The sequence below is a fragment of the Zophobas morio genome, unplaced genomic scaffold (assembly GCF_036711695.1).
Source record: "Zophobas morio isolate AGI-343-1 ecotype UQ-CSIRO unplaced genomic scaffold, CSIRO_AGI_Zmor_V1 ptg000026l, whole genome shotgun sequence".
Taxonomy (NCBI): Eukaryota; Metazoa; Arthropoda; class Insecta; order Coleoptera; family Tenebrionidae; genus Zophobas; species Zophobas morio.
Window position 1 is genome coordinate 1,863,417 of NW_026972131.1, and position 58,298 is coordinate 1,921,714.

The 58,298-nt window shown below is 27.9% G+C and overlaps 4 protein-coding genes across 5 annotated transcripts; 3 read left to right on the top strand and 1 right to left on the bottom strand.

The window, feature by feature from the left end:
* Positions 1–3,649: 3,649 nt before the first annotated feature.
* LOC135136225 (superkiller complex protein 3-like) lies at positions 3,650–37,374 on the top strand. Its single transcript, XM_064065414.1, has 17 exons — positions 3,650–3,933; positions 11,210–11,442; positions 11,496–11,688; positions 11,747–12,337; positions 12,425–12,715; positions 12,767–12,943; positions 27,014–27,174; positions 27,230–27,365; positions 27,419–27,603; positions 27,655–28,049; positions 28,105–28,292; positions 28,349–28,556; positions 36,125–36,382; positions 36,435–36,588; positions 36,634–36,808; positions 36,861–37,049; positions 37,104–37,374. The coding sequence occupies exons 1-17, from the start codon at positions 3,850–3,852 to the stop codon at positions 37,344–37,346; spliced, it is 3,861 nt and encodes a 1,286-aa protein (XP_063921484.1). The 5' UTR covers positions 3,650–3,849; the 3' UTR covers positions 37,347–37,374.
* On the bottom strand, positions 34,813–35,978 carry LOC135136226 (uncharacterized). The gene is made up of 5 exons (XM_064065415.1): positions 35,762–35,978; positions 35,566–35,700; positions 35,248–35,506; positions 35,064–35,195; positions 34,813–35,012 (listed from the first exon to the last, which is right to left on the bottom strand). The coding sequence occupies exons 1-5, from the start codon at positions 35,883–35,885 to the stop codon at positions 34,919–34,921; spliced, it is 744 nt and encodes a 247-aa protein (XP_063921485.1). The 5' UTR covers positions 35,886–35,978; the 3' UTR covers positions 34,813–34,918.
* Positions 37,375–44,347: 6,973 nt separating the features above from the next.
* On the top strand, positions 44,348–46,723 carry LOC135136321 (uncharacterized). The gene is made up of 4 exons (XM_064065545.1): positions 44,348–45,936; positions 45,982–46,156; positions 46,210–46,398; positions 46,453–46,723. The coding sequence occupies exons 1-4, from the start codon at positions 45,884–45,886 to the stop codon at positions 46,693–46,695; spliced, it is 660 nt and encodes a 219-aa protein (XP_063921615.1). The 5' UTR covers positions 44,348–45,883; the 3' UTR covers positions 46,696–46,723.
* A 6,056-nt stretch (positions 46,724–52,779) lies between these two features.
* LOC135136513 (uncharacterized) lies at positions 52,780–53,794 on the top strand. 2 transcript variants are annotated; one of them, XR_010281715.1, is made up of 4 exons: positions 52,780–53,009; positions 53,055–53,238; positions 53,290–53,470; positions 53,526–53,794. XR_010281715.1 is itself a non-coding variant. In XM_064065844.1 (4 exons), exons 1-4 carry the CDS (start codon positions 52,957–52,959, stop codon positions 53,766–53,768), a joined length of 660 nt encoding a protein of 219 aa, XP_063921914.1. In that variant the 5' UTR covers positions 52,790–52,956; the 3' UTR covers positions 53,769–53,794. The 2 variants fall into 2 exon arrangements, 1 of the variants encoding a protein (XP_063921914.1); XM_064065844.1 differs by having other exon boundaries at positions 52,790–53,009; positions 53,055–53,229; positions 53,282–53,470.
* Positions 53,795–58,298: the final 4,504 nt, after the last annotated feature.

The following is a 58,298-nucleotide window of genomic DNA, read 5'->3' on the forward strand; positions in this document are numbered from 1 at the left end:
TAATTTTTTGTTGTCGATTTTTTCGTTATCCGATTTTTTACCTTCGCTTTTTTTTCAACATTTCGGTATTTAAATTTTTTTATTGTTCAATTTTTCAGTTTTCGATTTTTTAATTGTACAGTTTTTCGATGTTCATTTTGACATTCTTCAACCTTTGAATTTTACAGTTGGTCGATTTTTCTGTTTTTAGAAAATTTTGTTTTCCGTATTTTTCTATTTCTCGATTTTTTATTAATCAGTTTTTCGATTTTTCAAATTTTCAGTTGTTTTTTCAATTATCGAAGTTTTCAGCTTCTCAAGTTTTAAGATTACAATTTTTAAATTTCTCGGTGTTTCAAGGTTCGTTTTTTCTATTTTTGACTTTCAATTTTGCAATTGTTCGATTTTTCTGTTTTTCAAATTTTCAGTTTTTTCATTTTTAAGGTTACATCCTACCACCGGTGCAGCACCCACTGTGGAAATCTTTAAAAAAGAAATAAATTCCGGCACTTTCAATTAATTGTTATGTTTGTAATGAGTGTTTAAAGGATATAATCCCCCACTCTGTAATTTTCATTTAAAAAAACAAATCCTTTTCCAATTGTTGACCTGTTAATTATTCGATTTTGAGTTTCTTTATTTTTGCAGTTCTTCGATTTTTAAACTGTTCGGTTTTTCAATGTTTCTTTTTCGATTTTTCAGTTTTTAATTTTTTGATTTTTCTATTTTTCAGTTTTACAATTTTCCGATTTTTTGATTTTTTAAAATTTCACTTTTAATAAGTTTGTCCTTTTGTTGAAAAATTAAAAATAAAGTACTTCCAAGTATGTAATTCCAAGTTGTTTCGTTTCTTTTTTTATTTTCTCAATTCGAGATTTTTAAATTTTTTTTTATTGTTAATTTTTCGATTTTTCCGTGTTTCGTTTTTACATTTTTCGATTTCTCGATTTTTTAGTTTTTCGATTTTCATTATGATTTTTATTTTTCAGTAAAATTTTTGTATGTTTCGATTTTTTCATTTGCAGATATTTTAATTTTGCGATTTTCCAAGTTGCTTTCTAATTTTTCGATTTTCCATCTTTTTACAATTTTTTATTTTTTTGATTTTTTCAATATCTCAATTTTTAATTTATCATTTTTTCAGGTTTCAATGTTACAAATTGTCGATTTTACGTTTTTATTTTTTTTTAATTGTTTCATTTTTAAATTTCCCGATTTTTAATTTTTCACTTTTTTCAAATAATTATTTTTTGGATTTTTTTCAAGTGTGCAATTCTTGGCTTTTCAACAATCCGATTTTTCAGTTTCTGTATTTTTTCTCGGCTTTTAAATTTTTCGGTTTTTCAGTGTTTCGCCTTTTCGATGTTACAATTTTTCAATTTTTCCATGTTTTTTTTACAATTCCTTAATTCTATAAATTTTCCGATTTTGATTTTAAAATTTTTGGATTTTGATATTAATTTTTTTGTATTTTTGATTGTTTAATTTATAGAAGTTTTTGTTTTTCGTTTTTTCAATTTTTCACTTTCTCGATTTTTAATTAATCATCGTTTTCAGGTTTCAATATTACAATTTTTCGATCTTTCAATAGTTTTAACATTTTAATTATTCGATCTTGAGTTTCTTTATTTTTTCAATTCTTCGATATCCCATTTTTTAAATTCTTGGGTTTTTCAGTGTTTCTTTTTCGATTTTTCAGTTTTTAATTTTTTGATTTTTCAATTTTTCAGTCTTACAATGTTCAGATTTTTTGATTTTTTAAAATTCCACTTTTAATACGTTTGTCCTTTTGTTGAAAAATTAAGAAACGAAAAACTGAGAAAATGAAAAATTAAAAATAAAGTACTTCCAAGTATGTAATTCCAAGTTGTTTCGTTTCTTAGATTTTCCATCTTTTGAATTTTACAATTTTTGGTTTTTTTGATTTTTCAATTTCTCAATTTTTACTTTATCACTTTTTCAGGTTTCATTGTTAGAAATTTTCGATTTCACGTTTTTATTTTTTTTCAAATTTACAATTTTGTAATTGTTTCATTTTTAAATTTCCCAATTTTTAATTTTTCACTTTTTTCAAATAATTATTTGGGTTTTTTCAAGTCTACAATTCTTAGCTTCTGAATTATCCCATTTTTCAGTTTCTGTATTTTTTCAATTCTTCAATTTCTCGGTTTTTAAATTTTTCGGTTTTTCAGTGTTTCGTCTTTTCGATGTTACAATTTTTCAATTTTTCCATGTCTCTTTTTTACAATTTCTTATTTTTTTAGTTTTCCATTTTTCATTTTACAATTTTTGGGTTTCAAAATTAAGGATTTTTGTATTTTTGATTATTTAATTTATAGAAATTTTTTTTTTCGTTTTTTCAGTTTTTCACTTTCTCGATCGAATCAGGGTTTTCAGGTTTCAATATTACAATTTTTCGATTTTTCAATTGTTTTTCAATTATCCCATTGGTCAATTTCACAATTTTTTCATTTTTCGATTTTCAATTTTTAAATTTATCGATATTTCAAATTTCATTTTTCAATTTTTAAATCTCAGTTTTTCGATTTTTTCAGAAATTTTGGTTTGAATAAATTTGTCCTTTTGTTCAACAATTAAAAAATGACAAATCGAGAAAATGAAGAAATAAAAATCTAGAATTTGAAAAATTTTATATCGAAAAATTGCAGAATTGCTTCGTTTTGTCAATTTTTCATTTTTTTTTAATTAATCAGGGTTTTGACGTTTCAATGTTACAATTTTTCGATTTTTCGATTGTTTTTTCAATTATCCACTTGTTTAATTTCTTATTTTTTTCAATTTTTGATTCTCATTTTTTCGGTTTTTTAAATTTTTCTTTATTTTTTCAATTCTTCGACTTCTCAATTTTTAAATGTTTTGATTTTTCAAATTTATGTTTTTTAGACGTTTCAATGTTACAATTTTCTGATTTTTAAGTTTTTTAATTTTTCAAAATTTCGGCTTGAATAAATTTGTCCTTTTGTTGAACAATTAAAAAAATGAAAAATCTGGAATTTGAAAAATATTATATCGAAAAATTGCAAAATTGTTGCGTTTTGTCCATTTTTCAATTTCTCGATTTTTAATCGTTGGATTTTTTAATGTTTCGGTATTACAGTTATTCGATTTTGCAAAATTTTATTTTGATTAAAACTGGAAATCAAGAACTTGAAAATTTTAAAATTGAAAACTTGCAAAATTCTTTCGCTTTTTGATTTTTTGGTGTTTCAATTTCGAGATTTTTTATTTTTTCGTTTTTCCAATTTTTCAATTACCGATTTTCCAGTTTTATTTTTAATTTTTCTATGTTTTTACGATTTTTCAATTTGTCGGTGTCTCGATTTTTTAGTTTCTCGATTTTCAATTTGAAATTTTTGAATTTTTCATTAAACAATTTTTGTATTCTTCATTGTTTCAATGATACAATTTTCCGATTTTCCAATACATATTTTAGTTTGGATAAATTTGTTCTTTTGCTGAAAAATAAAAAAACACGAAATTGAAAAATTAAAAAAAATTTAATGTTTTCGAAAAATAAAATAACATTTCTTCAGTAGAGATTTATGTGGATTTTCAAATGCATTAATGTTTTCTGACGTGGCAACACTGGCGTCGAGAATAATGAACTGAGAATGAACTGTTTTGACTGGTTTTGATATGCTCTACCCTCCCGTACTCCGTGTCATCGTGTTGTTGTTTTGCATAACCTCGTCCTCGTAATAAGACATTCAGACTTAACCTATAAAACGTGCGGTGTTGAGTCCTTCCTATTAATTTTGTTGTAAATTTTAATTTATTCCTATTAAATGTGTTTTAAAGACAACTCTCAAGTTTCTACAGATTGACAACAAGTGAATAACTAGTGCCATAATGAAAGATAAAAAGTTAATTTTGAAGGAAGCCAGAGAGGCGATAAAAAATAAAGAATATGAATTATCTCTAAAATTATGCAAGGTAAGTGATACCTGATAATATAACCACAGAATAATTATACGAATTCTGATGTTTATTTGTTAAGAACACACAAACTGTGTAGGTACTGATAATTGATAAAACAAAATGTTATTTGTGATTTATCGTTATTCTGATTTGTTTTGTTCCATTTTAGATTTTGGTCGTAAATTTGGTGAAAAGTAAAAAGTAAGGACCAATTATAATTTTGGATGTATTTACTAAACGCCAGAATTTGTTTATTCATTCTCAGTAATTTATGAATGATTTTGTTTGGAAATTTTGTAAATAACATACACGGTAGTTTATATAACCCAAAATACAATATTACGGGATAAAACAATATTAAATAAAATATTGACGTTGGAGTCCTCAACCACCAAATTTAAATAGTCGATGCCAACAAAAAAAACTTGTTTCACTACAACTCGTCGCCTGAGAACTTGTTTGATCTACAGACCAGAGCGCGCTCAGGCCAATGTCGACTCTAAGCGTTCAGAAGCAATTTGGTTGGTTTGGACTATAATTTCTGCGAGAAGTAGTTGTTTGGTCGGTTTTTATAACGACTAAGTGAATATTTTTGGTGCATATTTAGATGATTTTACATATTTTGTTTAACTAAGAATTAATTCTTTATTTGTGTTTTATATTATCTTTGCCATTTCTATTGAAACACCACCTGTTGATTTTGCTTAAAATTTAGCAATTGGTAACAGCTTTCAGTTGATTGACAACGGCTTTTAGTTAGAAAATTCTCTGAATATGAACGTTGCCAAATTTACGAACAATAAGTGGTGTTTCAATAGAAATGGCAAAGACTATACTAGCAAAGCGTCTTTAAACTAAGAATATTGTTGAAATCTTAATAATCCAATGGATTTTTTGCGGGAAAATGTTTTAGAAACACTGTTTTCTATTTTGTATGAATTTTTAAATGTTTTTAGTGACAATTTTTGTGGTTGTTTTCGATACAAAAATCGAAACCTTAAAAAATCGTTAAACCGAAACATTGAAAAATCGAAATATCGAAGAACTGAAAATCGAAAAAATGTAAAATTCAAAAATTTAAAATTGAAAAACCGAATAATGAAAAATCGAGAAATCGAAACTCCCAAATTTAAAAAATCGGATAACTGAAAAATCGAAACATTGAAACACTACAAAATCAAAAGATCAAGAAATCGTGTAGTCGAAAAGTCGAACAATGAAAAACCGAAATAGGCCAAAATCGAAAAATCGAAAAGTTAAAAATTGCACAATTTATAAATTGAGAAATTGACAATCAAAATATCGAAAAATCCAAATCTCGATAAATCGAGAAATCAAAAAACTTAAAAATTAGAAAAATTGAAAAATTGAGAGATTGAAAGATCAGAAGAACGAGAAATCGAAAAGTGATGAAGTCGAAAAATCGAAAAATAGAGAAATCGACAAACAAAAAGCTAAAAGTTGAAAAATTGGAAAAGCGGAAAAATCAAAAAACGAAAAAATGGAGAACTGGAAAAACTGAGAAACCGAAATAGGTCAAAATAAAAAATTGGAAAACTGATAAATCGAAAACCTGAACAATCAAATGTCGATAAATCGGGAATCAAAAATTAACAAATCGAAAAATTGAAAAACAGAACATCTAAAACCAGGAAGTCGAAAAAACGAAAGATTAAGAAATATTGAAAAATTAAAAGATCAAAAGATTGAAAAATATAAAATTTAAAAATCCAAAAATTGAAAAATCGAAAAAGTAAAAAGGTAGACACATCCAAAAATCCAGAAGTCAAAAATAGAAAAGCCGAAGAATTGAAATATTGAAAAATCCTAAAACTGAGATATCTAAAAACTGAAAAATCGAAAAATCAAAAAAGTGAAGTCGAAAAATAGAAACCTTAAAAAATCGGAAAATTGAAAAATCAAAAACCTGAAAAATCAAAAAATTAAAGAACTGAAGAACAGGAAAATCGAAACACTCGAAGGTCAAGAAATGGGAAAATCAAAACATCGAAAAATTGAGAGTTTATAAAAATCAAATTTGAAAAAATTTGACAAAATGACAATTGAAAAACAGAAAATCTAAAACCGGGAAGTTGAAAAATCAAAAGATTAAGAAATCGAAACATTTGAAAAATTGAAATATCGAAGAACTGAAATGAAAAATCGAGAAATCGAAAAATCTAAAATTTTAAAAATTAAAAAATCGAAAAAGTAAAAAAATCGACACATCGAAAAATCCAGGAGTCAAAAATGGAAAAGTCGAAGAATTGAAATATTGAAAAATCCCAAAACTGAAAAATGAAAGAAAAACTAAAAATGGGAAACTAAATCGGGAAATTAAAACATTAAAAAATCGAAAAATTTAAAACAATTGAAAACAGAAAATCTAAAATCGGGAAGTCGAAAAATCTAAAGATCAAGCAATCGAAAATTTCAAAAATCGAAAAAGTAAAAAAATCGACGCATCGAAAAATCCAGGAGTCAAAAATGGAAAAATCGAAGAATCGAAATATTTGAAAAATCCCAAAACTGAAATATCGAAAAACTGAAAAATGAAAGAAAAACTGAAAAAAGGAAAACCTGAAAAATCCGGAAACTGAAATATTCAAAAACTGAGAACCTAAAAAGTCGAAAAACTGAGCAATCGAAAAATCCAAAAAGTGAAGTCGCAAAAACCGAAACCTTAAAAAAATTAAAAAATGAAAAATCAAAAACCTGAAAATCGAAAAATTAAAGAATTGAAGAACAGGAATATCGAAACCCTCGAAACTCAAAAAATGGGAAAATCAAAACATCTATTAATTGAAAAATGGAAAATTTGAAAAAACGACAATTGTAAAACAGAAAATCTAAAATCGGGAAGTCGAAAAATCGATAAATTAAGAAATCAAAACATTTGAAAAATTCGAAAACTGGAAAAACTGAAATTTCGAAGAACTGAAATGCAACATCCAGAAATCGAAAAATCTAAAATTTTAAATATTGAAACATTAAAATATCAAAAAATTGAAAGACCTGCAATTGAAAAACAGAAAATCTAAAATCGGGAAGTCGAAAAGTCGATAAATTAAGAAATCAAAACATTTGAAAAATTCGAAAACTTGAAAAACTGAAATTTCGAAGAACTGAAATGCAAAATCGAGAAATCGGAAAATCTAAAATTTTAAATATTGAAACATTAAAATATCAAAAAACTGAAAAATCTAAAATTTAAAAATCGAAAAATTGAAAAAACGACAATTGAAAAACAGAAAATCTAAAATCGGGAAGTCCAAAAATCGAAAAATTAAGAAATCAAAACATTTGAAAAATTCGAAAACTTGAAAAACTGAAATTTCGAAGAACTGAAATGAAAAATCAAGAAATCGGAAAATCAAAAATTTTGAATATTGAAAAATTAAAATATCAAAAAACTGAAAAATCTAAAATCTAAAAATCGAAAAATTGAAAAACTGACAATTGAAAAACAGAAAATCTAAAATCGGGAAGTCGAAAAATCGATAAAATATGAAATCAAAATATTTGGAAAATTCCAAAACTTGAAAAACTGAAATTTCGAAGAAATGAAAAATCGAGAAATCGGAAAATCTAAAATTTTAAATATTGAAATATTAAAATATCAAAAAACTGAAAAATCTAAAAACAAATTGAAAAACCGACAATTGAAAAACAGAAAATCTAAAATCGGGAAGTCGAAAAATCGAAAAATTAAGAAATCAAAACATTTGAAAAATTCGAAAACTTGAAAAACTGAAATTTCGAAGAACTGAAATGAAAAATCAAGAAATCGGAAAATCAAAAATTTTGAATATTGAAAAATTAAAATATCAAAAAACTGAAAAATCTAAAATCTAAAAATCGAAAAATTGAAAAACTGACAATTGAAAAACAGAAAATCTAAAATCGGGAAGTCGAAAAATCGATAAAATATGAAATCAAAACATTTGAAAAATTCGAAAACTTGAAAAACTGAAATTTCGAAGAACTGAAATGAAAAATCGAGAAATCGGAAAATCTAAAATTTTAAATATTGAAACATTAAAATATCAAAAAACTGAAAAATCTAAAATTTAAAAATCGAAAAATTGAAAAAACGACAATTGAAAAACAGAAAATCTAAAATCGGGAAGTCCAAAAATCGAAAAATTAAGAAATCAAAACATTTGAAAAATTCGAAAACTTGAAAAACTGAAATTTCGAAGAACTGAAATGAAAAATCAAGAAATCGGAAAATCAAAAATTTTGAATATTGAAAAATTAAAATATCAAAAAACTGAAAAATCTAAAATCTAAAAATCGAAAAATTGAAAAACTGACAATTGAAAAACAGAAAATCTAAAATCGGGAAGTCGAAAAATCGATAAAATATGAAATCAAAATATTTGGAAAATTCCAAAACTTGAAAAACTGAAATTTCGAAGAAATGAAAAATCGAGAAATCGGAAAATCTAAAATTTTAAATATTGAAATATTAAAATATCAAAAAACTGAAAAATCTAAAAACAAATTGAAAAACCGACAATTGAAAAACAGAAAATCTAAAATCGGGAAGTCGAAAAATCGAAAAATTAAGAAATCAAAACATTTGAAAAATTCGAAAACTTGAAAAACTGAAATTTCGAAGAACTGAAATGAAAAATCAAGAAATCGGAAAATCAAAAATTTTGAATATTGAAAAATTAAAATATCAAAAAACTGAAAAATCTAAAATCTAAAAATCGAAAAATTGAAAAACTGACAATTGAAAAACAGAAAATCTAAAATCGGGAAGTCGAAAAATCGATAAAATATGAAATCAAAATATTTGGAAAATTCCAAAACTTGAAAAACTGAAATTTCGAAGAAATGAAAAATCGAGAAATCGGAAAATCTAAAATTTTAAATATTGAAATATTAAAATATCAAAAAACTGAAAAATCTAAAAACAAATTGAAAAACCGACAATTGAAAAACAGAAAATCTAAAATCGGGAAGTCGAAAAATCGAAAAATTAAGAAATCAAAACATTTGAAAAATTCGAAAACTTGAAAAACTGAAATTTCGAAGAACTGAAATGAAAAATCAAGAAATCGGAAAATCAAAAATTTTGAATATTGAAAAATTAAAATATCAAAAAACTGAAAAATCTAAAATCTAAAAATCGAAAAATTGAAAAACTGACAATTGAAAAACAGAAAATCTAAAATCGGGAAGTCGAAAAATCGATAAATTAAGAAATCAAAACATTTGAAAAATTCGAAAACTTGAAAAACCGAAATATCGAAGAACTGAAATGAAAAATCGAGAAATCGATAAATTAAGAAATCAAAACATTTGAAAAATTCGAAAACTTGAAAAACCGAAATATCGAAGAACTGAAATGAAAAATCGAGAAATCGAGAAATTGGAAAATCAAAAATTTTAAATATTGAAAAATTAAAATATCAAAAAACTGAAAAACTAAAATCTAAAAATCGAAAAATTGAAAAAACGACAATTGAAAAACAGAAAATCTAAAATCGGGAAGCCGAAAAATCGATAGATTAAGAAATCAAAACATTTGAAAAATCCGAAAACTTGAAAAACTGAAATTTCGAAGAACTGAAATGCAACATCGAGAAATCGAAAAATCTAAAATTTTAAATATTGAAACATTAAAATATCAAAAAATTGAAAAACCTACAATTGAAAAACAGAAAATCTAAAATCGAGAAGTCGAAAAATCGATAAATTAAGAAATCAAAACGTTTGAAAAATTGGAAAACTTGAAAAACTGAAACATCCAAGAACTGAAATGAAAAATCGAGAAATCGGAAAATCTAAAATTTTAAATATTGGAACATTAAAATATCAAAAAGCTGAAAAATCGAAAATTTAAAAATCGAAAATTTGAAAAAACGACAATTGAAAAACAGAAAATCTAAAATCGGGAAGTCGAAAAATCGATAAATTAAGAAATCAAAACATTTGACAAATTGGAAAACTTGAAAAACTGAAATATCGAAGAACTGAAATGAAAAATCGAGAAATCGGAAAATCAAAAATTTTAAATATTGAAACATTAAAATATCAAAAAACTGAAATATCTAAAATCTAAAAATCGAAAAATTGAAAAAAACAGAAAATCTTAAACCGGGAAGTCGAAAAATTTAAAAGATTAAGAAATCGAAACATTTGAAAAATTGAAATATGGAAGAGCTGAAATGAAAAATCGAGAAATCGAAAAATCTAAAATTTTAAACATTGAAAAATTAAAATATCAAAAAAGTGAGAAATCTAAAATTTAAAAATCGAAAAAGTAAAAAGTCGACACATCGAAAAATCCAGAAGTCAAAAAAGGAAAAGTCGAAGAACAGAAATATTGAAAAATCCCAAAACTGAAATATCGAAAAACTGAAAAATGAAAGAAAAACTGACTAATCGAAAAACTGAAAAATCCCAAAACTGAAATATCCAAAAACTGAGAATCTAAAGAATCAAAAAATTGAGAAATCGAAAAATCAAAAAAGTGAAGTCGAAATATCGAAACCTTAAAAAAATCGAAAAATTGAAAAATCAAAAACCTGCAAAATCGTAAGATCGAAGAATTGAATAATAAGTAAACTGAAAAACTAAAAAATTGAAACATTGAGAAATCGAAAAATCAAAAAAGTGAAGTTGAAAAATCGAAACCTGAAAAAATAGAAAAATTGAAAAACCAAAAAAACCTGAAAAATCAATTAATTGAAAAATCTAGAGATCGTAAAATTGAAGAGAAAAACTGAAAAATTGAAAAATTGAGAAATTGTAAATCCAAAAACCGAAAAATAAATAGGAATAAACTGAAAAATCCCCAAACTAAAATTTTGAAAAACTGAGAACTCAAAAGTTGAAACACCAAGAAATCTTCATTTAATTTAAACTATGACGCTTTTCTATGTTTTCTGGTTTCAAGTCAAACATTGAAAATATTTTTTCTACCGCGCACGTTTTTTGGTTTTCTAATAGAGCTATTAAAGCACCCAAATGACGTCAAAGCGGTTCGTTAATAGGCGAAAGCGGTTCTGAAATAGATTTGGTGTAATTTAGATTGGTAAGAGTGGTAGCCATGACGAGAAATGTCAAGTGAATGTCAGTGGCAAATGTCAAATTAAAATTTCCCGTATTTCGGGAGGAGTAAGGACTTCACTAACTTCTTCACAAGACATTTTAACCAATTTTAACTCACAAAAATTCGAATTGATTGGAATTACAGTTGATCAACTCACGACAAAATTCCCCAGATTTAAAAAAACGCAAATTTCAATTAAATTTTACTGGTTCATTTTTTCAGCAAATATTGAAGGAAGAAAGTAATAATTATATGGCCCTGATATTTTTCGGGGTATCCCTGCAAGAAACAGGCCAATCCTCCAAAGCTTTAAGTGCTTTCCAAAATGCAGTGGAAGCTAATCCTTCCAATTCGTTGGGTTGGAATGGTCTAATAAACTACTATGAAAAAAACGACGACAAAGAAACGAAAACTGAGCTAATTAAAGCGTACATTTCGTTACTGAATACAGACATGTAAGTATACATTATATCATCACACGCAGACAAAAATAAATAAGCGATTTTAGAACCGAAAAAAAAATCATCGAGTGCGTACAAAAACTGTGCAGATTATCTGAACATGGAAATTTAGAAGAAATTTCACTAGCAATTTATTCTTTACTCAAAAGTAAGAAATGTGACGATGTCACCGAAATAGCGACTTCTTTAGTCAATATTCTACTGAAAGAAAAAAAATTACCGGAGACGCTAATCCCAGTTGTAATTATTTCACTGCAATTTTTGCTTCCGAATTAATAAAAACTAATTAACATTTTAGTACGAAGAAGTCTTAAACATCGTTTCAACTAATCAAAAATCGGTGTGCGTTAAATATTACGCCGAATATTTGAATTTATTGTACAGATTAAACAAAAATCAGGAACTTGTTCACTACGCAAAGAAAATGCACAGCATTTTTCAGTCGGACTGTATATCACTGAAGTGGATTTGTAAAATTTTTAACGAGTGTTACGTCGAAACAGACGGCGTCTCTGAAAAAGAAGAAGATATTAATTTTTATTGTGAAACATTAGCTAAATTGGAGTTTAAATCGGCTACAGCGATGTTCACAAAAAGCATTTTATTAATTCAAAACAAAAAGTTTATCGAAGCGAAAGAATTTTTGGATCAAGTTGTCAACGTATTTCCAGGGTCGGTACATGCGTGGGTTTTGTTACTAAAATGTTGTTTTAAATTATATTTGTTGAGTGAAGCGATTCACGCGGCAAATAAAATCGACAAGTTGTTGCAGTCAAGTGACAACTCGAAACACAAGCTAAAAAAAATTGTGGACGTTACTATGATCGAAGTTTTCTCTAGATCAGATGACGAAGAAGATGTGAAGAGAGCGCTAGAGTTATATCAAACGGTAATTTTGTTTTAATTTTTGTGAATGATTTTTATGGATTAAATAAAGACCGTCAAAGTTGTGTATTAATGTAGATACTTATTTTAGGTAGATGATGAATTAAAATCGTCATGTATTTATCACATAATACGTGCAAATATTAATCTTAAAAATTTTACACAGGCGAATGTACTGTTGGCAGATTTGCAAAACACTTGTGATAATAAACAGATGGTCAAATTATTAATTGCTCAGTTACTTCATAAACAAGAAAAATACGAAGAAGCGTTGGAAATACTACAAGACGAAGATGTGGAATTGTCGGAATGGTGGTTACAAGTGGGAAAATTGCATTGGGATTTGGGACAGAAAAACAAAAGTTTAATGCCATTTTTAAAGGTTTTGTTAGCAGATATTGATGCTTTTGTGGCTCTAACGGGTTATTTTTAGGCTACTAAACTGGACGCCACTAACTATAAGTGCTTTCTGTTTTTAGGACACTATTATAAAAATATGAATGATTTAGATAAGGCTCGAAGGTGCTATGAAAAGTCATTTAAATTGAATACAAAGTCGTCTGAAGCGGGTATTGAATTGAGCAAAATTTACAGAAAAATAAAAAATTGGGTAAGTTTATAATTATGAATTAATGTAGATGTAGATTATATAGAATGTCTAGTCATACCAGAATAATCGAATATAGTTGGATTCATGTATCTTTTTACACACGCAGGTGAGATGGGGTGGGTGGGCGGTGTTTATATTTTGCTTTTTTTTTCTTAATATACGTAGTATTTTTTAAACAACACGATACTCGAAAACATTTACATTTTGTCTTTTTGTTTTAATATGTGTAAACTTCTTTTCACAACAAGAAACTAAAAATAAAAAATCATTACAATGGAGTTGAGGTGGGTGGGCGAGGTTTGTATTTTGTTTTTTTTTTTTATATATATAAGAAAATTGTAAAATCGAAAATTGAGAATTGGAAGCATAAAACAGTTAAAAAAATTAAAAATCCAAAGTTAAAAAACGGAAAATTGAAAATCCAAAAAATAAAAAGTCGAAAAATCGAAGAATCCAGAACTCGAAAAGTCGAAATACTAAAAAATTCCAAAACTCAAATACCGAAAAATTGAAAAATTGAAGAATTGAAAAACTGAAAAATCACAAAAATGAACGAAATATTCAAAAATTACGAAATTAAAAAATTGTGAAACCGAAAAGTCAAAAATCGAAAAATCGAGAAACCGAAATAAGCCAAAATCGAAAAAAGTTAAAAATTGAAAAATTGACAAATTGAGAGATTGAACAATTAAAACATCGAAACATCCGAATCTCGATAAATCGAGATCTCAAAAGATTGAGAAACTGAAATATAAAACAATCGGAAAATTGAAAAATCTAAAGTTTAAAAAACGAAAAACTGAAAATCCAAAAATAAAAAATCGAAAAATCCAGAAGTCGAAAAATCGAAGAATCGAAAAATTGAAAAATCTCAAAACTGAAATATCCAGAAATTGAGGATTTAAAAAACTGGAAAATTCAGAAATTGAAAAACCAATAAAGCGAAGTCAAAAATCAAAGAACTGGAGAACTGAAAATTTAAAAATGAAAAAAATTGACAAATCGAGAGATTGAACAATCAAAACATCAAAACATCTGAATCTCGATAGATTGAGATCTCAAAAAATTGAAAAATCGAAAATTTAAAAATTCGGAAAATTGAAAAATATGTAGAACTGGAAATTCGAGAAATCGAAAAATCTAGAAATTTAAAAATTGAAAAATTAAAATATGGAAAAGTTGAAATATAAAACAATCGAAAAATTGAATAATCTAAAAATAAAAAATCGAAAAATCCAGAAGTCGAAAAATCGAAAAGTCGAAGATTCGAAAAATTGAAAAATCTCAAAACTGAAAGAAATATCCAAAAATTGAGGAATTAAAAATTGGAAAATTCAGAAGTCGAAAAATCGAAGAACTGGAGAACTGAAAAATCGAAACTTTGAGAAGTGGGAAAATCAAAAATAGATTGATTGAGAAATCTGAAAACTGAAAATTCAGAAGTGTCAATTTGAAAAATTAAAAAATATTGAAGAACTGAAAAATTGGAAAATCTAAAATTTAAAACATTGAAAAACTGAAAATCAACGAATAAAGAAATCGAAACTCGAAAATTTAAAAATTTGAAAAATTGAAAAATCGAATACTAATTCAAAAACCGAAACGTCGAAAAATCGAGAATCCCAAAGTAAAAAATCGATACATCGTAAAATTGAAAAACTGAGACATCGAGAAATCGAAAAATCGAAAAATTGAGAAACCGAAATAAGCCAAAATCGAAAAGTTAAAAATTGAAAAATTGACAAATCGAGAGATTGAACAATCAAAACATCGAAACATTGAAAAATAGAAAATTTAAAAATTCGGAAAATTGAAAAATAGAACTGGGGAAAATCTAGAAATTTAAAATTTGAAAAATTAAAATATTGAAAAGTTGAAAAATTGAGAAATTGAAATATAAAACAATCGTAAAATTGAATAATCTAAAGTTTAAAAAACGAATAACTGAAAGAAATATCCAAAAATTGAGGATATAAAAAATTAGAAAATTAAGAAATCGAAAAATCGAAAATTTGAAGAATGGAAAAATTGAAGAAGCCCAAAACTGAAATATTGAAAAATTGAGACATCTAAAGTTGTAGCTGTTAAGGTAAGACTGATTTTGGCATATGACATATCCCCTAAGGAAACAGAGGGCGGGTGGGCGTTCTATTTGTCAATTCTTCTGGATTTTTCGATTTCTCGACTTTCACTTTTTGGATTATCGTTTTTAAACTTCAGATTTTCAATTTTTCATCTCTTTTATAGGTACGTCTATTTCTCAATGTTTCAACTTATTGGTATTTTAACTTTTCATTTTTTAAAATTTCAGGTTTTTCGATTTCCCCTGTTTTCAGTTCTTCTATATTTCAAATTTTCAATTTTTGGAGTTTTTAAATTTTCGATTTTCCATTTTTTTCATTTTTAGATTTTCCAATTTTTCGATGTTTCAATTTTTCAATTGTCCGATTGTTAAATCTCTCGATTTTCGTATTTTAATTTTTTTGATTTTTTCATGTTTGGATTCCTCGATTTTACAATTTTTCTATATTTGAATTTTTCATTGTTTTAAATTTCAGATTTTTCGATTTAACGATTTTTCATTTCAATATTTCCATTTTTTGATTTCTCGATTTTTCAACTTTAGATGCCTCAATTTTTCAATATTTCAATTTTGAGCTTCTTCAATTTTTCCATTCTTCAAATTTTCCATTATTCGATTTTTTTATTTTTCGATTTCTCAGTTTTCCGATATTTCAATGATACGATTTCTCAGTTTTTATCCTCTTTCAAAGAATTGAAATATAGAAGAACTGAAAGATGGAAACTTTCAGAAGTGGAGAAATGAGAAAATAAAAAAAAATAATTAATTGAGAAAACCGAAAACTGAAAATTCAGAAACGTAAAAATTTTTAAAATTAAAAATTATTGAATAACTGATAAATTGAAAAATCTAAAATTTAAAACATTGAAAAATTCAAATAGGAAAATTGTAAAATCGAGAAATCCAAACATCAAAAAATCAAATAAAAATTGGAAAATTAAAATTTAAAAATCGAGAAATTGGACAATCGGTTAATTGAAAAATCGAAACATCAAAAAATTGGAAAATCGAAAAATTAAGAAAAAAATTGGAAAATCGAAAATTTAAATATTCCGCAAATTGAAAAATTGAAATAGAGAAGAACTGAAAACTCGAGAAATCGAAAAAACTAAAATTTTAAAAATTGAAAAGTTAAAATATCGATAAGTTGAAAAACTGCGAAATCGAAGCATAAATCAGTTAAAAATTTTAAAAATCTAAATTAAAAAAAAAAACGGAAAATTGAAAATCCAAAAAGTAAAAACTTGAGAAATCTAAAAATCCAGAACTCGAAAAATCGAAATACTAAAAAATCCCAAAACTCAAAATACCGAAACATTGAAAAATTGAATAGAAAAACTGAAAAATCACAGAATTGAACGAAATATCCAAAAATTAGGAAATTAAAAAATTGTGAAACCGAAAAGTCAAAAAAGCAAAGTCGAAAAATCGCAAACTTAAAAAATCGAAAAATTGAAAAATCAAAATCCTGAAAAATCGAAAAATTGAAGAACCAAAGAACTGAAAGATGGAAACTTTGGGAAGTGGAAAATAAAAAAATAGATTAATTGAGAAATCGGAAAACTGAAAATTCAGAAATGTCAAAATTTGAAAAATTAAAAAATATTGAAGAACTGAAAAATTGCAAAATCTAAAATTTAAAACATTGAAAAATTAAAATATCGTAAAATTGAAAAGTGGAGAAATCTTAACATCAAAAAATCAAAAAAATTAAGATTCGAAAATCGAAAAACTGAAAATCAACGAATCGAGAAATCGAAACTCGAAAATTTAAAAAATTGGAAAATTGAAAAATCGGATAATTAAAAAATCGAAACATGGAAAAGTTGAGAAACCGAAAAGTAAAAAATCGATACATCGTAAAATTCAAAAACTGAGACATCGAGAAATCGAAAAATCGAGGAGTCGAAAAGTCGACAAGTTCGAAAAATCGAAAAATTGATAAATCGAGATCTCAAAAAATTGAAAAATCGAAAATTTAAAAATTCGGAAAATTGAAAAATAGAACTGGGCAAACTCGAGAAATCCAAAAATCTAGAACTTTAAAAACTGAAAAATTGAAATATGGAAAAGTTGAAAAATTGAGAAATTGAAATAACCTAAAGTTTAAAAAACGAAATATCCAAAAATTGAGGATATAAAAAATTGGAAAATTCAGAAATCGAAAAGTCGAAGAACTGGAGAACTGAAAAATCGAAACTTTGAGAAGTGGAAAAATCAAAAATAGATTGAGAAATCGGAAAACTGAAAATTTAGCAATGTCAAAATTTGAAAAATTGAAAAACTTAAAACATTGAACAATTGAAATATCGCAAAATTGAAGAATCTAGAAAACCAAAAATAAAAATTCGAAAATTTAAAATTTAAAAATCGAAAAACTGAAAAATCGACAAATCGAGAATTCGAAACTCCAGAATTTAAAAAATCGAAAAATTGAAAAGCCCAAAAGTAAAAAATCGAAAAACCGAGAAATTCAAAAATCGAAACATCGAAAAATTCAAAAACTGTAACATCGAGAAATCGAAAAATCAGAGGATCGAAAAATCGAGGAGTCGGAAGCCGAAAAGAAAAGTTAAAAATTGAAAAATTGATAAATCGGGAAATTGAACAATCAAAACCACGAAACGTCTGAATTCGATAAATCGAGAAATCAAAAAATTGAAAAATCGAAAAATTTTAAAAAAGAAAAACTGGAAAATCGAAAATTTAAAAATTCGAAAAATTGAAGAATTGAAATATAGAAGAACTGAAAGATGGAAACTTTCAAAAGTGGAGAAATGGGAAAAAAAATGATTAATTGAGAAATCCGAAAACTGAAAATTCAGAGATGTCAAAATTTTAAAAATTAAAAAATATGAATAGGTAACTGATGAATTGAAAAATCTAAAATTTAAAACATTGAAAAATTCAAATATAGGAAAATTGTAAAATCGAGAAATCCAAACATGAAAAAATAAAAAAAAATGGAAAATCTAAAATTTAAAAATCGAGAAATTGAACAATCGGTTAATTGAAAAATCGAAACATCAAAAAAATTGGAAAATCGAAAAATAAAATAAAAAATTGGAAAATCGAAAATTTAAATATTCCGCAATTTGAAAAATTGAAATATCAAAGAACTGAAAACTCGAAAAATCGAAAAAAACTAAAATTTTAAAAATTGAAAGTTAAAATATCGAAAAGTTGAAAAATTGCGAAATCGAGGCATAAAACAGTTAAAAAATTCAAAAATCTCAGATTTAAAAAACGGAAAATTGAAAATACAAAAAATAAAAAGTCGAGAAATCGAGAATCCAGAACTCGAAAAGTCGAAATACTAAAAAATCCCAAAACTCAAATCCCGAAAAATTGAAAAATAGAAAAAAAAATTGATGAATCGAAAAACTGAAAAATCACAAAATTGAACGAAATATCAAAAAATTAGGAAATTAAAAAATTGAAAAAACCGAAAAATCAAAAAATCGCAAACTTAAAAAATCGAAAAATTGAAGAACCGAAGAACTGAAAGATGGAAACCTTGGGAAGTGGACAAATGGGTAAATAAAAAAAAATAGATTAATTGAGAAATCCGAAAACTGAAAATTCAGAATTGTCAAAATTTGAAAAATTAAAAAATATTGAAGAATTGAAAATTGAAAAATCTAAAATTTAAAACAGTGAAAATTTAAAATGTCGTAAAATTGAAAAATGGAGAAATCCAAACATCAAAAAATCAAAAAAATTAAGATTCGAAAATCTAAAATTTAAAAATCGAAAAACTGAAAATCACGAATCCAGAAATCGAAACTCGAAAATTTAAAAATTTGAAAAATCGAATAATTCAAAAATCCAAATATCGAAAAATCGAGAATCCGAAAAATCGAAAAATTGAGAAACCGAAATAGGCCAAAATCGAAAAGTTAAAAATTGAAAAATTGACAATTCGAGAGATTGAACGATCAAAACATCGAAACATTGAAAAATCGAAAATTTATAAATTCGGAAAATTGAAAAATAGAACTGGGGAAACTCGAGAAATCGAAAAATCTAGAAATCTAAAAATTGAAAAATTAAAATATGGAAAAGTTGAAAAATTGAGAAATTGAAATATAAAACAATCGAAAATTGAATAATCTAAAGTTTAAAAAACGACAAACTGAAAATCCAAAAATAAAAAATCGAGAAATCCAGAAGTCGAAAAGTCGAAGAATCGAAAAAATTGAAAAATCTCAAAACTGAAAGAAATATCCAAAAATTGAGGAATTAAAAAATGTGGAAAATTGGGAAATCGAAAAATCGAAGAAATGGAGAACTGAAAAATCGAAACTTTGAGAAGTGGGAAAATCAAAAATTTGAAACGTCAAAATTTGAAACATTGAAAAATTTCAAACATTAAACAATGAAAATATCGCAAAATTGAAGAATCTAGAAATCCAAACATAAAAAAAGGAAAAATAAAAATTCGAAAATTTAGAATTTAAAAATCGAAAAAGTGAAAAATCGACAAATCGAGAATTCGAAACTCCAGAATTTAAAAAATCGAAAAATTGAAAAATCGGATAACTAAAAAATCGAAACATTGAAAAATTGATAAATCGGGAAATTGAACAATCAGAACACGAAACGTCTGAATTCGATAAATCGAGAAATCAAAAAATTGAAAAATGGAAAAATTTTAAAAAAGAAAAACTGAAAAATCGAAAATTTAAAAATTCGAAAAATTGAAGAATTGAAATATAGAAGAACTGAAAGATGGAAACTTTCAGAAGTGGAGAAATGGGAAAATAAAAAAAATTGATTAATCGCGAAATCCGAAAACTGAAAATTCAGAAATGTCAAAATTTTAAAAATTAAAAAATATTGAATAACTAAATGAATTGAAAAATCTAAAATTTAAAACATTGAAAAATTCAAATATAGGAAAATTGTAAAATCGAGAAATCCAAATATGAAAAAATAAAAAAGAAAATGGAAAATCTAAAATTTAAAAATCGAAAAATTGAACAATCGGTTAATACAAAAATCGAAACATCAAAAAATTGGAAAATCGAAAAATTAAAAAAAAAAATGGAAATTTAAATATTCCGCAAATTGAAAAATTGAGATATAGAAGAACTGAAAACTCGAGAAATCGAAAAAACTAAAATTTTAAAAATTGAAAAGTTAAAATATCGAAAAGTTGAAAAACTGCGAAATCGAAGCATAAAACAGCTAAAAATTTGAAAAATCTACAGTTTAAAAAACGGAAAATTGAAAATCCAAAAAGTAAAAAGTCAAGAAATCGAAAAATGTAGAACTCGAAAAGTCGATACATCGTAAAATTCAAAATTCGAAAATCGAAAAATCGAGAAACCGAAATAAGCCAAAATCGAAAAATCGAAAGGTTAAAAATTGAAAAATTCACAAATCGAGAGGTTGAACAATCAAAACATCGAAACATCCGAATCTCGATCAATCGAGATCTCAAAAAATTGAGAAATTGAAGTATAAAACAATCGAAAAATTGAAAATTCTAAAGTTTAAAAAACGAAAAACTGAAAATCCAAAAATAAAAAATCGAAGAACCCAGAAGTCGAAAAATCTAAGAATCGAAAAATTGAAAAATCTCAAAACTGAAAGAAATATCCAGAAATTGAGGATTTAAATAACTGGAAAATTCAGAAATTGAAAAACCAATAAAGCGAAGTCAAAAATCAAAGAACTGGAGAACTGAAAATTTAAAAATGAAAAAAATTGACAAATCGAGAGATTGAACAATCAAAACATCAAAACATCTGAATCTCGATAGATTGAGATCTCAAAAAATTGAAAAATCGAAAATTTAAAAATTCGGAAAATTGAAAAATATGTAGAACTGGAAATTCGAAAAATCCAAAAATCTAGAAATTTAAAAATTGAAAAATTAAAATATGGAAAAGTTGAAATATAAAACAATCGAAAAATTGAATAATCTAAAAATAAAAAATCGAAAAATCCAGAAGTCGAAAAATCGAAAAGTCGAATATTCGAAAAATTGAAAAATCTCAAAACTGAAAGAAATATCCAAAAATTGAGGAATTAAAAATTGGAAAATTCAGAAGTCAAAAAATCGAAGAACTGGAGAACTGAAAAATCGAAACTTTGAGAAGTGGGAAAATCAAAAATAGATTGATTGAGAAATCTGAAAACTGAAAATTCAGAAGTGTCAATTTGAAAAATTAAAAAATATTGAAGAACTGAAAAATTGGAAAATCTAAAATTTAAAACATTGAAAAACTGAAAATCAACGAATAAAGAAATCGAAACTCGAAAATTTAAAAATTTGGAAAATTGAAAAATCGAATACTAATTCAAAAACCGAAACATCGAAAAATCGAGAATCCCAAAGTAAAAAATCGATACATCGTAAAATTGAAAAACTGAGACATCGAGAAATCGAAAAATCGAGGAGTCGAAAAGTCGAGAAATCGAAAAATCGAAAAATTGAGAAACCGAAATAAGCCAAAATCGAAAAGTTAAAAATTGAAAAATTGACAAATCGAGAGATTGAACAATCAAAACATCGAAACATTGAAAAATAGAAAATTTAAAAATTCGGAAAATTGAAAAATAGAACTGGGGAAAATCTAGAAATTTAAAATTTGAAAAATTAAAATATTGAAAAGTTGAAAAATTGAGAAATTGAAATATAAAACAATCGTAAAATTGAATAATCTAAAGTTTAAAAAACGAATAACTGAAAGAAATATCCAAAAATTGAGGATATAAAAAATTAGAAAATTAAGAAATCGAAAAATCGAAAATTTGAAGAATGGAAAAATTGAAGAAGCCCAAAACTGAAATATTGAAAAATTGAGACATCTAAAGTTGTAGCTGTTAAGGTAAGACTGATTTTGGCATATGACATATCCCCTAAGGAAACAGAGGGCGGGTGGGCGTTCTATTTGTCAATTCTTCTGGATTTTTCGATTTCTCGACTTTCACTTTTTGGATTATCGTTTTTAAACTTCAGATTTTCAATTTTTCATCTCTTTTATAGGTACGTCTATTTCTCAATGTTTCAACTTATTGGTATTTTAACTTTTCATTTTTTAAAATTTCAGGTTTTTCGATTTCCCCTGTTTTCAGTTCTTCTATATTTCAAATTTTCAATTTTTGGAGTTTTTAAATTTTCGATTTTCCATTTTTTTCATTTTTAGATTTTCCAATTTTTCGATGTTTCAATTTTTCAATTGTCCGATTGTTAAATCTCTCGATTTTCGTATTTTAATTTTTTTGATTTTTTCATGTTTGGATTCCTCGATTTTACAATTTTTCTATATTTGAATTTTTCATTGTTTTAAATTTCAGATTTTTCGATTTAACGATTTTTCATTTCAATATTTCCATTTTTTGATTTCTCGATTTTTCAACTTTAGATGCCTCAATTTTTCAATATTTCAATTTTGAGCTTCTTCAATTTTTCCATTCTTCAAATTTTCCATTATTCGATTTTTTTATTTTTCGATTTCTCAGTTTTCCGATATTTCAATGATACGATTTCTCAGTTTTTATCCTCTTTCAAAGAATTGAAATATAGAAGAACTGAAAGATGGAAACTTTCAGAAGTGGAGAAATGAGAAAATAAAAAAAATGATTAATTGAGAAAACCGAAAACTGAAAATTCAGAAACGTAAAAATTTTTAAAATTAAAAATTATTGAATAACTGATAAATTGAAAAATCTAAAATTTAAAACATTGAAAAATTCAAATATAGGAAAATTGTAAAATCGAGAAATCCAAACATCAAAAAATCAAATAAAAATTGGAAAATTGAGAAATTGGACAATCGGTTAATTGAAAAATCGAAACATCAAAAAATTGGAAAATCGAAAAATTAAGAAAAAAATTGGAAAATCGAAAATTTAAATATTCCGCAAATTGAAAAATTGAAATAGACAAGAACTGAAAACTCGAGAAATCGAAAAAACTAAAATTTTAAAAATTGAAAAGTTAAAATATCGATAAGTTGAAAAACTGCGAAATCGAAGCATAAATCAGTTAAAAATTTTAAAAATCTAAATTAAAAAAAAAACGGAAAATTGAAAATCCAAAAAGTAAAAACTTGAGAAATCTAAAAATCCAGAACTCGAAAAGTCGAAATACTAAAAAATCCCAAAACTCAAAATACCGAAACATTGAAAAATTGAATAGAAAAACTGAAAAATCACAGAATTGAACGAAATATCCAAAAATTAGGAAATTAAAAAATTGTGAAACCGAAAAGTCAAAAAAGCAAAGTCGAAAAATCGCAAACTTAAAAAATCGAAAAATTGAAAAATCAAAATCCTGAAAAATCGAAAAATTGAAGAACCAAAGAACTGAAAGATGGAAACTTTGGGAAGTGGAAAATAAAAAAATAGATTAATTGAGAAATCGGAAAACTGAAAATTCAGAAATGTCAAAATTTGAAAAATTAAAAAATATTGAAGAACTGAAAAATTGCAAAATCTAAAATTTAAAACATTGAAAAATTTAAATATCGTAAAATTGAAAAGTGGAGAAATCTTAACATCAAAAAATCAAAAAAATTAAGATTCGAAAATCGAAAAACTGAAAATCAACGAATCGAGAAATCGAAACTCGAAAATTTAAAAAATTGGAAAATTCAAAAATCGGATAATTAAAAAATCGAAACATGGAAAAGTTGAGAAACCGAAAAGTAAAAAATCGAAAAACCGATACATCGTAAAATTAAAAAACTGAGACATCGAGAAATCGAAAAATCGAGGAGTCGAAAACTTGAGAAGTTCGAAAAATCGAAAAATTGATAAATCGAGATCTCAAAAAATTGAAAAATCGAAAATTTAAAAATTCGGAAAATTGAAAAATAGAACTGGGCAAACTCGAGAAATCGAAAAATCTAGAACTTTAAAAATTGAAAATTTGAGAAATTGAAATATAAAACAATCGAAAAATTGAATCACCGAAAGTTTAAAAAACGAAATATCCAAAAATTGAGGATATAAAAAAATTGGAAAATTCAGAAATCGAAAAATCGAAGAACTGGAGAACTGAAAAATCGAAACTTTGAGAAGTGGAAAAATCAAAAATAGACTGAGAAATCGGAAAACTGAAAATTTAGCAATGTCAAAATTTGAAAAATTGAAAAACTTAAAACAGTGAACAATTAAAATATCGCAAAATCGAAGAATCTAGAAAACCAAAAATAAAAATTCGAAAATTTAAAATTTAAAAATCGAAAAACTGAAAAATCGACAAATTGCGAATTCGAAACTCCAGAATTTAAAAAATCGAAAAATTGACAAATCGGATAACTAAAAAATCGAAACATCGAAAAATTGGAAAATCGAGAAATTGAAAAGCCCAAAAGTAAAAAATCGAAAAACCGAGAAATCCAAAAATCTAAACATCGAAAAATTCAAAAACTGAAACATCGAGATATCGAAAAATCAGAGAATTGAAAAATCGAGGAGTCGGAAGCCGAAAAATTAAAAATTGAAAAATTGATAAATCGGGAAATTGAACAATCAAAACACGAAACGTCTGAATTCGATAAATCGAGAAATCAAAAAATTGAAAAATGGAAAAATTTTAAAAAAGAAAAACTGGAAAATCGAAAATTTAAAAATTCGAAAAATTGAAGAATTGAAATATAGAAGAACTGAAAGATGGAAACTTTGGGAAGTGGAGAAACGGGAAAAAAAAAAATGCTTAATTGAGAAATCCAAAAACTGAAAATTCAGAAATGTCAAAATTTTAAAAATTAAAAAATATTGAATAACTAATTAATTGAAAAATCTAAAATTTAAAACATTGAAAAATTCAAATATAGGACAATTGTAAAATCGAGAAATCCAAACATGAAAAAATAAAAAAAAAATGGAAAATCTAAAATTTAAAAATCGAAAAATTGAACAATCGGTTAATTGAAAAATCGAAACATCAAAAAATTGGAAAATCGAATATTCCGCAAATTGAAAAATTGAAATATAGAAGAACTGAAAACTCGAGAAATCGATAAAACAAAAATTTTTAAAATTGAAAAGTTGAAAAACTGCGAAATCGAAACAGTTAAAAAATTGAAAATGGTAAAGTTTAAAAAACGGAAAATTGAAAATCCAAAAAGTAAAAAGTCGAGAAATCGAAAAATTGAAAAATAAAAGAAAAATTGAAGAATCGAAAAACTAAAAAATCACAAAATGAACGAAATATCCAAATAAAAATTCGAAAATCAAAAATTGAAAAATCAAAAAACTGAAAAATCAACGAATCGAGAAATCGAAACTCGAAAATTTAAAAAATTGGAAAATTGTAAAATCGGATAATTCAAAAATCGAAACATCGAAAGGTCGAGAAACCGAAAAGTAAAAAATCGAAAAATCGATACATGGTAAAATTCAAAAATTGAGACATCGAGAAATAAAAAAATCAAAAGATCGAAAAATCGAGGAGTCGAAAAGTCGAGAGAAGTCGAAAAATCGAAAAATCGAGAAAAGTTAAAAATGGAAAAGTTGATAAATAGAGAAATTGAACAATCAAAACATCGAAACATCCGAATCTCAATAAATCGAGATCTCAAAAAATTGACAAATCGAAAATTTAAAAATTCGGAAAATTGAAAAATTAAAATATAGAATTGGAAACTCGAGAAATCGAAAAATCTAGAAATTTAAAGTTTAAAAAACGAAAAACTGAAAATCCAAAAATAAAAAGTGGAAAAATCCCGAAGTTGAAAAATCGAAAAGTCGAAGAATCGAAAATTGGAAATCTCAAAACTGAAAAAAATTTCCAAAAATTGAGGAATTAAAAAATTGAGAAATCGGAAAACTGAAAATTTAGCAACGTCAAAATTTGAAAAATTGAAAAATTTAAAACATTGAACAATTAAAATATCGCAAAATTGAAGAATCTAGAAATCCAAACATTAAAAAAGCAAAAAATAAAAATTCGAAAATGTGTAATTTAAAAATCGTGAAACTGAAAAATCTGCAAATCGAGAATTCGAAACTCCAGAATTTAAAAAATCGAAAAATTGAAAAATCGGATAACTACAAGATCGAAACATCGAAAAATTGGAAAATCGAGAAATTAAAAAGCTCAAAAACTGAGACATCGAGAAATCGAAAAATCAGAGGATCGAAAAATTGATAAATCGAGAAATTAGACAATCAAAACAACGAAACAATCTGAATTCGATAAATTGAGAAATCAAAAAATTGAAAAATCGAAAAATTTTAAAAACGAAAACCTGGAAAATCGAAAATTGAAGTAAAGAAGAACTGAAAACTCGAGATATCGAAAAACATAGAATTTTAAAAATTGAAATATTAAAACATCAAAAAAAGTTTAACAATGAATTGAAAATCCAAAAAGTAAAAAATCGAGAAATCAAGAAAATCCAGCAATCCAAAAATCGAAAAGTAGAAAAATCGAAATATTGAAAAATCTCATAACTGAAAGAAATATCCAAAAAACTGAGAAATTAAAAAAATTGGAAAATTGTCACCACCAAATTTTCAAAATTCTATCTGAGGGTACTTTGGTTGGAGTTTAGAGCAACTTTGAGTGCAACACTTTCATTTTTAGAGCTGAGAATGTACACATGTACTCATCTTTTTTTTTGAAGTATTTATCTTTTTATTGAATTTCTTGATTCCAAAGAAATTTCCCAGTAACGTAAATAAACAACAAATACAGTAGATAGCAGTAAACTAGGATTTCTTCCACTAGGCATCCAAATTTGCCAACAGAAAATCCAAATCGAGCAGAGAGTTGTAACGGCTTAGTGGAATCGCGTCCAATTAATTTTTTTGTTGTGTAGTGTGGTCGGTTTTGTGTATATTTTTTAAATGATAGGGATTATCATAGAATAAAATTTGCAATATCTTAATCAAATTTTATAATTTTGCGAAGCTGGATTTGTTGGAGTGTAGTTTATAAGTAAACATTTGTTACTGTAATATCACACTGTAGCAAACATAATTCATGTTTCTATTATGTACAATTATTATTTGAACCTTTTCAGGACGCCAATCTGACCCTTCTGGAAGCATTAACTGCTGGAGTTATAAATAAAAAAAACTCCTGGGCTTGGATGCAGTTAGGCCTACATCACTTAGAGCAACAGGACTATGATAAAGCAATTACAAATTTGAGGATTACAATTCGAATTGAAGAAAACAATATGTAATGTTTTTTTCCCATATTAAATTTTTATCGTTACTACTTTACTACGTTTCAGGAATTGTTGGGAGTCCTTAGCTGACGCATATTTGGCCAAAGGTGCCTACACTTCAGCTTTAAAATGTTACGATAAAGTATCGTCAGTTTCTGAAAATCCCTTATATTCACTTTTACAGATGGCAACGATCAAGCAGGTTGTGCTTACTATTGCTGTTGTTAATGTGTCGTTGATACTATTTTTATGCAGATTCTTGGTGAATTTGCTGAAGCAAAGTGCGATTTTGAACACATTTTAAAAACTGACCCTCTCTACGTTCCAGCACTGAAAGGAATGGTTGAAACTTGTTTACTAAAAGCTAGGGAATTCTTCAAAAATCAGCGTCTAGGGTCGTGTAGAGATTACGTCCAGTGTACAGTAACTCACCTGGTTGTGTAAATATAATTCTGTTATTACTTTGGCACGTATAAAATGATAACTTGTAGTGCTTTTCAACAACGTAACGATTTAGGATGTCTGTGGAAGTTATTAGGAGACGGTTGTTTTTTAGTAACAAAATTACCCCCAAAGTACTGCTTTCTGACGTCTTTTAACATTGAAGGGGACAAAGTGGTTGAAGCCAACGCAACTTTGAATAAGGATGAGTTATTTAATTTAGCCGCGACCTGCTATTGTAAGAGCCTCGGATTTCTGGAAGATAATTGTTTGTTGTGGCATGACTTGGCCGTCTGTTATTTATCGCATTCTTCCAGTACCAAAGATCGGGCAGTTTATGAACAATTGATTAATAAGTCGCAAATCATTACCCAGTACTGTACATCCAAAAATCCTACAAATTGGCAGCATTGGAATTTATTGGGAAATATTGCCATGTCGCTGGGTACTTACAAACAAACAAAAATTGAATACATGATTTCCATCATTTGTACTTTTAGATCCACCTAATTATAGCCTGGCTCAGCATTCCTTCATTAAAGCAGTTCTCGTCGATAATAACAGCGCTGTCGCGTGGTGTAATCTAGGTACTTTGTATTTCCTATTAGAGGACTATAAACTTGCCAATGAAGCATATTCACAAGCTCAGAGGGCTGATCCAAATTACGTCAGCAGTTGGATTGGTCAAGTATTATTTACCACGTGCTTCAGAAAATTTTATCTAATAATTTTTGTTACATGTAGGCTCTCCTTGCTGAAAATTTATTACACGAAGATTCTATGGATTTGTTTAGACATAGCACCCAACTGGGATTTCATATGCAGGGTGCTTTAGGCTATGCACACTGGGTTTGTAAAACGTTGAAAGAGTCACCACTGGATGCCGTAATTTATTCTATACATAATATGCACGCCGTGCCTGTTGCTTGCGACGTCATCACGTGGTACACAGGTAAATAATGTTTTTCGTTTTTATAAATTGCCACAAAGATAAAGAATGAAAGTTAGTTAGTATTGGTTACATAAATGGCAATGTTATAGGTACAATTATTACATGTACAGAGGCGGATCTAGACTGTTGGGGGCCTGATGCTATTATTTCATTGGGGCCCCATTTATGAATAGAATTTTGTTAGAAGCATTTAATTTACACATTTTCAATAATCTATACTTCTATACTTATATAATAAAGCTGAAGCTTTTGTTTATTTGAACACGCATATCTCAGAAACTACTGGTTCAAATTCAAAAAATCTTTTTGTGTTGGATAGTCCATGTATCATATCTACATATAGGCTATATAACATCACGCTACGATAATTAGGAGCGAAGTAGCAATGAAAAATTCGGAAAAACGGGAAAATTATTCCTCCTTTGACAGCTTCCGTTGCTTACGCTGCTTAAACGGTTCAAGTTACGTAAAAATCATGTATGACGAAATTGTTCCCCTCTAAAAGATCTAAAGAAAAGTCCGCGACAGCATATGTCTATATTTTAAGGTCGAGTCAGTATAACCTTTTTTATGGTAATGAAATTTGTTCTAAAATAATAATGCATTATGTATAAAATTCTCGCGTCACAGTGTTTGTAACCGAACTTCTCCGAAATGGGTTGACCGATTTGTATGAAATTTTTTATGCATATTCGGTAGGTCTGACAATAAATTGTAAACTATTTTTTAAACCCCTAAGTGATAAGGGTGGCGCACCCTAAAAAATGTTTGTCTATTTTTTGGACAAAATTTTTTATTTTTATTTTTTTAAGATTTGGCATCAAAAAATACACATAACCCTAAATTTTCACCTTTCTACCACCAACCCCCATTTTTTAATCGTCTATAAAATAAAAATCAATTGCTGTTCGCTAAGACTCAAAAACGGCTTGACCGATTTGAAAATTTTTTTATATTACGGGGATGGTTTATAAATAAAAAAAATAAGGATAACTTAAAAGAACAGTTAAAAAATAAAAAAATTCTAAAAATTTTGTATGGGAATCGCCACTTCGAATTAATTTCAATAGTTGGCGTTTCTGACGGACCTGTCGTCTAACTGACGTGTCATACAAAACCAATTCTTCCGTGCGATTGTGAAAAGTATATTGCATTTCAAATCGTTCTTTGTTTTTTCGTAAAAAAAAACGTCGTTTATTTTAAAAAAAGTCTTGGTTAAAGTGAATTTAATTACACATTGCGAAAGTTTCTTATTCATTTTGATATGCCATTCTTTTTACCTATATTCATTTTGTTGGTTTCGAAAAAACCTCAAACTTTACCGTTATTCGAGGATTTAATTTGAAGTTTTCAATATTTTAAAATTCTCAAGACAAAATTTACAGATTTGTTTGACTGTGAAAATAATTCTGTGTCGTTTTATGAAGTTCATTACAATGCCGAGAAGACGACAAGCTGACATAGGTCCACGAAGTCAATCAAATGTGCGACGAACTACCTCAGGTGCAAACCGCAATGATTTATTTCATGGGTAATTCGGATACGGAAGTTGATCAACGTTGTGCTCATAATCAACATAATCAAACATTGAAGCGAGACATTGGGTGGTATGAATAAAAGTGAGTAGATACTCATATTCGAAGTACGAAGTACCTAGAAAGAGTAATAATCTTATATACCTGAGCATCTACTCTATGTACTGAGTACCTACTTGGAAACATTGTATCTCCCCGGACACAAATTGAACATCTACGCGTTTTGTGAGCATTTAATCTAAAAATGAAGATCGGCGTGGCAAATAACTCAGCTGTCTGTAAAGCAGCTTAGAAAACCAGTAGGATCGTTGTAAGAGTGAATTTTAACTAAACATGGTGACTTTCATGAACGTGGAACGTCGTCAAAAGGTGCATTCAGTTTGAAAAACACATTAGGAGCAGGAATATCGAAAACTTTTCATGTAATTAACTTTTATTTATGCATAAATTGTGCAGTGCGTTTTTCTAACACTGGCCATAGAAATTCCCATCTCAAGGTGTCTACCCCATGCTAACTTATATTTTGGTGACTCGATTTTTGCCTTGATGGTTGAACACTGTCACTGTTGTCCTTTTTTGTTGTATCGAGATGCTACTTGAGCATCAACTGTTACTTACGGAAGTATTAGTATCATCTAGAAAAACTAGAAATATTTTGATTTGATATTCGAGTATGAGCATCTACTGAGTTTTATTTATATCAACCATTGTCAAAAAATTAATTGAAAGTTGTTTCGACAGAACTTCCTTCGCACCAAAAGTATAATGAAACCTATTCAGCATTTTCGAGTTGAGTCTGTTCTTCACACAATTTTGTGATGACCTAATCAACATTATTTACTATCAACACGTATACCACCTTGGATTGGTGCAGTGTAATACTAAAAATAACTGTATTGTATTCCCAAAATTATCTGCGAAAATCGAGTGAGCCATTCCATCAATTTTTTGGGGGGAATAAATAAATATTCTTAACAATTTACCATGCTTACAATAACTTTAAAACGTCTGCAAGATCTCAAAGTATTCATTTTTGCAACTCTTGAGTTATTCACTAAAATAAATTGACTGATTCATATATTTTTTTGAGTCACTGTAAAAGCAAATCTAAAAATACGAATGCAATGATAAATTACGAAAATATACTGATGATGTTTTCCACATTTTAGATAGGATTTATTCGGAAAAATCTTGAGATGACGTCTTCAAGTTTTTGGGCTTGATAAACAGATATATTTTGATTGAAAACCTACCATGTCAAACAGTAACTTCAAAACGTCTGCAATATTTCAAAATTCATTTTGCAATTCTTGATTCAATCAATAAAATAAATTGACTCAGTGAATTTTTTGAGACACCCCCTATAAGGAAAACTAAAAAATATGAATGGAATGATAAATCACAAGTATATTCTCATCCTATTTTGGACATTTTAGATAGGATTCATTTGGCAAAATTTTGGGCTGACATCATCAATTTTTTGGAGGGGATAAGTAAACATATTTTGAATAAAAATTTATTATGCTCATCATATGTTTAAAACATCTGCAAGATTTCAAAGCATTCGATTTTGCAGATTCAAAATTAAATTGTAGGTGAAACGAAGTTCACGGGGTCAGCTAGTATTAAAATAAAAAGGCAAAATGTAAGCCCGCCCACCCACCCTATCTCAATTGTGATGATTTTTTTATTCTTAGAAACTTAAAACATGTTAAAAATGGTAAATTCCTGTAGACAAATATGGATCTTACAATTAAGCCCCGCCCCTCGATCTGACAACGAATGAAAAATTGATCACAATTTAGAATTGAGATTGAGGCGGGTATGGGTGGAGCCTAATCTTTGGCTTTATTTTTTTTTCTTAATATACGTAGTGCTCTTTGAACAACACGATACTTAAAAACGTGTTCTTACTTTCTCCTAGAGAAACAAGGATTTGGCAGTTAAGCTCCGCCCCCTTGACTCACGACGAATAAAAAAAATCATCATAATTGAGATAGGGCGGGTGGGTGGAGCTTGTATTTTGCTTTTTTTTTCCTAATATACATAACCATTTTTTCACAACAAGAAACTTGGAATATGGTTAAAATGGTACATTTTTGCAAGGAAATGTGGATTTTCCAGTTGTGGGACGGAGCCTAATTGCAAAATCGATATTTCCTTATACAAATTTTCCATTTTAAATATGTTTTAAGTTTCATGTTGTCGAAATAAGTCTGCACATATTAAAACAAAAAATTCAAAATGTAAGCCCGCCCACCCACCCTATCTCAATTCTGATGATTTTTTTTATTCGCCGTAAACCAAGAGGGCGGAGCTGAACTGCAAAATACTTATTTCTTTACAAGAAATAAAAAACTGTTTTTGAGTATTGTGTTGTTCAAAGAATACTATGTATATTTAGAGAAAAAAAGCAAGATATAAACCCCGCTCACCCACCCCATCTCAATTGTGATGATTTTTTTATTCTTAGAAACCTATCACATGTTAAAAATGGTACATTTTTGTAAGGAAAATCATAACAATTGAGATAGGGCGGGTGGGTGGGGCTTATATTTTTTACTTTTTGTTTTCTTAATATACATAGCCATTTTTTCACAACAAGAAACTTAGAACATGGTTAAAATGGTACATTTTTGCATGGAAATATGGATTTTGCAATTATGGGTCGGAGCCTAATTGCAAAATGGATATTTCTTATACAAATTTTCAAATTAAACATATTTGAAGTTTCATGTTGTCGAAATAAGTCTGAACATATTAAAACAAAAGGATTTTTTTTATTCACCGTAAACCAACTTAACTGCAAAATACTTATTTCTTTACAAGAAATTAAAAACTGTTTTTGAGTATCGTGTTGTTCAAAGAAGATTGTATATTAAAAAAACATGGCAAAATACAAAAATCGCCCACCCACCCCATCTCAATTGTGATGATTTTTTTAATTCCTAGAAACTGGATTTTGCAATTAGGCCAACGAATGAAAACTTCATTACTATTTAGATCAGGGCAGGTATGGGTGATGCTTAATCTTCGGCTTTAATTTTTTCTTAATATACGTATGTAGGATTCTTTGAATAACACGATATTCAAAAACATGTCTTACGTGGTAATTTCTTGTAGAGAAATAATAAAGTTTTTGCAATTAAATTCCGTTCCTTTGGCTCTCGACAATTAAAAAAAAATCATCACAATTGAGATAAGGCGGGTGGGTGGGGTGTATATTTTGTCTTTTTTCTTAATATACATAGTCATCTTTTCAGAACAACAAACTTACGACATGTTTAAAGTGGTAAAGTCTTGTAGACAAATATGAATCTTGCAATTAAGCCCTGCCCCTCGATCTAACTACGAATGAAACATTTTTCTTAATATATATAGTATTCTTTGAACAACACGATACTCAAAAACATGTTTTAATTTTTTGAGGGAAAAAAAAATTTTTGCAGTTAAGCTTCTCCTTTTTGGCTCACGACGAATAAAAAAAATCACACCATTTTCCCCCCTTTTTTTTTCTTAATATGTGTAGACTTATTTCTACAACAAGAAACGTAATTTTATGGTGTAAAAAATGGTTAATGCCTTCAAATAATAATAATAAGTTTATTTCCAACAGGAAACTCCATTACAAGAAATATTCTGACTACAATAAGTTAAATTAAATTATATAAATTAAAAAATTAAATATATAAAAAGAATGACGTACATTTAAAAAAAACACTAATATGTATAAATTAACAATCTACTCTAAACACCAAAATTGAGAATATTTTTACAAATGCACTGATTTAAATTGATTAAAATGATAATATTTCTCATAATTTAGAGAGGATTAATTCGCGAAGATTGTGAGATAAAATTCAATAAAATTGACTCATTCATTAATTTTCTTGGGACACCCTGTTTAAGCAGATCTGAAAAACATATTAATACAATGATAAACCCCAAGTATAGACTCATCATATTTTGCACGCTTTAGATAGGATTTATTCGGCACAATTTGAGATGACATCATCCGTTTTTTGTACAGTACGAAAAAATGGGTCTCCCGTTTCCGTCTGTCTGTCGTCCATCCGCCGTCTGTGTCAATTTTTGTTAGACAAATAAAAGGGACAATTCTGAATCAAACCTATTAAAATTTAAAATCTAAAGGTTGTTTAATATAAACAGCCAATCACATTTACGAATTTAATTCGTTGCTATGGAAATTTCCAATTTAACACCCTTTCAATTTAACAAGTTTTTACAGAATTGCTCCTAATAGGGTGCTAATTGCAAATTTTCATAGTAACGAGTTAAATCCGTAAATCTGATTGGCTGTAAATTTTTTTAACAACCTTTAATATCAGTAGGTTTGATTCAGAATTGCCACTATTCTCCGAAACTACCGAACCGATTGTTGTCAAATTGTATGTATATGTGTATTATGAATATCATGTAGATGATACAACACCAGCCGAATTTTGTCTAATCATCACCAGAAAAAATATGATAACGTCATCTCAAAATTGTATGTAGTCAAACAGTTTTCTAATTTGGTGCAAACAAGTTCTGTAAAGTTAGGTCAGTGTTTATGAGTTTCATGCTAAACAAAGTAGCACTAACTTTCTCTTGCATTTGTCGAACTCAATTTGTTGTTTGAAGAAGCGACAAGAATTTTAATTTGTCTCATATCTTGAAATAAAGTAAAATTGAATAAAGGAGTAAATTTTGATACGATGAAAAATCTTTATCTATTTATTAATAAATAAATTAACAATACATATGTTATAAGGTTACTGGTGACACATAGGAACATTATTTTTTTATCTAACAACTTTTGTAGTGCTATGTCACTTTGCGACACTGTCGATATAGTCGATCGCAGTCAGTCGAACTGTTAATTGTAGCATTCGGTCGATATGTATCATAATCATCATCTCTGAAATATTATGCAGGAGATTATTTTATTAAATAAGCGTTTCCTCTATACCTTATGAAAAACGAAAACGTAGAAAGTCCTGAAAATCGATTAAAGTTGTATTCTATCTTGCAAACCATTTTTTTCTTGCATTCAATCGACTTTAAATTCATTTTTTTAAAAACTATTTCCGTTAAATTCACCCTGAAAAAGAAACACCGAGAGTATGTTATATTTACATCAAGGAGTTTTGTACTTGCGCAACATTGCCATATAAAGATCGTAGTAGTTATTCCATTTATCACTAAAACTTCTTCGATATCCGTTCATCGTAGGACTGTAATGTTGTGGCGCTATGACCGCATTGGGTGGTAATTCATCGACAGTCATCGTATGTCTAGTGTCGGAACCATAAGGTGGAGAATAGTAACTTGGCGCATCTAAGACATCATGGGAATGACTATGACTAGGTGATGGCATATAAATTTTGTCGGTATGTTCATGATGAGGTTTATCTACAAAAAAAAAAAAATATATGGTTACAATATTTGAATTTGACACGCTATTAACTTACTCATGTAGTCGGCATATTTAATCAGAGCGAAAAATTTTCCAGCAACTAAGAATATTGTAAGAATGGTACCAAGAACAATTGCCACTTTAATTTTTATCAGGAGAAAAGTAAAATAGTACAAAATTCCGCCGCCATCTATAACATAGACACATATCTATAAGTGGACACTAATAAATACTATTTTATTCATACATACATAATAAATGATGGTAATATGGATCATGATAATGGGGCTTCTTATGTACGTGCACGCTATTATTTCCACCCTGACAGTGACACACCGCAACAACTGTTAAACCGATCAAAACACTTTTCCACATTTTAAACCAAACCCTAAGGTGTCACCAACGCAGTGAGAAAACTCCTGTTTTCGCTTCTTATTTATGTGCTAAAAAGAATATTGATTTTAATCATTAACACTGATCCACTTTTAGTTTTCGTCAAATTAAATGTATGCTACTACGTTAAATATATATTTGCGTTCCAGTTAGGTAATATGTGTCAGTGTCAATTTCTCTTTTCTCAAACTAAACATTTTTTTACTTCTTTGTTATTATAGAACATAATCCCTTGGACGCTGCCGCCTGGAACATGCTCGGTATGCTCAAAGAACGCATGGGACTGAAATTAGGAGCCCTGGAAGCGTTTAAAACTTCCTTAAATTTATCCAACCAAAGTTGTAGAGATTTGGTTCAAGTAAACTATGGTCGTTTGCTTGCCACAATGGGTAAATATTCACAAGCGATTGATACATTCACGAAAATAGAAGCGGCAACATTTAACAGCGGCAGTGGACTAGCTCTTGCTCTTTTTAAAGGTATTTCTTAAAAGTCGGCACTTTAGTTTAATTACTTTAATGATTATTTCAGATAAACGTTACAAAGAATCTTACGAAACTTACGAGTCGACTCTACATTGGTTATCCGACGAACCCCACTATCAGTCGGATTTATTAGTCGCCTTAGCCTCAATGGCGTACATGTTTGAGGGTCCAGAAGCCGCTAAAACTTTATTGTTTCAGAGGTAATGGCGACAATTTCGAGTCATAAAAATAATGCGTAATTTCAGCATACAACTGGAAAAGCCTTCGCCTTGGGGCTTCTACGCCACCCTCTCTCTAGGTTTACTCCAAGACGACTTCAACCTATCCGAACTTGTTTTAAGCGAACTGAACGTTTTAAAGGATAGAAAAGAGTGCATAGAACATTTTGCAATTTTGAAAAGTTATTTCTATTTACTGAAAGTTTGTTGGTCGTTGTTGCGTCTGAACTTTTGCTGATCGTTTTTGTTCACAGAAAAATAGTAAAACCGCTATTAGAGAACTAAGCAAAATAATCCATCGCCATCCAGATCAAGCGTCAGCGTGGCTAACATTATCGTCCTTGTTAATTCGGTTAAACAAGGAAAAACGGTTCTCTAAAGCTGCCGCCAAATGTGCTCATATTGCCATGGAATTAGGACAAAGTAGTATGAATGTCACAAAGGTACTTAATTACTTTTTTTGTGTATGCATATTTTAACGCATTTCTGTATTCTAGGTTTTGAGCTTGGTCGCTCTATCATTTTTCGTTGGTGGCGATAAAAAAAGTGCACTTTCAATGGCTCAGAAAGCGATACACTGTTATCCCAATATGGCCGAAAACTGGGCAGTTTTTATTGTTATTCTATTACGGACAGCCAAACTGCCAGAAAATCGCGTCAAGGATGTTTTAAACTTCGCTCGAACTTTAGATACTGGTGAAAATTTAACCCAGTGGATGCAAAAAACAATGTTTGAATAACGTACTTAATAAAATGTGTTGCACTTTTGTCTAGTTTCTAACTGGAAATCCATTAAACAAGCGGCTGTAACCAAGTAATTAACGAGAGTTTTGTTGTCGGTGGTATCATTTTAACGATTTCGTTGCAAAACTTTTAAATTTTTTTTTCTGGCTTAAAATTCAACGAAACTATCGATATTTCAAAATTAAACATTTACGTAACTAGAAACATTAGTAAATGTTATTTAAATTGTATAAAATAAGATACTCCTACCCTTATGGTTTATGAATCCGTGTTAAGTTTTTACCTTGAAAATCCAGATTTATTGAAAAAAAATCTTTTGATTTTTCGAATTTTTATTTTTTCAATTTTCGATTTTTCGTGTACTTATTTGATTCATAGAATTTTTTATTTTTAGACTCTCTATATTTCGAGTTATGGATTTTTCCTATTTTTAATTTTGAAATTAAATCTAGAATATTCGATTTTTTGATATTCTAAGTTTCAATTCTTTTATTTCCGTATTCTCGATTTTTCAGTTTTTCCATTTTTCGACTTTTTGATTTGTTCATATTGGAATTTGTTTCTTTTTCGATTTCTCGATTTTTCATTGTTCCAATTCTTCTCAATTTTCGAATTTTTTACTTTTCGATTTTTGGATTTTTTCATTCTTCACCTTTCAGACTTTTTATTTTGATTAAATTAAAAAGTCTATAATTGTATTACTTACAATTTTTCGATTTTTAATTTTCCGAATTTTCGTTTTTTCAATTTTCGATTTTTCCCGTATTTGTGATTCATGGAATTTTTGACTTTTATACTCTATTTTTCGATATTTCGAATTTTGGATTTTTCCCTATTGTTAATTTTCGAAATTAAATCTGGAATTTTCGATTTTTTGATATTTTAATTTTCAATTCTTTTAATTCCGTATTCTCGATTTTTCAATTTTTCCATTTTTCGACTTTTTGATTTGTCCATATTGGAATTTTCAATTTGTTTCTTTTTCGATTTCTCGATTTTTCGTTGTTTCAGTTCTTCGAATTATCAAATTTTCGATTTTCGAATTTTTTACTTTTCGATTTTTGGATTTTTTCATTGATCACCTTTCAGACTTTTTATTTTAATTAATTTTAATTGAATTAAAAAGTCTATAATTGTATTACATACTTACTAAGATTTTTCGATACTCGATTTTTTTTTACTTTTCAATTTTCAATTTCTCTGTTCTTCAGTTTTTCCATTTTTCAATTTCTTCATTTTTCGATTTTCAATTATTTCATTCCTCAGTTTATCGATTTTTAATTTTTTTTGCTTTTCGACTTTTTGATTTCTCGAGTTTTCGATTTTGTTGCTCGTATTTTTAATTATCTACTTTTCGATTTTGCGAATTTTTGAGTTTTCAATTTTTTCAGTTTTTAGTCTTAAACTTTTTACTTTTCAGTTTCTCGAATTTTCAAATTTTCCCGTCTGCAGTTTTTCCATTTTTCAATTTTTAACTTTTCGCCTTTTTATTTCTCGATTTTTAAACTTTCGATTTTTCGATACTTCGAATTTTCAATTTTTCTAATTTTCAATTTTCGAAATTAAATCTGGAATTTCGATTTTTTGATATTCTAACTTTCAATTCTTTTATTTCCGTGTTCTCGATTTTTCAGTTTTTCCATTTTTCGACTTTTTGATTTGTCCACATTGGAATTTTCAATTTGTTTCTCTTTCGATTTCTCGATTTTTCGTTGTTTCAATTCTTCGAATTATCAAATTTTCGATTTTCGAATTTTTTACTTCTCAATTTTTGGATGTTTTTATTCTTCAGCTTTTAGACTATTGTATTGCTTACTAAGATTTTTCGATACTCGAATTTTCAAATTTTTTTTACTTTTCTATTGTCAATTTCTCTGATCTTCAGTTTTTCCATTTTTTTTTTTTGGTTTTCGATTGTTTGATTTCTCGAGTTTTCGATTTTGTTGCTCGTATTTTTAATTACATATCTACTTTTCGATACTTCGAATTTTCGATTTTTCTAATTTTCAATTTTCGAAAATAAATTTGGAATTTTCGATTTTTCCATAGTCTAATTTTCAATTTCTTTAATCACAGTTTCTTCGAGTTTTCAGTATTCGAATTTTCAGTTTGTTTCCTTTTCAATTCCTCGATTTTTCATTGTTTCGCTGCTTCGAACTATCAAATTTTCCATTTTTCAAAATTTTCAGTTTTTGACTTTTAATTTTCGATTTTTCAATTTTTTCAGTTTTTAGTTTTAAACTTTTGACTTTTCGGTTTCTCGAATTTTCAATTTTTCCATTCCTGAGTTTTTTATTTTTCGTTTTTCCAATTTTCGATTTTTCGAATATTTTTGATTATTCGACTTCTGATTTTTCGATATTTCGAAATTTCGATCTTTCAAGTTTTCAATTTTTGCGGTAACAATTTCTGAGTTTTTTAATTTTTTCCTTTTTCCACTTTTCGATTTTCAATTTTTCTAGTATTCAGTTTTTCCATTTTCGTTGTTCAAATGTTCAATGTGTTTACTTTTCGATTTGACGAATTGTCGACTTTTTTATTTTTACATTCTTCAGTTTTTAGTTTTGAACTTTTTACTTTTCGATTTTTCGACTTTTCAACTTTTCCATGCTTGAGTTTTTGATTTTTCAATTTTTTGTTTTTCGATATTTCAAATTTTGGATTTTCCCTATTTTTAATTTTCGAAATTAAATCTAGAATTTTCGATTTTTTGATATTCTAATTTTCAATTCTTTTATTTCCGTATTATCGACTTTTCAATTTTTCCATTTTTCGACTTTTTAATTTGTCCATATTGGAATTTGCAATTTGTTTCTTTTTCGATTTCTCGATTTTTCGTTGTTTCAATTCTTCGAATTATCAAATTTTCGATTTTACAATTTTTTACTTTTCGATTTTTGGATTTTTTCATTCTTCACCTTTCAGACTTTTTATTTTAATTAATTTTAATTTTAATTAAATTAAAAAGTCTATAATTGTATTACTTACAATTTTTCGATACTCGAATTTTCAATTTTTTTTTGCTTTTCGATTTTTTGATTTCTCGAGTTTTCGATTTTGTTGCTCGTATTTTTAATTATCGATTTTTCGATTTTCGATATTTTGTTTTACGATTCTTGTATTTTTTGGAATCCGATTATCAAATTTTCGGTTTTTTCAGTAATCGAATGTTCAGTTAGTTTCCTTTTCAGTTTCTCAATTTTTCGATTCCTCGATTTTTCAAATTTTCGATTTTTGATTTATGAAATTTTTGATTTTTAGACTCTATTTTTCGATATTTCGAATTTTGGATTTTTCCTATTTTTAATTTTCGAAATTAAATCTAGAATTTTCGATTTTTTGATATTCTAATTTTCAATTCTTTTATTTCCGTGTTCTCGATGGAATTCGATTCGATTTCTCGATTTTTCATTGTTTCAATTCTTCGAATAATCAAATTTTCAATTTTGGATTTTTTTCATTCTTCAGCTTTCAGACTTGTATTGGTTACTAAGATTTTTCGATACTCGAATTTTCAATTTTTTTTACTTTTCAATTTTAAATTTCGCTGTACTTCAAGTTTTCCATTTTTCCATTTTATTTTTGCTTTTCGATTTTTGATTTCTCGAGTTTTTGATTTTGTTGCTCGTATTTTTAATTATCTACTTTTCGAATTTTCGAGTTTTCAATTTTTTCAGTTTTTAGTGTTAAACTTTTTACTTTTCAGTTCCTCAAATTTTCAATTTTTCCAGTCTGCAGCTTTTCGATTTTTCAATTTTTTACTTTTCGCCTTTTCATGTCTCGACTTTTTAACTTTCGATTTTTCGATATTTCGAATTTTCGATTTTTCTAATTTTCAACTTTCGAAATTAAATTTGGAATTTTCGATTTTTCGATTGTATAATTTTGAGTTTCTTCAATCACAATTTCGGTTTTTCGAGTTTTCATTATTCGAATTTTCAATTTATTTCCTTTTCAAGTCCTCGATTTTTCTTTGTTTCACTCCTTTGAACTATCAAATTTTTCATTTTTCAACATTTTCAGTTTTTGACTTTTAATTTTCGATTTTTCAGTTTTTTTCATTCTTCAGTTTTTAAACATTTTAATTGTTTCACTTTTTGATTTTTCGATGTTCAAATTTTCAATGTTTCTACTTTTGGATTTTTCAATTTTTACATTCTTAAGTTTTTAGTCTTAAACTTTTGACTTTTCGGTTTCTTGAATTTTCAATTTTTCCATTCTTGAGTTTTTTATTTTTCGTTTTTTCAATTTTCGATATTTCGAATTTTCGATCTTTCAAGTTTTCAATTTTTGCAGTAACAGTTTCTGGATTTTTAAATTTTTTCCTTTTTCCACTTTTCGATTTTCAATTTTTCCAGTATTCAGTTTTTCCATTTTCGTTGCTCAAATGTTCAATGTTTTTACTTTTCGATTTTACGAATTTTCGACTTTTTAATTTTACATTCTTCAGTTTTTAGTTTTGAACTTTTTACTTTTCGATTTTTCGGCTTTTCAACTTTTCCATCCTTGAGTTTTTGATTTTTCAATTTTTTGTTTTTCGATATTTCGAATTTTGGATTTTCCCTATTTTTAATTTTTGAAATTAAATCTGGAATTTTCGATTTTTTGATATTCTAATTTTCAATTTGTTTCTTTTTCGATTTCTCGATTTTTCATTGTTTCAATTCTTCAAATTATCAGATTTTCGATTTTCGAATTTTTTATTTTTTGATTTTTGGATTTTTTCATTCTTCAGCTTTCAGACTTTTTAATTTAATTAATTTTAATTTTAATTAAATTAAAAAGTCTATAATTCTACACTCACCGGCAAAAAAAGCGAATCACCCAAAGTTTGTATTGAAAATGGTTCCTTTTTTAAACGTTTGGCTACAGTCAATATCAGTTTTGAAAAAATCACACAAAATATACTAACACTAGGTTTTTGGTTCTTTTTTGTACATGATATGAACCTCAAATCTGAAGATGATAATTTTTTTCCAACAATGAGATTTGCAGTTGTGACGTTTAGAGGGCATTAACAGACGGTTTGTCATTGTGATTTGATGAAAACTGTGTTTTTGTCAATTAACATGAGTATTGTGGCCATTAATGCAGCACGAGCAATTGCTCTTATTCAGGATGGTCGAAGTTAACGGTACGTTGCCAATACGTTAGGGGTATCACAAGTGAGCATTCACAGAACTGTACGACGGTTTAATGAGACTGGATCATACAGCCGAAGACCTGATTCAGGTCGTCCAAAGAAAACATCGGCTCGGGATGACCGTTTTTTAACGCTGACCGTGTTCCGTAATAGGGATACGACCGCCGTTGAGGCCAGAAATCAACTTGAAGAAACATGAGGAGTTAGTGTAAGTGAAAGAACTGTAAGAAAAAGGTTAACTGCAGCTGAATTGAGGGCCCGTAGACTTGCAAGTGGCCCAGAACTTCTCCCACGACACAGAGTAGCCCGACTTGCATTTGCTCGAGAACACGTTAACTCGGATCTTGCCCAATGGGGCCAAGTATTCTTTACAGATGAGTCGCGTTTTTGTCTACGTTCTCCTGACGGCCGTCAAAGAGTATGGCGAAGAAGAGGCGAAAGGTAGGCTCAGTGCAATATTGTTTCCAGACTAAGTTTTCATGGAGGTTCAGTGATAGTCTGGGCAGGAATTTCTGCCGAGGCTCGCACGGAACTTGTAGTGGTGGATAGAGGCACAATGAATGCTGATCGATATGTAGCAAATATTCTTCAAGAGCATGTCGTACCTTTTGCTCCTTTTATTGGCGATAATTTTATTCTAATGCATGATAATGCTAGACCACATATCGCTAGAGTTGTACAAACCTACCTCGACGAATTCGGGATTTCACGTATGGAATGACCAGCACGCAGTCCCGACCTGAATCCAATTGAGCATGTGTGGGACATGTTAGGTAGACGTATCAGAGCACGTGTGCCGGCCATACAACACATAAGAGATCTTGCAAATGCGCTAGTTGAAGAATTTGACCAATTAGCCCAGGCTGAGATTAGACACCTCATAGAAGGCATGGGAAGACGTATGGCAACCGTAATGCAAGCTAGAGGCGGCAACAGTCGTTATTAATGATATGTTAAGTAGTCTTTTGTTGGTTTAATGTAATGGATTTTCTGGTATTTTTTAATAAACTCGTAATTGTTGCAACTTCAGCGAAGGTCCCGTTACCTTCTCATATCCTTTGTCCTAGATAACCTAATTTGTCTTATAAATGTGACGCACACCAGAATTTATTGAAGATTTCTACAAAAATACTAATGATTCGATTTTTTTGCCGGTGAGTGTATTACGTCCTAAGAGTACTCGATTTTTCAATTTTTTAATTTTCAATTTCTCTGTTCTTCAGATTTTCCATTTCTTCATTTTTCGATTTTCAATTTTTTCATGCTTCAGTTTATCGATTTTTCAATTTTTTTTTGATTTTCAATTTTTAGATTCCTCGAGTTTTCGATTTTGTTGCTCGTATTTTTAATTATCTACTTTTCGATTTTTCTAATTTTCAATTTTCGAAATTTAATTTGGAATTTTGGATTTTTCGATACTCTAATTTTCAGTTTCTTTAATCACAATTTCGGGTTTCCGAGTTTTCAGTATTCGAATTTTCAATTTGTTTCCGTTTCAATTCCTCGATTGTTCATTGTTTCACTCCTTCGAACTATCGAATTTTCCATTTTTCAAAATTTTCAGTTTTTGACTTTTAATTTTCGATTTTTCCATTTTTCAGTTTTTTGATTTCCTTTGCCTGAATTTTCAATGTTTCTACTTTTCGATTTTTCAATTTTTACGTTCTTCAGATTTTAGTCTTAAACTTTTGACTTTTCGGTTTCACGAATTTTTCCATGCTTGGGTTTTTTATTTTTCAATTTTTTGATTTTCGATTTTTCGAATATTTGATTCATCGAATTTTTGTCTATTCGACTTTTGATTTTTCGAATTTTCGATGTTTCAATTTTCGAAATTTGAAATTTTCGATATTCTAAGTTTGAATTTTTGTAATATCAATTTCTCAATTTTCCCCTTTTTCGACTTTTCAATTTTTTGATATTAGATTATTCGACTTTTGATATTTCGTTTTATCTATAGTTAAAAAAAAAAGAGTTTCGCCTCAGGTATGGTTAACATACTGAGTTACCGTGCTCTTTTGCCTTATTCTTAACCCTGCTCCTGAAGATGCCACTTACGAAAGTTTGCGAAACGTTGAGCCCAAAAACTCAATTTACACGGTTCCAACCCGGAAAACGATCATGTATTGATTCCGACCGTGAAGCCTCCGAAATTATTTACATATAAACTATTTACCTGAACCTATACTCAGTAAATTAAGTTGATAACATTGAATGTGAAAATGCTATATGGTTCAAAATAGTGACATATCACTACTGACCAGGTTTATTTAGACGCCTGTTATATAAAAATTAAAAAAAAAAAATAGTGTTTACGCGGAGTATATTTTCCTAGGCTCCTAGGCAACATGTTTGCGGGATAAACTTGGCAAATTTATTAAACTATCAAATGAATAGTTCGAACGGTATTCAAGTTTGACACTGATTAAATAAACCAGTGTTGCTTAATCACTGATTAAAGCTAAGGTTTGTGTTAAATCGGTGTAAAACGTTTGTTTTTGGTCAAAATTCATTTTGTTTCTGTCTAGATTGGTTGTATGACCTAGAAATTTGGCGGAATTTTGTGGACATGTAACTGTTGGTAAGCGAAGAAAAATGTTGCTCCTCCGGTGGGAATCGAACCACACGTTTACCGCTTGCCGGGCGGGTGCCCTTACCACTAGACTACGGAGGAGCTTATCTTTCTCCGCTTACCGACGTGTTATTGTGCCGCCACAATGACAATAATGAATAAAATTTACAAATTTTTAGTTTATTCGCGGGAATTTTTCAAATTGCCTGTGTAAAGACGGAGAAGACAAAATATAAGCCCCACCCACCCGGCCTATCTCAATTGTGATGATTTTTTTATTCATTGTGAGCCAAGGGGGCGGAGCTTAACTGCAAAATTCGTATTTCTCTACAAGAAATAAAAAACATGTTTTTGAGTATCGTGTTGTTCAAAGAATACTATGTATATGTATTAAGAAAAAAACAGGTGATTGATCAGGGAATAGTTGATAGGTTGATAATATTTTTGATATCTACAATAGTGTGCCAAAACGCAAAAAAAAATCACTCGAATTTTCCAATTTTCAAATCTCAGAAAAATTCCGCTGCGTCCGGCAACACTGGAAACAGTACTTGTTAAAAGTGTTTGTTATTGATACATATATCCTCAAACCCAAAAAGACGATGAAGTCCAAGCCATTTCTATCTGTTGACCACCCAGTGTAAATTTTGGAAAATTGTTGAGAGTAAGATGTTTTTTCGGACTTTAAGGAAAAAATGGGAGAAAACTTGAATGAAGTTAACACGTTGTCAATTTCTTTTACACAAAGAATTAGAACGTAACATTGGTTATCTGACGAACCCCATTATCAGTCGGATTTATTAGTCGCCTTAGCCTCAATGGCGTACATGTTTGAGGGTCCAGAAGCCGCTAAAACTTTACTGTTTCAGAGGTAATAGTGACAATTTCGAGTCATTAAAATAATGCGTAATTTCAGCATACAACTGGAAAAGCCGTCGCCTTGGGGCTTCTACGCCACCCTCTCTCTAGGTTTACTCCAAGACGACTTCAACCTATCCGAACTAGTTTTAAGCGAACTTAACGTTTTAAAGGATAGAAAAGAGTGCATAGAACATTTTGCAATTTTGAAAAGTTATTTCTATTTACTGAAAGTTTGTTGCATCGTTGTTGCGTCTGAACTTTTGCTGATGATTTTTGTTCACAGAAAAATAGTAAAACCGCTATTAGAGAACTAAGCAAAATAATCCATCGCCATCCAGATCAAGCGGCAGCGTGGCTAACATTGTCGTCCTTGTTGATTCGCTTAAACAAGGAAAAACGTTTCTCTAAAGCTGCCGCCAAATGTGCTCATATTGCGATGGAATTAGGACAAAGTAGTATGAATGTCACAAAGGTACTTAATTAGTTTTTTTGTGTATGCATATTTTAACGTATTTCTGCGTTCCAGGTCTTGAGCTTGGTCGCTCTATCGTTTTTCGTTGGTGGTGATAAAAAAAGTGCACTTTCAATGGCTCAGAAAGCGATACACTGTTATCCCAATATGGCCGAAAACTGGGCAGTTTTTATTGTTATTCTATTACGGACAGCCAAACTGCCAGAAAATCGCGTCAAGGATGTTTTAAACTTCGCTCGAACTTTGGATACTGGTGAAAATTTAAGCCAGTGGATGCAAAAAACAATGTTTAAATAATGTACTTAATAAAATGTGTTGCACTTTTGTCTAGTTTCTAACTGGAAATCCATTAAACAAGCGGCTGTAACCAAGTAATTAACGAGAGTTTTGTTGTCGGTGGTATCATTTTAACGATTTCGTTGCAAAACTTTTCAATTTTTTTTTCTGGCTTAAAATTCAACGAAACTTTCGATATTTCAAAATTGAATCTTATTTACGTAACTAGAAACATTAGTAAATGTTATTTAAATTGTATAAAATAAGATACTCCTACACTTGTGGTTTATGAATCCGTGTTAAGTTTTTATTTACGTCATTTTACATTTTGCCGAATAAACGTTCCCTAAATTCTAAATTTTACAGAATTGCAAACTTGTGTATATGCGATCCATGAATCCTTGTTGAGTTTGTAACTCTTGATGTCCAGATTTTTGGGGAAAAATCAAAAAGTAACTTAGAAACCATAAAACTTTGTGCTCTGAAGTCATGAAGGTTACAAGATTTTCGACATTTCTACTTTTCGAATTTTAGGTCATTCGATTTTCAACATTTTCAGATATACGAATACACAATTTTTTAAATCTCGATTTTTCATTTTTTTTATTTTTCAGCTTCTCAATTTTTCGCGTTTAAAATTTTCGATTTTCGATATTTTGTTTTACGATTCTTAGATTTTTTGGACTCCGATTTTCAAACTTTCGGTTTTTTCAGTAATCGAATTTTCAGTTAGTCTCCTTTTCAGTTTCTCAATTTTTCAAATTTTCGATTTGTGATTTTTAGACTCAATTTTTCGATATTTCAAATTTTGGATTTTCCCTATTTCTAATTTTCGAAATTAAATCTGGAATTTTCGATTTTTTGATATTCTAATTTTCAATTCTTTTATTTCCGTATTCTCGATTTTTCAATTTGTTTCTTTTTCGATTTCTCGATTTTTCATTGTTTCAATTCTCCGAATTATCAAATTTTCTATTTTCGAATTTTTTACTTTTCGATTTTTGGATTTTTCATTCTTCAGCTTTCAGACTTTTTCATTTAATTAATTTTAATTGAATTAAAAAGTCTATAATTGTATTACATACTTACTAAGATTTTTCGATGCTCGATTTTTTTTTACTTTTCAATTTTCAATTTCTCTGTTCTTCAGTTTTTCCATTTTTCAATTTCTTCATTTTTCGATTTTCAATTTTTTCATTCCTCAGTTTATCGATTTTTAATTTTTTTTGCTTTTCGATTTTTTGATTTCTCGAGTTTTCGATTTTGTTGCTCGTATTTTTAATTATCTACTTTTCGATTTTGCGAATTTTTGAGTTTTCAATTTTTTCAGTTTTTAGTCTTAAACTTTTTACTTTTCAGTTTCTCGAATTTTCAAATTTTCCCGTCTGGAGTTTTTCCATTTTTCAATTTTTAACTTTTCGCCTTTTTATTTCTGGATTTTTCAACTTTCGATTTTTCGATACTTCGAATTTTCGATTTTTCTAATTTTCAATTCTTTTTTTTCGTGTTCTCGATTTTTCAATTTTTCCATTTTTCGACTTTTTGATTTGTCCATATTGGAATTTTCAATTTGTTTCTTTGTCGATTTCTCGATTTTTCGTTGTTTCAGTTCTTCGAATTATCAAATTTTCGATTTTCGAATTTTTTACTTTTCGATTTTTGGATTTTTTCGTTCTTCACCTTTCAGATTTTTTATTTTAATTAATTTTAATTTCAATTAAATTAAAAAGTCTATAATTGTATTATTTACAATTTTTCGACACTCGAATTTTCAATTTTTTTACTTTTCAATTTTCAATTTCTCTGTTCTTCAGTTTTTCCATTTTTTAATTTCTTCATTTTTCGATTTTCTATTTTTACATTCTTCAGTTTATCGATTTTTCAATTTTTTTGCTTTTCGATTTTTTGATTTCTCGAGTTTTCGATTTTGTTGCTCGTATTTTTAATTTTCCATTTTTAGATTTTCGATGTTTTGTTTTACGATTCTTGTATTTTTTGGAATCCGATTATCAAATTTTCGGTTTTTTCAGTAATCAAATTTTCTTTCAATTCCTCGATTTTTTAAATTTTCGATTTTTGATTATTCGAATTTTCGTTTTTTAAATTTTCGATTTTTTGTGTATTTGATTCATGGAATTTTTGATTTTTAGACTCTATTTTTCGAGATTTCGAATTTTGAATGTTCCCTATTTTTAATTTTCGAAATTAAATCTAGAATTTTCGGTTTTTTGATATTCTAATTTTCAATTCTTTTATTTCCGATTTTCAATTTCTCTGTTCTTCAGTTTATCGATTTTTCAATTTTTTTTGATTTTCGATTTTTTTATTTCTCGAGTTTTCGATTTTGTTGCTCGTATTTTTAATTATCGATTTTTCGATTTTCGATGTTTTGTTTTACGATTCTTGTATTTTTTGCAATCCGATTATCAAATTTTCGGTTTTTTCAGTAATCGATTTTTCAGTTAGTTTCCTTTTCAGTTTCTCAATTTATCGATTCCTCGATTTTTCATATTTTCGATTTTTGGATTTTCGAATTTTCGTTTTTTCAATTTTCGATTTTTCGTGTTTTGATTCATGGAATTTTTGATTTTTAGACTCTCTGTTTTTCGATATTTCGAATTTTGGATTTTCCCAATTTTTAGTTTTCGAAATTAAATCTGGAATTTTCGATTTTTTGATATTTTAATTTTCAATTCTTTTATTTCCGTGTTCTCGATGGAATTCGATTCGATTTTGGATTTTTGTCATTCTTCAGCTTTCAGACTTGTATTGTATTGCTTACTAAGATTTTTCGATACTCGAATTTTCAATTTTTTTTACTTTTCAATTTTCAATTTCTCTGTTCTTCAGTTTTTCCATTTTTTTTTATTTTCGATTTTTTGATTTCTCGAGTTTTCGATTTTGTTGCTCGTATTTTTAATTATCTACTTTTCGATTTTGCGAATTTTCGAGTTTTCAATTTTTTCAGTTTTTAGTGTTAAACTTTTTACTTTTCAGTTCCTCTAATTTTCAATTTTTCCAGTCTGCAGTTTTTCCATTTTTCAATTTTTTACTTTTCGCCTTTTCATGTCTCGACTTTTTAACTTTCGATTTTTCGATACTTCGAATTTTCGATTTTTCAAATTTTCAACTTTAGAAATTAAATTTGGAATTTTCGATTTTTCCATTGTATAATTTTGAGTTTCTTCAATCACAATTTCGGTTTTTCGAGTTTTCATTATTCGAATTTTCAATTTATTTCCTTTTCAATTCCTCGATTTTGCTTTGTTTCACTCCTTTGAACTATCAAATTTTTCATTTTTCAACATTTTCAGTTTTTGACTTTTAATTTTCGATTTTTCAATTTTTTTCATTCATCAGTTTTTAAACATTTTAATTGTTTCAATTTGTTCAAATTTTCAATGTTTCTACTTTTCGATTTTTCAATTTTTACATTCTTCAATTTTTAGTCTTAAACTTTTGACTTTTCGGTTTCTCGAATTTTCAATTTTTCCATTGAGTTTTTTATTTTTCGTTTTTTCAATTTTTTGTTTTTCGATTTTTTGATATTCTAATTTTTAAGTCTTTTATTTCCGTATTCTCGATTTTTCAATTTTTCCATTTTGCGACGTTTTGATTTGTCCATATTGGAATTTTCAATTTGTTTCTTTTTCGATTTCTCGATTTTTCGTTGTTTCAATTCTTCGAATTATCAAATTTTCGATTTTCGAATTTTTTAATTTTCGATTTTTGGATTTTTTCATTCTTCAGCTTTCAGACTTTTTAATTTCTATTTTAATTTTAATTAAATTAAAAAGTCTATAATTCTATTACTTACTAAGAGTTTTCGATACTCGAATTTTAGATTTTTTTTACTTTTCAATTTTCAAATTTTTTTTGATTTCTCGAATTTTCGATTTTGTTGCTCGTTTTAATTATCTGCTTTTTGATTTTTGGAATTTTCGACTTTTCAATTTTTCAACTTTCGATTTTTCTAATTTTCAATTTTCGAAATTAAATTTGGAATTTTCGATTTTTCGATAGTCTAATTTTCAGTTTCTTTAATCAGAATTTCGGCTTTTCGAGTTTTCAGTATTGGAATTTTCAATTTGTTTCCGTTTCAATTCCTCGATTTTTCATTGTTTCACTGCTTCGAACTATCAAATTTTCCATTTTTCAAAATTTTCAATTTTTGGCTTTTAATTTTCTATTTTTCGATGTTCAAATTTTCAATTTTTCCATTTTTCAATGTTTTTGTTTTTCGACTTTTTGATTTCTCATGTTTTCGATTTTCTTTGCCTGAATTTTCAATGTTTCTACTTTTCGATTTTTCAATTTCTACATTCTTCAGTTTTTAGTCTTGAACTTTTGACTTTTCGGTTTCTCGAATTTTCAATTTTTCCATTCTTGAGTGTTTTATTTTTCGTTTTTTCAATTTTCGATCTTTCAAGTTTTCAATTTTTGCAGTAACAATTTCTGGATTTTTTAATTTTTTGCTTTTTCCACTTTTCGATTTTCAATTTTTCCAGTATTCAGTTTTCCATTTTCGTTGCTTAAATGTTCAGTATTTTTCCTTTTCGATTTTACGAATTATCGACTTTTTAATTTTTACAGTCTTTAGTTTTTAGTTTTGCACTTTTTACTTTTTGATTTCTCTAATTTTCAACTCTTCCATGCTTGAGTTTTTGATTTTTCAATTTTTTGCTTTTCGATTTTTCGAATTTTCGATGTTTCAAGTTTTCAATTTTCGAAATTTGAAATTTTCGATATTCTAAGTTTGAATTTTTGTAATATCAATTTCTCAATTTTCCCCTTTTTCGACTTTTCAATTTTTTAATATTAGACTTTTCGGTTATTCGACTTTCGATATTTCGTTTTTTCTATAGTTCAAAAAAAAGAGTTTCGCCAGTTACCTCAGTATGTCTCTTTTGCCTTATTCTTAACCTTGCTCCTGAAGATGCCACTTACGAAAGTTTGCGAAACGTTGAGCCCAAAAACTCAATTTCCACGGTTCCAACCCGGAAAACGATCATGTATTGATTCCGACCGTGAAAGCCTCCGAAATTATTTACATACATATAAACTATTTACCTGAATCTATATTCAGTAAATTAAGTTGATAACATTGAATGTGAAAATGCTGTATGGTTCAGTTTGGTGACATCACTTCTGACCAGGTTTATTTAGACACCTATTATATAAAAATTTAAAAAAAAAAAACAGTGTTTACGCGGAGTATATTTTCCTAGGCTCCTAGGCAACATGTTTGCGGGATAACCTTGGCAAATTTAAACTATCAAATGAATAGTTCGAACGGTATTCAAGTTTGACACTGATTAAATAAACCAGTGTTGCTTAATCACTGATTAAAGGTAAGGTTGTGTTAAATCAGTGTAAAACGTTTGCTATTGGTCAAAATTCATTTTGTTTCTGTCTAGATTGGTTGTATGACCTAGAAATTTGGCGGAATTTTGTGGACATGTAACTGTAGGTAAGCGAAGAAAAATGTTGCTTCTCCGGTGGGAATCGAACCACACGTTTACCGCTTGACGGGCGGGTGCTTTTACCACTAGACTACGGAGGAGCTTATCTTTCTCCGCTTACCGACGTGTTATTGTGCCGCCACATTGACAATAATTAATAAAATTGACGAATTTTTAGTTTATTCGCGGGAATTTTTCAAATTGCCTGTGTAAAGACGGAGAAGACAAAATATAAGCCCCACCCACCCGCCCTATCTCAATTGTGATGATTTTTTTATTCATTGTGAGCCAAGGGGGCGGAGCTTAACTGCAAAATTCGTATTTCTCTACAATAAATAAAAAACATGTTTTTAAGTATCGTATTGTTCAAAGAATACTAAGTATGTATATGTATTAAGAAAAAAACAGGTGATTGATAGGGAATAGTTGATAGGTTGATAATATTTTTGATATCTACAATAGTGTGCCAAAATGCAAAAAAAAATCACTCGAATTTTCCAATTTTCAAATCTCAGAAAAATTCCGCTGCGTCTGGCAACACTGGAAACAGTACTTGTTAAAAATGTTTGTTATTGATACATATATCCTCAAACCCAAAAAGACGATGAAGTCCAAGCCATTTCTATCTGTTGACTACCCAGTGTAAATTTTGGAAAATTGTTGAGAGTAAGATGTTTTTTCGGACTTTAAGGAAAAAATGGGAGAAAACTTGAATGAAGTTAACACGTTGTCAATTTCTTTTACACAAAGAATTAGAACGTAACATTGGTTATCTGACGAACCCCATTATCAGTCGGATTTATTAGCCGCCTTAGCCTCAATGGCGTACATGTTTGAGGGTCCAGAAGCCGCTAAAACTTTATTGTTTCAGAGGTAATAGTGACAATTTCGAGTCATAAAAATAATGCGTAATTTCAGCATACAACTGGAAAAGCCGTCGCCTTGGGGCTTCTACGCCACCCTCTCTCTAGGTTTACTCCAAGACGACTTCAACCTATCCGAACTAGTTTTAAGCGAACTGAACGTTTTAAAGGATAGAAAAGAGTGCATAGAACATTTTGCAGTTTTGAAAAGTTATTTCTATTTACTGAAAGTTTGTTGCGTCGTGTTGCGTCTGAACTCTTGCTAATCGTTTTTGTTCACAGAAAAATAGTAAAACCGCTATTAGAGAACTAAGCAAAATAATCCATCGCCACCCAGATCAAGCGTCAGCGTGGCTAACATTATCGTCCTTGTTGATTTGCTTAAACAAGGAAAAACGGTTCTCTAAAGCTGCCGCCAAATGTGCTCATATTGCGATGGAATTAGGACAAAGTAGTATGAATGTCACAAAGGTACTTAATTACTTTTTTTCGTGTATGCATATTTTAACGTATTTCTGTATTCTAGGTTTTGAGCTTGGTCGCTCTATCGTTTTTCGTTGGTGGTGATAAAAAAAGTGCACTTTCAATGGCTCAGAAAGCGATACACTGTTATCCCAATATGGCTGAAAACTGGGCTGTTTTTGTTGTTATTCTATTACGGACAGCCAAACTGCCAGAAAATCGCGTTAAGGATGTTTTAAGCTTCGCTCGAACTTTAGATACTGGTGAAAATTTAAGCCAGTGGATGCAAAAAACAATGTTTGAGTAACGTACTTAATAAAATGTGTTCCACTTCTGTCTAGTTTCTAACTGGAATTCCGGCAAACAAGCGGAAGTAACCAAGTAATTAACAACGAGAGTTTTGTTGTCGGTGGTATCATTTTAACGATTTCGTTGCAATACTTTTCTATTTTTCATTCCTCGATTTTTGGTTTTTCAAATTTTCGTTTTTTCAATTTTCGATTTTTCGTGTATTTGATTTATGGAATTTTTGATTTTTAGACTCTATTTTTCGAATTTTGGATTTTCCCTGTTTTTAATTTTCGAAATTAAATCTAGAGTTTTCGATTTTTTTGATATTCTAATTTTCAATTCTTTTATTTCCGTATTCTCGATTTTTCAATTTTTCCATTTTTCGACTTTTTGATTTGCCAATATTGGAATTTGCAATTTGTTTCTTTTTCGATTTCTCGATTTTTCATTGTTTCAGTTCTTCGAATTATCAAATTTTCGAATTTTTTACTTTTCGATTTTTGGAAATTTTCATTTTTCACCTTTCAGACTTTTTATTTTAATTAATTTTAATTTCAATTAAATTAAAAAGTCTATAATTGTATTACTTACAATTTTTCGATACTCGAATTTTCAATTTTTTTTTGCTTTTCGATTTTTTGATTTCTCGAGTTTTCGATTTTGTTGCTCGTGTTTTTAATTATCGATTTTTCAATTTTCGATATTTTGTTTCACGATTCTTGTATTTTTTGGAATCCGATTATCAAATTTTCGGTTTTTTCAGTAATCGAATGTTCAGTTAGTTTCCTTTTCAGTTTCTCAATTTTTCGATTCCTCGATTTTTCAAATTTTCGATTTTTGATTTTTCGAATTTTCGTTTTTTCAATTTTCGATTTTTCGTGTATTTGATTCATGAAATTTTTGATTTTTAGACTCTATTTTTCGATATTTCGAATTTTGGATTTTTTGATATTCTAATTTTCAATTCTTTTATTTCTGTATTTTCAATTTTTCCATTTGTCGACTTTTTGGTTTGTCCATATTGGAATTTTCAATTTGTTTCTTTTTCGATTTCTCGATTTTTCGTTGTTTCAATTCTTCGAATTATCAAATTTTCGATTTTCGAATTTTTTACTTTTCGATTTTTGGATTTTTTCATTCTTCACCTTTCAGACTTTTTATTTTAATTGATTTTAATATGAATTAAATTAAAAAGTCTATAATTGTATTACTTGCAATTTTTCGACACACTAATTTTCAATTTTTTTACTTTTCAATTTTTTCATTCTTCAGTTTATAGATTTTTCAATTTTTTTTGCTTTTCGATTTTTTGACTTCTCGAGTTTTCGATTTTGTTGCTCGTATTTTTAATTATCGATTTTTCGATTTTCGATATTTTGTTTTACGATTCTTGTATTTTTTGAAATCCGATTTTATCAAATTTTCGGTTTTTTCAGTAATTGAATTTTCAATTAGTTTCCTTTTCAGTTTCTCAATTTTCCGATTCCTCGATTTTTCAAATTTTCGATTTTTGATTTTTCGAATTTTCGTTTTTTCAATTTTCGATTTTTCGTGTATTTGATTCATGAAATTTTTGATTTTTAGACTCTGTTTTTCGATATTTCGAATTTTGGATTTTCCCTATTTTTTTTTTGGGAATTAAATCTGGAATTTTCGATTTTTTGATATTCTAATTTTTAATTCTTTTATTTCCGTGTTCTCGATTTTTCAATTTTTCCATTTCTCGATTTTTCATTGTTTCAGTTCTTCGAATTGTCAAATTTTCGATTTTCGAATTTTTTGCTTTTCGATTTTTGGATTTTTTCATTCTTCACATTTCAGACTTATTATTTTAATTAATTTTAATTTTAATTAAATTAAAAAGTCTATAATTGTATTACTTACAATTTTTTACTTTTCAATTTTCATTCAATTTCTCTCTTGAGTTTTTCCATTTTTCAATTTCTTCATTTTTCGATTTTCAATTTTTTCATTCTTCAGTTTATCGGTTTTTCAATTTTTTGATTTCTCGAGTTTTCGATTTTGTTGCTCGCATTTTTAATTATCGATTTTTCGATTTTCGATATTTTGTTTTACGATTCTTGTATTTTTTGGAATCCGATTATCAAATTTTCGGTTTTTTCAGTAATCGAATGTTCAGTTAGTTTCCTTTTCAGTTTCTCAATTTTTCGATTCCTCGATTTTTCAAATTTTCGATTTTTGATTTTTCGAATTTTCGTTTTTTCAATTTTCAATTTTTCGTGTTTTTGATTTATGAAATTTTTGATTTTTAGACTCTATTTTTCGATATTTCGAATTTTGGATTTTTCCTATTTTTAATTTTCGAAATTAAATCTAGAATTTTCGATTTTTTGATATTCTAATTTTCAATTCTTTTATTTCCGCGTTCTCGATGGAATTCGATTCGATTTCTCGATTTTTCATTGTTTCAATTCTTCGAATAATCAAATTTTCAATTTTGGATTTTTTTCATTCTTCAGCTTTCAGACTTGTATTGTATTGCTTATTTACTAAGATTTTTCGATACTCGAATTTTCAATTTTTTTTACTTTTCAATTTTCAATTTCTCTGTTCTTCAATTTTTCCATTTTTCCATTTTTTTTGCTTTTCGATTTTTTGATTTCTCGAGTTTTTGATTTTGTTACTCGTATTTTTAATTATCTACTTTTCGATTTTTCGAATTTTCGAGTTTTCAATTTTTCCAGTCTGCAGTTTTTCCATTTTTCAATTTTTTACTTTTCGCCTTTTCATTTCTCGATTTTTCAACTTTCGATTTTTCGATATTTCGAATTTTCGATTGTCTAATTTTGAGTGTCTTCAATCACAATTTCGGTTTTTCGAGTTTTCATTATTCGAATTTTCAATTTGTTTCCTTTTCAGTTCCTCGATTTTTCTTTGTTTCACTCCTTTGAACTATCAAATTTTCCATTTTTCAACATTTTCAGTTTTTGACTTTTAATTTTCGATTTTTCAATTTTTTTCATTCTTCAGTTTTTAAACATTTTAATTGTTTCACTTTTTGATTTTTCGATGTTCAAATTTTCATTGTTTCTACTTTTCGATTTTTCAATTTTTACATTCTTCAGATTTTAGTCTTAACCTTTTGACTTTTCGGTTTCTCGAATTTTCAATTTTTCCATTCTTGAGTTTTTTATTTTTCGTTTCTTCAATTTTCGATTTTTCGAATATTTTTCATTATTCGACTTTTGATTTTTCGATATTTCGAATTTTCAATCTTTCAAATTTTCAATTTTTGCGATAACAATTTCTAGATTTTTTAATTATTTCCTTTCGCCACTTTTCGATTTTCAATTTTTCCAGTATTCAGTTTTTTCATTTTCGTTGCTCAAATGATCAATGTTTTTACTTTTCGATTTTTCGACTTTTCAACTTTTCCATGCTTGAATTTTTGATTTTTCAATTTTTTGTTTTTCGATATTTCGAAGTTTGGATTTTCCCTATTTTTAATTTTCGAAATTAAATCTGGAATTTTCGATTTTTTGATATTCTAATTTTCAATTCTATTATATCCGGATTCACGATTTTTCAATTTTTCCATTATTCGACTTTTTGATGTGTCTACATTGTAATTTTCAATTTGTTTCTTTTTCGATTTCTCGATTTTTCATTGCTTCAATTCTTCAAATTATTAAATTTTCGATTTTCGAATTTTTTACTTTTCGATTTTTGAATTTTTTCATCCTTCAGCTTTCCGACTTTTTAATTTAATTAATTTACATTTTAATTTCAATTAAATTAAAAAGTATAATTGTATTACTTACTAAGATATTTCGATACTCGAATTTTCAATTTTTTTACTTTTCAATTTTCAATTTCTCTGTCCTTCAGTTTTCCAATTTTTCGATTTTCAATTTTTTCATTCTTCAATTTATGGATTTTTCATTTTTTTGCTTTTCAATTTTTCGAGTTTTTAATTTTTTCAGTTTTTAGTCTAAACTTTTTACTTTTCAGTTTCTCGAATTTTCAATTTTTCCAGTCTGCAGTTTTTCGATTTTTCAATTTTTTACTTTGCGCCTTTTCATTTCTCGATTTTTCTAATTTTCAATTTTTGAAATTAAATTTGGAATTTTCGATTTTTCGAGTCTAATTTTCAGTTTCTTTAATCACAATTTCGGCTTTCCGACTTTTCAGTATTCAAATTTTCAATTTGTTTCCATTTCAATTCCTCGATTTTTCTTTGTTTCACTCCTTCGAACTATCAAATTTTCCATTTTTCAAAATTTTCAGTTTTTGACTTTTAATTGTTTCACTTTTCGATTTTTCGATATTCAGTTTTTCGATTTTTCAGTTTTTCGATTTTTCAATTTGTTTTTCGAGTTTTTGATTTCTCATGTTTTTGATTTTCTTTGCCTGAATTTTCAATGTTTCTACTTTTTGATTTTTCAATTTTTACATTCTTCAGTTTTTAGTCTGAAACTTTTGACTTTTCGGTTTCTCGAATTTTCAATTTTTCCATTCTTGAGTTTTTTATTTTTCGATATTTCGAATTTTCAACTTTTCCATGCTTGAGTTGCAATTTTCGATT

Bases quoted from the DNA above. Each gene is read 5' to 3' on its own strand.
- LOC135136226 (XM_064065415.1), bottom strand. From the start codon at position 35,885: ATGTGGAAAAGTGTTTTGATCGGTTTAACAGTTGTTGCGGTGTGTCAC. The intron at 35,507-35,565 runs GTAAGTTAATAG...TTTTTTTTGTAG, and splicing joins TAAATATGCCGACTACATGA to ATAAACCTCATCATGAACAT. The intron at 35,196-35,247 runs GTACAAAACTCC...TTTCTTTTTCAG, and splicing joins TATATGGCAATGTTGCGCAA to GGTGAATTTAACGGAAATAG.
- LOC135136225 (XM_064065414.1), top strand. From the start codon at position 3,850: ATGAAAGATAAAAAGTTAATTTTGAAGGAAGCCAGAGAGGCGATAAAA. The intron at 3,934-11,209 runs GTAAGTGATACC...TCATTTTTTCAG, and splicing joins TATCTCTAAAATTATGCAAG to CAAATATTGAAGGAAGAAAG. The intron at 36,809-36,860 runs GTTTGTTGGTCG...TTTTGTTCACAG, and splicing joins GTTATTTCTATTTACTGAAA to AAAAATAGTAAAACCGCTAT.
- LOC135136321 (XM_064065545.1), top strand. From the start codon at position 45,884: ATGGCGTACATGTTTGAGGGTCCAGAAGCCGCTAAAACTTTACTGTTT. The intron at 46,157-46,209 runs GTTTGTTGCATC...TTTTGTTCACAG, and splicing joins GTTATTTCTATTTACTGAAA to AAAAATAGTAAAACCGCTAT. The intron at 46,399-46,452 runs GTACTTAATTAG...TCTGCGTTCCAG, and splicing joins GTAGTATGAATGTCACAAAG to GTCTTGAGCTTGGTCGCTCT.
- LOC135136513 (XM_064065844.1), top strand. From the start codon at position 52,957: ATGGCGTACATGTTTGAGGGTCCAGAAGCCGCTAAAACTTTATTGTTT. The intron at 53,230-53,281 runs GTTTGTTGCGTC...TTTTGTTCACAG, and splicing joins GTTATTTCTATTTACTGAAA to AAAAATAGTAAAACCGCTAT. The intron at 53,471-53,525 runs GTACTTAATTAC...TCTGTATTCTAG, and splicing joins GTAGTATGAATGTCACAAAG to GTTTTGAGCTTGGTCGCTCT.